Source organism: Microchirus variegatus, assembly GCF_963457635.1.
Source record: "Microchirus variegatus genome assembly, chromosome: 13".
NCBI classification, from domain to species: domain Eukaryota; kingdom Metazoa; phylum Chordata; class Actinopteri; order Pleuronectiformes; family Soleidae; genus Microchirus; species Microchirus variegatus.
Genome location: NC_139814.1, coordinates 21,445,106 through 21,517,194, shown reverse-complemented (window position 1 = coordinate 21,517,194; position 72,089 = coordinate 21,445,106). Strand labels below are relative to the sequence as shown.

Sequence of the window (72,089 nt, the reverse complement as noted above, 5' to 3'; positions counted from 1 at the left end):
TTGTTCAATAACTGGTTACTGATTTTGGACATGGAGTGGAAAGAAGGAGAAAAAGCTAAATATACGGTTGACTTCTACTTGCTAGCTCTGTAGCCAGCTGCATGGAGCTAATGTGCTACAGTCAGTGTGTTTGTGTGTGTTTGTGTGTCTGCTAAGACACGAGTGTGCCACGTCCTATTTTTTTTTTTTATCTTTCCTCCTCTTCCCTCCGTCTCTGAAGTCGTCTCTTGTTCTGGTCCCGGCCACCCAGTGTAAACACAGCCCATATGTAGCGTTGGATACGGGCGACACAAGTGCGGCACCAAACTTAAATTATAGCCTGTGTGTGATGTGGCCGACACGCTGACATGTTGTGATATGATGGTTTTGGTATGATGGTTTTTTTACACACACCCACATGCCCACGTCAATCTGGATACGAGCACATATGCTCGCTTATGCATACACTACGCAAACACACACACGCATAACACGCAGTTTTTCTCATCACCGATGTGAGATGTGTGAGAGAACCACACACACACACACACACACACGCACTCACTCGCTCTCTGTGGGACTGGAAAAAACAGAGGAACCCAGCCCATGTTTGTGATGGCAGTAAGAGCGAATTTTCCAATATTTAATTCTGGCACGTGCTCAGATGCCAAGAATTTATTGCAGTGCCACAGTCTCCCTGGTGTGTGTGCGTGTGTGAGTGTGCTTATACTTGTATCTTTGTGAGGTCCACCAAAAAAAAACAACTTAAAAACCTATCTTTATGGGGACATTTTGTCTGTGCTGCACAACTTTAAAGGGCTTTTCCAGGGTTAAGACCTGGTTTTAGGGTTAGAAATAGGATTGGGTTATGGGTAAGTCAATGATGTGTCCTCACAAAGATATAAGAACATGTTTGTGTGTGTGTGTGGGTGTGTGTGAGAGAGAGAGAGGGAGAGGGGGGGATTTAAAGAGGGATCTTGTGGCTTTGTGTTAGCCTGTGTTTTCTCTGCGAGTGCCTGCGACCCTCAGGGTAAAATAGTTGGAGTTATGAGAGATGTGACTTACTCTCATTAGTTACTCTTCTCTCTCTCTCTGTTTTTCTCTGTCCATTTTAAATTCTAAACAAATCTCTTGTGACCCACCAAGAACTCAAACTCACAAAAGCCCTGAGAATCAAACACATCGTTTTTATAGTATTTTCTTACATAAACAGACAGAAAATAACTTTAAACTTTGGTTCATGTGAATGTTACAAATTACAAAGCACCTTTTCTTAAGTTATTCATGAGTGTTTTAGTTGTTTAAAGTTTGTAGGCGCAGTTATTTTGGAACAACTGTTGTTTTAAGGATTATAACCATGTTACTTTTTATATCCACGAATGTTCTCGTCTCTGAGCAGACCGTTCATGTTTCTCACTCTGACCTCTCTTCCTCGCAGGTCGAGGCATCCCTCAGAGCGCTCCTCCGGTGCCATCTGGAGGCAACCACTTCCGTTTCCCCCCCTCCACGCCGTCAGACATCCTCTCGTCCAGCGAGGAGCTGCGCAGCCCGGGCATGTTCAGCACCGTGGCCCGTCGCATGGCTCGAGGCTCCGTCAGCGACTGCAGCGATGGCACCTCCACCAACTCAGAGCTGGAGGAGGCCGTGGGGGTGGATGAGCGAGGTGTGGGGCCCGAGCGGGCGTTCAGAGGTCTGCTTCCTCCCCGCCTGCCTCACGATTCTCTCTTCAGGGTCTACGGTGGAGGTCCGAACCCTGCCGGACTCCCCAGACCTGCACCCAGAGTCCATCCAGATTCTCTGTCTCCGTTCCCCGTCTCCCCCCTGCCCGGCCCTGGCAGTCTCCTGGCTCCAACTCTGTCCCCCGCCCTCTCCATGACCCCCACCCCCCATCTCTCTTACACCCCCTCCCCCTCCATGTCCTCACCAATGATGGGCTCCCACTTCTCCTTCAACGCGGAGGATATGAAGCACTACCTGCAGGCCCACACCCAGTCTGTCTACAACTACCACCTCAGCCCCCGAGCTTTCCTCCATTACCCCAACATCATCATCCCTCAGCCCCACCGCCCCACCCTGGAGAAGCTGCCTGCTCACCACCTCCACGGCCCGCCCCTGCCGCCGCTCTCTCACTCGCTCGGCCAGCATCCAGGAGGAGGTGGAGAGGAGGCGCAGCAACACCCGTCTCCGTTCAAGTTCAAGCTGCAGCCTCCTCCGCTGGGGCGCAAGCAGAGGGATTCAGGAAGCTCATTGGCTGCGTGTACTTCCTCATCCTCCTCCAGCCAGTCCTCGTCATTCAGTCATTCTGGACAGATGAGCAGCTCAGTCCTGGCTACAGGACCTCCCAAGATCAAGGTGAGACTGATGACACTGAAGAAGACATGTTTGTGGTCTGTCTACGACGTGGAGATAGTGTCCAAAAATAATTCTTTTGGAATGGCTTTTCTACATAATGTCTATTAAAAACAAATTTGTGCTAATGCTACAGGCAGTGACAGACATTTGGAGCCTTCACTACCTGGTAACATGACTGTGGTAGGGTGTGTCTCTCTTTACAGCATCTGAATCTGTAAAGGGTTTATCAGATTTTACTATGTCCAATATCTGATTCAATGATTTTGACCAATATTGGACAGACGCTGGGAAAAAGATCTGTCGCTTTCCCTCCAGACTTAGTTTTCTAACAAACACAGAGCCATTTATGTGTTCAAACGTCACTATTCTGACATATCTGAAGCTGTATTTCTGCATATTTGAACGAGTGTGCATGAAATGGTGAGTCATCTGTCCATAAATCAAATTAACTCAAACCTCATTTCTCTCCAGGTGGAGCCAATATCTGACATTGAGTCAGAGGAGGAAGTGGAGGTGACTGACATCAGCGAGGAAGACGAGATGAATCACAATGACGAGGACGATGAAGGTGACATCTTCGCCCCGACAGCTCATCATCATCACCACCAGCTCAACAGCCATCCTCGGGCCAACGGGAGCGGCAGCAGCCCCTCTGCTCCTCTCCCTCCTCCTCCTCCACACAGTAACCACCACCACGACGATGATCCTGACGAAGATGAGGTCTTCAAGACCCCGGCCACGCCTCCCGTCGGCAGCTCCGCCCTGCCCTTCCCTCTTATCAGCCTGAAGAGCGAGCCGAGTCAGCTGGCGCCCATCAGCCCTGGCGGCACGCAATGCATCCCCATCAAGCTGCGCTTCAAACGCCGCTGGAGCGAGGACCAGAAGATGGAGGCGGAAGGAGAGAGGGATGAGGCGGAGGACAAGAAAGTGAGGGCCGACCGGGAAGAGGAGATGGAGGAGGCGGGGAGGAGAGGAAGGGAGGTGGAAAACGGAGGAGGGAAAGGTGTTATTTTGGGCTTGATGCTGCCACCGCCACCCACCCAACGCCGAGCCAGCTCCGAGCTGCAGAGGGCCACGGCACAGCTGTCGCTGGAGAACACTGGCTGCTGAGCTGCACGTGTGTGCTTAAACACACACACACAGACACACACACAGGGGATCTGCTTAGACACAAAAACACACACGTCTGCGAGTCTTGGTAACAAGCTGAATAGTTGTTCATAGATCATAATGGCCTGTAAAGAAAGAACTGAAAGGTTTCTTATCATTGCCATGTGTGCGACGTAGGCACAGTAATTAAAGGAGTAGTCGGGCACTTTTTCACTGACCTCACAGCCTCACATCAGCTCCTGAAATGACTTAACAAAGACGGAATATTCTTCTACATAGTTTACATCTGCATTACTTTTTAAAAAGACCATTTCGGTTAAGTTGAAGTGTGGCATCAACACGGGAAACTGAAGGTTTTCTTACTCTCCCACACCAAAGTCCACAGAGGACGCACAGGAGTTTTTCTTTATCCACTGCTGCCTCCGTTTGTCCAAATGTGTTATTTTGTGACTTATGTGGATTTTAGTAAGTGACACTCACTCACCACATGAGGCAGCAGTGGACCTGAACCTCCTGTGTCTCCATGAGCTTTGGTGTGTGAGAGTAAACGCAGTTTTCAGACTTCAGTTTTCCGTTGTAAACGTCTGTAAAGCAGCGAGATTAAAGACCACGTTATCACAGACTTTCGCGGGCATCCATTTTATTCAGTACCTCATACCAGCCACACTTCACAAAACCTGACCTGCCTTTTTAACCTTTCAGCTTTTACTCTGTTAATAACTTAGTGGTCAGTACTGTTAGGTGTTATGATCTATGTAACACGATTTAAAGACTCACACGTGCCGGTGCAACGTTAAAAAACAAAGACACTTTTAAGCCCCGGTACAAACACAGCAGTGTTTCCTCTGTGTCTTGCAACACTAAGAGATGAACTTGGTTTTGTACATTGACTTCTGTTTAAACATTAGCGCCCCCACAGAGAGAGGAAGAAGAAAACTGGGTCTGCTCTGGGTCTAAAATCTCTTAGGAAGTGCACACTGCCTTCTCAGAGCCTCCTCATAGTGCCAGTACGTCTGCCAGCGATGAGCTCACATCATCACACCTGTGCCCAGATCACGCCTGTGCTGGGATTTAATGGCTCACGTCCACCTTGGAAGGAATTTCTCACTTGCGTCCTGCTCGTTTGAAGAAGCTTCTCATCTCAGAGCGAGAGAAGAAGAAAACCCAGAAAAGGGCAGTGCCGCGACATGACCAACCCCCCCAGTTATTCTCCTCAGATTGTGTCGTTGCTAAAATATGGCTTTGAACAAAACGGCGCTGACGGAGATTACAGAAGTGTGTCTGCGGCTGTCGTTTACAAGATGGAGGGCGACGAACAAAAACGTGAAAGAACTGAACCGTCAGTCTTCTCTGCAGCTGATGGACTGAATCACGGGTGACCTCTTCATCCTCACCCTTCACTACAGCGTATAAAGACGGATTTGTCAACACTGAGGGCCACAAACTCAACCTGGTTCACTTTCTCTTGTGAGACCTTTGTCAACGACGGTGTCGGACGCGGCCGTTTTTTTCCCCCCACTGTACAGAAAAGCCGCGGAGGCGTCTCATCTTTGTCTCCTCCACACTTTGCAGGAGGAAGCAGCTCCGCACAGAACTGTAATTACAGCCACGCTCGCTCCTGAATGTGTGCGTGGTGTGAAAACGTCAGGGAGAGACAGGTGGGCGTCTACGCTGAACACCCCCACCTCCTATCCTCGTGTCCCTGCGTGACTCCACACCATCTTTTTTTGTGTTTTTTCGAGCGTTTTCACACATCCTCAGTTCTCTTGTGCATTCCCTTTCCCCCTCGTTCTTCGTCGATGTTTTTAAAGACTTTCTCTGTCGGAGGAAAAGCTCGTGCCTCCCGAGGACATGGACAGTATTTTAGGGCATTTTGCAGTCATCCGAGGGCTTTGTGTCGAAGAAACAAAAGCCCGATCTGTTCATGTGATGTTTTTGAGAAGCGGGAAGCATGTAATGAATGTCGAGCATCAAGGCTAACTCAGGCAAACCTTCACTGGGATGTTAAGAGACGACTTATTTTTATGACGTATTCGTTTTATGTAGTTTTTTTTTTTTTAAAGAAAGAAGAGGAAACAAGATATTTTGCCCATTTTAATGAACAAAACAAATAAGAATGTGCCTTTTTTTTAAAAAGAAAGAAAAAAAAACAAGCCAACATGAATTTTATCAAGCCCCCCCCACATGAAAAAATATTTTACACAACCACCATGCCTTCTTTGTTTTTGTAAAAGAGCTACAGAAGAAGTGAATCTACACATATATATATATTTTATTCAAATATATATTGAATTCAAATATTATATTTCAATATGGTCATTTGATACAAATCAGTTTTAAAAAAAAAAACAAATAAAGAATCCTAGATATTTTTAATGGTAAAGATGTGTATATATATATTCTAACGGGCATATTATCACCAGTATAATTCAGCCTTTGCCTTCTCACCCTTGCCTTCTCGCGACCGTTGAGCTGCAGCGGAGAAAAAAAAACAAATAAAAACAAAGCCACCGCTGTGGGAGTTTTATATTTATATTGTAAAAAATATAAAAGATAAAAAAAACTGTTATGGTGCATTCAGGGGGGAAAAAAGGAGGGTGCAGCGAATCGTGGGTCGAGTCGTGTTTCGCCGTGTTGTAGCGGGGCGCATTTGTTTTTAACACAACTCGTAACTCGGAGAGAGAGAGAGAGACAAAGTTTTACTCTCGTCTCCTGTTAGAAAATGTCGACGCACAGGTGGAAACGGCAGCTCGTGTGTTCAGAGAAAGACGAGTTCAACCTCGGTGTCAGCAGCTGCTGATATGACGGGACTTTGGTTTGAGCGTGGACTGTGGACTCCAGCTGCACACGTTTGTGTACAGTGAGGACACATCATGCAATCCTTCACCCCTTAACCATCATAACCTGAGGCCCTAATACTTAACTTTAACCCAATTATTTCGGGCCTTAACTCCAAAACTAAGTCTCTCTTCCTTTAAAAAATTTGAGGAACAGCCAATACGTCCTCACAAAGATAGGTTTGAATCTAAATTTCTTTTTAAAACCTACAACTACTACTATCTAAGTGTTTTAAAGATGTAAGGACCAGCCAAAATGTCCTCACTTTAACAAAATATCCTCACAAAGCAGGAAATATAAGAACACACACACAGTGTGAGTGAGTGCTGGTTACAGTCAGGCTTCACTGTGGCTATAATCGAGAGCAGGGTGACGTCACATGTGACATCAGACGCTGCCACAGTTGTTCTAGAATAGACGCCATAACCACCACAATGTCACACACCTACACACACACAGAGAGAGAGAGTGGTGATGACGATCAGACTTAAAGGTCCAGAATTAGTTTGACACTCCTCTCAATCCTCTCCTTCCCCAAGTACGTCAGGGAACTACGGTGGCCTTTACAGACCAGAAAAGAGTCTGGTTTGACAGATTTTTATACAATCATCAGGCTGCCGTAGAAACACGAGAGGCACAAGATGCCGGCTGTCACAAAGCAAAGAAAGGCTCTTACCTAAAGTACAAGGGCTTATTCTAATGCTAAGGGAATATTAAAGCTATTATTAAGGCTGCAACTAACAATTATCTTCATAATCGATTAATCGAGTACTTCTTTTAGTCAAGAATATGGTCAGAAAATGACAAATTATTGTTTCCCAAATCTGAAATCCATCTGAAAATTATGTTTTTGTCCACAAACCAAAATGATTCAGTTTTAATGATTTTCTTTGTTACACGGAAGCAAAAAGGCTGAAAAAAAAACCTCAAACTTCATTGATTCATTGATTTAGTAAACAGATTGATAATCGATTAATAGAACAATCGCTGCAGCCCTAGCTGTTATAAACTTATACAGACATACTTGTGCGTAGTAATATAGTCACTTTTTACACACTGGACCTTTTTTAAATGTGGCCAAAAAATGAGAGGAAGCGTGACAATAGTCTCTCTAATCATACACACATTTACACACACACACAGGAAATGACCTCACAAAACCTCAGAGTGGAGTGAAGAAAGAGAGGGACTTACCATAATCTGACTCACCTGCTTTGCTCAGTGTGTGTGTGTGTGTGAAGGGGGGTTTCTTTGTCCCCACACACACATACGTCATCCACACGTTTCTTGTCCATTGTGAAAGACGGGGCCTTAATTGTCATGTTTCTGATATATTTGAGTTATATACTTAGTTAAGATCCAGCTCTAGCTTTAAAACCTAAAACGACATCAACATATAGTTTGTGTCCTGGTGAACGAGCAGCTCCAGTCTCACGTCCTCGTCTCCATTTGTCGGGGATCGTTTTTCTTCCTCGGGCAAAAGAGGCAGAAAACTGCGTTATCAACACACAAAACGAGAGCTGCTGTTTCTGCCTGTCGTGTCTTCAAAAACAAAAACAAACAAACAAACACAGGAGGGAAGAATCATAAGAAGAAAGTGTTTCCCGACCAGGTGGATATTTGCACCCCCTCAATTTCATTACGTTGCTGTTGTCATCGTTTTTTTTCTTCTGTATGTTTTCAGACGTATTTACTGTTACTCTTGTAATTATTACAGTATATTATTATTAACATGACTATTTTTGATTATTTTGTACCCTCTCTCTCTCTTCCTCTCACTCTCTCTTTTTTCTCCATGAATTCCTGGTTTGGAGTTGTCGTTGTTTTTTGTTCCAGTTTTGCACTCGTCTCCATGAACTTTAACTTTTCATTTTCAGTGCAGTCTTTTCTATTTTTTCTTTTTACTCACAATGATTTTATAATCATGTTACCATGGAGAAGAGGAGGGTCACATTTCCCCCCCATATTATACAGACCGGCAAGGGGGGAGAGAGACTTATTTTCCTTTTTTTGTGTTTTCGATGTTGTGTATATATATTTTTTTTCCATTTTGGAGGATTCTGTAATAAACAAAAAGAGCATTGTACTGTTTAACCATTGTATTATTTGAATGAACCTCCTCATACACGTCCTCTGCTCTCGTCTCCGTCTGTCCTCCAAGTGTCACTCCAGAGAAGAGACGGAGACTTTTCTTCTTCTTCTTCTTGTTTTTTAATCACGGGAGGATCCACCTGTTTATTTTTCTTCTTATTTGTTCATCTTCATTTGTAATTAAACAATAATCAGGGTTCATTAAAAAAGGTTAAAAATGGACGTTGCCTTCTGTTTTTCTTGATTATCTTTTGCCTTTGAGCCCCATTTACCTTACAACTTAATAAGTGATTAATCGTGCCAATATTTGTCATTTATTAATGTCCATTTATTATAAAATTGCATATTTGTGTACATGGTAAATATGTTTATTTTGATCAGAAAGTCATCATTTGTCCATAATGGTCATATGTAGATTTGTTTACTACTTTTAAGACTTATCTGCATGTATTTTTCCCCATCAAGTTGTATATTTCATATCTTGCAGGGCCAAAAACACGTCATTGATCAAATGACGTGTTATTTGATCAATCACTATTTTCGACTTCAAACGGCACAAAAATCCAAATATATTAACTTAACTCTCATACAAACTAGAAATATTCATCTGAGACGCTCAGTCCACTGAATTTTTGTTCCAAATGGCAAATTATTCATTTAGTTTCAACACTTGATTTTTCCCACAAACACACATGATGTTTTTAGACACAGATTCTCCTCAGTGTTGAGCTAATAACATGAATAACAATTAGAGTTTGTCCTACTTATATTCACCTTTTAACCTTTATAGTGTTCAAAAACAACAAAAGAAAAGTCACATGCACGTGAACTGGACAGTTTCCAACTAAAATATTTTAAATTAAACCCGTGTTTAAATGTGAAACGTATTGAAGGAACACTGATGAATTGAATGCCACTGTATAACCGTTAACAATCCCTTCCCACAGACTCTGCTGCCATCTGCTTTCAGCCTGTAGTACTACGACTCCACAAGTACTACTTCCGGGAGCGAAAGGTATACAAATGTTTTTTTTATCAATCGTTAAAACGTTTTAATTATTTAAAAAATAGAGGGAAATACTACTTTATATATTTAGAGACAATATAACACTGTATAACATGTCGTGTGACTAATTTTATTTCGATTTTTAAAGTTTTTGTCCAGGAAAAATTTCCATATTTAGCTCATTTTAGCTAGCTTATCTTAGCATAAACACAAGCACAAAATCTCGAAGTAAAGCAGTGTTTAAACTGATTATTAAATAAGTATTAAGTAATGTTGTATAAATAGTTATAGATAACTGTATATGTTATTTAATGTATATATATATATGTGTTGTAAAAAATAATTACACTAGGCCTACAATGAAAATTTAAAAACGCTGTTTTCGTCCTTGATATACTTAAAGAAAAAGTAGAAACAAACTACAAAACTGTGAAAAACACTCAAATGAATGCAAGTAAAAGCTCAGCAAAGTAAAATGTAGCATAGTTAATGTCTTATTCATGCAGAAACGTGCTCTTCTGAATATAGAACACAATGTAATATATTATGTTGTATTTAACAATTCAGGAAATACTAATGCACTAAATACTTACTCGATTATGAATTGATTACTAAATTTATTGCCAACAATTTTCCTTCTTAAATTTGAGTTTTTGCTGAATTTAACTCAAAAATCATTCCATCCCAATAATTTCTGTTTGTGGACAAAACAGTAACTAGTATTCCTCTGTTTAGATTTCATAAACGTGACGTTTGCTGCAGAACCCCCTCTCTGTCAGTATCTAACATGTAATGCCTCCCACACTCTCCTCTTTTCCACTGTCATTGTTTTCTTATTCAAAATTATCTGTTAATCATTGCATCATTTGTCTCTCCCTCTCATCCTCCCCTCCATCTCCATCTCCTCCTCCTCCACTCTCTGTTTCTCCAAGCATTCATCTGCCGCTGCTCTCAGCAGGAGACGAGCCTCATTAAAAGGAGTGTGATTGACGGGACTGTTTGGCTGTTTGGTTTCCAGCGGGGAGGGATTGTGCTCTGGCTGAGGGGACGAGGTCAGAGGTCAGAGTCCAGAGAGCGCCGCAGACAGAGAACAGATCACAGCGGAAGCTAATTATCATGCGCTGTGGCAGGAATCCTGCTGGGACTCAGTCACTCCGCCCTCACTTTCACCAGCGTGTCACACTAGAAAGGTCTGGACCTCCAACATTTACAACCTGGTGAGACGCACACACGTCATTAATGACACATGATTTAACTGCCGCACGTTTACACTGGACGTCTGAGAAACTAAGAAAAACAAGGCACGGATTGTTCAAAATGAACACAGAAACATGTTGACTTGAATTTAATAAATGTAAAAAATCTATTGAAAATATGTGATAATAGTAATAATATAGATTAGGTGTTCCCCAAATTTAAGCCTTAAATTGTGCAAAACCACACCCATATTTTGTATTTTTAACAGAAACAGTTATCATACAAGGAATTTGCTTTGGTGCTTTACTGCTATTACTGCTATTTATTCATTTTTACATATATAACAAAATAATAATAATTAATTAATTAAAAGACGTATCATACGTTCCATGAATATATGAAGGAGAATTGAAATTACACAAACATAAATTGAGATATAAAACCTATCACAGTTAGTACAACATTGACATTAACTGATAAAATAAATAAATATTGTACAAAATCAAAATATGCTCCCCTGTAACCAATGAGTAATCATACATATAAATATATGACTAGTGATCAAAATATACCTAAGTTACATTTGTGGTATAACTTAGAGGAACACCGCAGTTAATATTTAAATGTGAATAATAAAAGTGGGAAAACTTTTAACATAGTCTAGCAGTCTATAAAACAGGCCCACCTGCAATACCTCCATGGTCCACCAGGTTATCACAGCCCACACTTTGAAAGGCACTGATTATTTGCAACTTTTGTCACAATTTGAGACAAATTTATTCAAATAAATGATTTTAAAAATCCATTGAAATAGATTGTTAGTACAAAAAAAGGATCTATTGTTTATACGCAATTGCTACGTCTTTTACTTTCTTGCGATGATTACGGTTTGCAGTGTTAACAACATCTACAGTTGTTAATTCAGCGTCATGGAGCCATTAATGACATTACAATGACAGTTTATCTCACAGGTGACGAGCCGTATAAGTATTGTGTTAGTAGTGGATCAGGCAGGTGATGAGTGCGTGTGTGGAGGATTATACACTGTGACTGTGGAGCAGCAGCAGAGCTGTGAGTGTGAGTGTATTTCAGGAACCAGATTGTCCCTGTGACTCAGCAGCAGCAGCAGCAGCAGCAGCAGCAGCAGCAGCAGCAGCAGCAGCAGCAACAGCAGCAGCAGCAGCAGCAGCAGCAGCGTTCTCTTCTCGGTAATGAGGACTGATTGTTTGTGTGAGGAGCGAGAAGAGAACACACTCTCAGCTGACGTGTTTTCCCATGAACCTGACAAACCTGCTGCTGCTGCTGCTGCTGCTGCTGCTCGCAGGTTCAGGCCGGAGGTCACTGTCAGGTCACAGAGTCCATCAAACACGAGCAGGGTCAGACTGTGAGACGAGGTCAGACTGGCGCGTGAATCCCAGAACCGCACGAATCGATCAATCAGATAAACGAATAAACTGAGCTTCAGACAAACAAAGAGAGAGTGAGAGAGAGACGTACATCTGCATGTCAGGGCACTAACAGGACAGTGCCATCTATTGTGCAATAGGAGTAAGTGCAGCAGAAGAAGTGACCTTTGTTTGTTCTGAAAAGTGTGCAGTTGAGTAGTCACACTTTTGATGTTCTTCCACTGCTGCTCACTTGTCCCTGATCCAGTTTTTTTTCTGTACAAATTTCAAAATAAAACATGCCTTTTTTATCGAAAAACATCTAAACTTTGAGATGTAATAAAAAGTTCTGAGCAGGACTGACTCGGTTGTGTTCAGGACATCTGTGATGACTAGTGTCCTTATCAGCAGCTTCTCTGTTCATTATCTACTCCACCTTCAAAGTGAGATGGGGGAGAGCAGAGCTGGAGTTAAGCCTAAACAAAGTGTTATCCCTCACTAGTTAATGCCTTCCTTTAACCTTAACTTAACTACAATTCAAATCTGATAACCTAAGCATAACCAGTTCCTTCAAAAATGACGGTCAGGACCAGGTTTTGGTCTCCATGAGGACGACTGGTCCTGACAAGGTCAGTGTTTGTATTCACTTACATTCAGTTTCAGGAGATTTACTCAATTCTTAACCACAACTACGACTAATACTAACCTTAACCTGAACCTGACCCTAACCTCATCCTCCTAACCACACTACATTTCCTTACCATATATGGACATGACATTTGTCACAACAGTAATGTGACTGAACCATCACCACACTAACATTTTACCTCATCCTCAACCAAAAGTCCTTTAAAGTTGTGAGGACCAGCCCACATGTCCACACACACACACACAGTTGAAGTGGACAGTGTCAGAGTGTTGGGTCATGCTCAGTGCAGCCTCCCTGGAGCTGTTTAGCAGTTAAGTGGCCATAATGCATTTAGTGTAAAGTGACTGGGATTGTGTGGCTTAGCGGCAGCTCGGCGTCTCATTCTTAGAAAGTGCTCAGAGGAGCTGATACCGCTGTGGATTTATGCTTCTCATTCACACAGCAGCAGCAGCAGCAGCAGCAGCAGCAGCAGCAGCAGCAGCAGCAGCAGCAGCAGCAGCAGCAGCAGCAGCAGCAGCAGCAGCAGCAGCAGCAGCAGCTCCACTTCTGCTGCTGCTGCTGCTGCTGCTGCTGCTGCTGCTGCTGCTGCTGCTGCAAAAGACTCACTTTCAGTTTAACTGAGACGACCTCGCTGACCGTCTCTGTCCCTCTTTGTCTGCTCCCACGAGTCAGATCCTCCTCACCAACCAGCCCCGTCTTTCATATATCTCCTCCTCTGTCTCACTTCTACCTTTCACCGCGGAGCTCCCCCTCACACCTTTCATGCCCAGCCTCGTCTCTGAAGCTGTTGTCAGACTCGAATCTCACTTTTTCTGTCTCTAAATGTGTCTCGACAGAGCCTTTAAGAAACCAGCTGCCACTCAAAGTTACGTGCTGCAGGCTGCACTCACCCAACCCGACATTTTCTGAATCTGTGGTGAATGAGCGATCAGTGACTGCAGCTCTAAGTCTCTGTGTCTGCAGAATCAACCCTCGCACTGGACTTTGACTTTCACTGATTTTTGAGTCAAATGTTGCTCATGTTATGGCCTTAAAATGCATAGACGCTGCATATTGTGTGAGTGTGTGTGTGTCTTTAGGAACTGGGCAGAACCATTGACCTTACATGAAAGTGGACATAGTCGTCCAGGTTGAGGCGAAGTGGCAGCTATTCTTGAAGTCACTCTGATTTTGAAGACTCCAGAATTGCGAGATGTTTTGTAAACACATGTGAGTGGACAGCAGTGTGATTGACAGCTGGTGTTGTTCAATAGTAGCCTTGTAGTAGCCTAGGCTTTCAGATTATTTTTGGTGGACACTTTCACAGGACCAATGGACCTCATGGAGACCAAGGCCTGGTCCCAGTGAGGCAGAACCTCAAAGGTATTAACTGGTTAGGGTGAAGGGGTAGGTTGTGGTGTTTCCAACCCATGGATGTGAGGCCATTTTGAAATTGTGAAGTAATTTTAAGACTTTTTAAGTTATGTATGAGGTCATTAAACATAAACCATAGGACGTGATGATATTTTGACTGGTTTCCACCTTCTGTCACACTAGGATATACCTAGATTGAGACTTGGTTATAGAGTTTGGGCTAGAACCAGGATTAGGTTAAGGGCTAGGGTGACGTAACTAGTTGTGATGTTAAGGCTAGGCTTAGGGGCTGTGAGTGTCCTATTCAAAATTATGTTGAAGTGTGATGTGCCACAGTGAGTGTTTGCATGCTAAAAGTGCTTACACAGGTCCTAAATCTGTTTACACAGCCACATTATGGGGACAACAATTGAGCCCTCATAACATAAATGACTACATTTTAAGGTGAAGACGTGTTTTAAAGTTAGGTTGAGGTTAAGGTGAGGATCAGGGTTAGGATTACGGCAGCAGTAATTATGGTTTAGTTTAGATTAAGTCTCCAGCAAATGAATGTAAGTCAATGCAGTGTCCTCTGAAGACATAGAAACCAGTGTGTCCGTGTGTGTGTGTGTGCGCCACTACACGTACATCTTATGTAACGCCCAGTAATGTTATAACCCCACTATGCTTTCTATGTGTGTGTGTAGGTGCTTGCTTATATGCATGCACCCACTTGTGTGTGTAGCTGTGATGTGTGTGTGTTTGTGTGTTTGTGTGTTTGTGTGTGTGTGTGTTTGTGTGAGTGAGACTGCAGTGCTGCATCTATCTCACTCCCGTAGCATCATCATCATCATCATCATCATTGACCAAACTCACCATCTGTGCCTGTAAGCTATAGAAACAGCGTGTCGCATTGATACGCAGCGATCCACACAGCAGTAGTGTGTTATGAAATCGCAGCCACCATGTTTTGTGTGTGTGTGCGTGTGTGAGCTTGTTTGCATGATGTCTTGTATTCTCTCTTGTGAGATACAACCTGTACCTGCTCTCCTCGTACACATGCACACCTCCCTCCTCCTCACACCTCCTGTGTGTGCGTGTGTGTGTGAGTGAGTGCATACAGGGAGAGTCCCACAGTGAATATAGGTCACTCTCTCAGGAACCATAATCCCATGTTTGAACTAAGTTACCCACTGAGGGTTTTTGCTCTTCCTGTTTGGCCGAGCTGATGGCAACAAGCACGATGACCTCACCACAGCACTCGGTCATTGGCCTGCAGACCCCGAGCCTCTCGGCCAATCGCGTGCCGCTCTGGTGACGTACAGCCTCCTGCGGCTGCTCTGATTGGCCGTGGGGGCGGGACTAAGGGATGCCTTGCAGTTTAGAGCAACTCTGACTATCTGTGGGCTGAGAAAAAGAGAGAGAGAGAGAGAGAGCAGGAGAGTCTGTGAATGTGGGATTTGGTGTTTTCTGTGGATTTCTTTTGAAACTTCACTCAAACCTGTGGCTCACATGGAACACAGTGTAGATCACATGCGTGTGCATGTGCATAACAAGCACATAGGACGTCTCTGAGCTGGTTTTTAACGTAACACATTTTGGTCTTGATCTCCGTTAAATTTGATATTGTCATGTCAGATGTTTAGAGTTCTTTAAAGGAAGTCTAACCTGTTTTGAAAACACACACACACATCACACACCCTGTCTCTCTCTCTCTCTCTCTGTCTGCTCTGGTTTGGATAATACACAATATTGATGCACAAGACGATAAAAAAGCACTCACAATAAGCCGATTGTGGTGAATCTTTATCATCAGGGTCATCGTGAATAGAGATAAATTTTTTATTATTTCGCGTGAGTCACTTGCGTGTCATGTCTACTGTAGCTCACCAACATACAGTCCTAGTGCCACAAGGGGGAGCCTTCATGTTTCCAGGCATTCACGATTTATAATGATTACATTTAAATTATTACAAGTATAGAGCAGATTACTACCCATGGGTAGGTTTATATAATTGCTTATAATTCCCATAAATCTAATAATTGTTGCAGCCATACTTAGAGAATGGCTCCGCCCACATTTACCCACGGCATAAACCAATCAAAGAGTGTAGAAAGTTGTGAGAGATTTCATGAACTCTTACAATATTGGTATTGGGCAATATTGGCTTTGAGATGTATTATCAGATATTGCCAAACACCATGAGTAATGACTAAATACGCCACTACTTCCTTGACTTCACCCTCTACTGAAAAGATTATGTTAATTTCTACAGAGGAGACTAAATGACCTCTGCAGTTGGGCGCAGGGAAAAACAAATACATCGGTGTTGGTTATTAGTTGTTGCCAAAGCTATCCTAATATCGGTTTATCGGATATTAGCGAAAAAGTCAAAATTCTGAAGTAAAATCTACCATAATTCCCTGACATGTATGGTTAACACCCTTTGTTTGTTGCAATCTGCAGGCTCACCACTAGATGTCATTAAAGGCCTGTTTCAAGCTGTACATTTGGTAAGTTATGAAATTATATGCTTGATTGTTGAAACTTTGCGAAGGCTTCTAAAATAGCTGACTCGTGCATCCCACTCTTTGGTGGCCTTCTGTTTAAGTAGCTAGCATAGTGGTCCTGCACTTAAAGGGGCGGGGCTAGACTCACTGCATCCTTTGATTGGTCAACGGAGAATTGCAAAATACAGAAAGGAATATTAATAACACAAAAAGCATTTTGACATTTATTAGGTTAAAGTTACAATGTACCATGTTGGAATGTTATCTTAGCTAACGCATCTATCGCAATCCAGCCTTAACACACCCTGTGCTGGAAATGCAAATCTGATCAGAGTTTTAAAAATAAAGATACACTTAGTCACATGTTTTTGTAACTAACCTTAATTTTAAGTTAAATAATTATTATACTATTTAAAGGCTTTATGGTGGAATTTCCAAAATATTTGCGGAAGAACAACGGACAAATGTTCGAGTGTGTGGTATATATATGTTATATGTTATATTATTCTATTTTTTTTAACGCTAACAGATATGCACAGAGTAAAGATAATGTGTGAATAAAAAATACATGTATATGTCATATAAATACAGATTTTTTAAAATGTATTTTACAATTTTTGCACTGATTATTTTGGTAAGGATAATCGTTACAGGAACTGTGTTTATGCAAACTGTTCCCAGACTCTCAGACAAATATTTGCAGACAAATGAAGGAGGGATGAGAAGAAAAGGGAGGTTTTATTGGTGCCCTACAGTTGAAATTATGTAAATACACTGTATATTAATGATCCAGTGTGTTAGAAATAGTGACATCTAGTAGTCAGACTGCAGAATGTGACGAAATCGGGACTATTTTATGCAAGGCCCTTGTGTAAAGTATATAAAAAAGGCAGTAAAGTTATTACACACTTATACTAACAAACTCTGAGGGTACTATATTCAATTTCTGACAGCAAACCCTCACGTCAGTTGTTGACGTGAGTAAAATGACTTCATCTGTTTATGCTATTATATTTTATAGTATTATTATATTCATTATAATAAGTAAAGCTAGTGTATAAATCAACAAAACGCATGTTTTTGTTATTCTATTGCAATACTAATGAGCATCACAATGATTGTGGTCAGGATAATCGTGTTTATCCATACTGTTCCCAGACTGTCACACAAATATTTGCAGACAAATGAAGGAGGGATGAGGAGGAGAAGAAGAAGAGGAGGGAGGTTTCATTGGTGTCCTACACTTTGAGCTTGTCTTTAAGTCGCAGTCATGCTCACACAGTGAAGCTTCATTGGCCGCCGCAGCCTCTCTCTCCTCAACAGCTGTTTTCTGTTTTCCCACACTCTGATTGGCTGCCGCGTGCTGTCCGTCAATCTGACTTTGACGCGCGGCCCCGCCCCCTCCCTCCGTGCTCGCCTCCTCATTGGCTACTGTACGCGTTCGTGCTCCGCGATTGGCCGCGCGGCCTGGTTGTCAAGGCTTTCGGGGGCTTCATTCACCATTTTGCGACTGTAGAGTAGAATATATAGGGCAGTAGTTTTTTCCCCTCTCCTCCGTTTTTAAGTTGGAGAAACATGAACGGCGTACGCTGGAAGTGTTGAAGCAGCAGCAGGCCCTATTTGACCCGGCGGACTCGGCGGAGGAGCGAACACACCCGGCGCTGCTGCTGCTGCTGCTGCTGCTAGTGAACCAAAGCTCCGGTGAGTACCATAAAGCTGCCCGCAAATCTTCCTCCCTCCCGCAGCACTGCAGTCACTGTCTCTCGGCGTGTTTGTGCTCGTTTCGTGCCGTCAATGCTAACGTAGTTTTACGGCGTGTTAGCAGTTGTTGTTAGCCCCCGGGAGCGTTATTTTCTCCTCCGCGGAGGGAGCGCGGAGCGGATTGGGTGTCATCTGCGTAAAAAAAAAAAAAAAAAAAAGAAAAGAGAAAAAAACAAGGGAGCGGTGCGGCGAGACATAGTGAGCGTGAAACTTTTCCACTAGAAATACATTGAACGCCATAACTACTGCTGGACTTCCTATGACAACTGTTATTGTGAAGAAAAACTCCTCTCACTCCTCCTCCTCCTCCTCTTCTTCTTCTCCTTCTTCTTTCACTTCTTTTTTTTTTTTCAATCAACGTGGCTCTGTGAATTTTAAGGCCTTCTCTTAAAAACCTCCTCATGACACTTTTATTTTAATGTACAACGACAACAAAACAGCGACGAGGCTCAGCTCAAAGTTGACTGTCACTTTCTGATGGGCCCAAACAAGCCACTATTGTGTGTGTATGTGTGAGTGTGTGTATGTGTGTGTGTGTGTGTGGATTGACAAAGTTAACGCGTTCATCTTGTTTGTTGGGGGGTTATTTCACCCTGTCATGCGCCACAGGAAGGCTACATGTGTGGTATTACCGTGGTATTACGGATCAGTGTGGCCGTTAAACCGGTTATTTCCCGGTGACACACACGTAAACACACACTCTCAGAGGCCTGGTGTGTGTAGTTGAGGCCTGGTCAGTGCACGGCCTGCTGCTCCTGCTGCTGTTGTGTTGTGTTGTGTAGTAAAGTGGTAGTAATCGCGGTACTACGAGGGCTCGACACTCGCACGGTACTAGCACAGGTGACGACATCACCTCTCCCTGTAGTTTGCATTTCGTGCTTTGGGCCTTGTCTAGATAAAGTTAACAGCTGTTATCAACTCTGGATTATGATTATGTCACTTCATGTGTGGTGTAATTATACTCTGGTGTGTATGGCAATAACGCTCTGTGCCGATCTGCTAATGACAAGGCTTTAACGTGTACCCTAGGTCGGAAATAAGTGGGGTTTGGGGGCCACAACAAAGGGGCCAACTCCTATGTTACACTACTACACTACTACGTGTTCATTTAAAAATAGCACATTAGGATAAAAACGATCGGCTTCCAGTTGAGCGTTTCAGGCCTAATCTGCATCCATATCAAGTGGAAACCGGCCGCAATGTCACCTACAGGAATCTGAACCCTTTTGAAGCCTTGCGGTTTTGTGATTTGTCCTGCAAGCAGAGGCATACTGGGGCCTCACGGTCACACATGTTGGCTCACAGCAAGAAGGTTGCTGGTTTCATGTCCTGGTTTATTCCCACGAGGTCACTCCTAATTGAGTGAATAGTTTTATGTTGGCCCTGACGTCCTGTCCAGCGTGTACCCCTGCTTTCACCAGAAGTGGAAGGATAAAGTGGTCGACGATGGATGGATGGATGGATGGATGGAGAGGCATCACCTGCAACCAGGCTCCTATTGGACAATATCTGCTGTCAGTCACACTGCTGTCCGCTCAGACGTGCTGTCATTTATCTTCATTTGTCCTCTAAATGGGAACATAATTAACATAATTGACTGCATGTGCCATTGAAGAACGAGCAATTGAGACCATTAACTCCTCAAGAAAATGTTTAATTAGGTTATAAATCAAGTGTTGACTCTTTTTTTTTTGCAACCGTGGGAGTCACCCCCTGGTGGCTGTTCAATATAATTTCTATAACTTCCTATTTGGTTTCAGGAGGAACCCAGAGAAAACTATGACCTTTTGTAGTATACGTGTGAGTCTTTCCTCTGCAGTTGTTAGCTTAGTTTCAAAAAAGTAACACGAGCGAGAAACGACAACGATGCAAAGACAGAGCAAGGGTTTATATGTGAAGTGACTAAGAGTGAGGTGGAGCTGAAAGTGTTACTGGATAGTTGAAGTTAATGTGGGTAACTGCGTCATTAGCAGCATCGTTTTTGGTGCTCTTAAACACACAAGATAGTGTGAATGGCAGGCATATCCGGAGCAGAAGCTGTGCATTTTCAAACGAAAACAGAGTAGTATGGATGTATCCTCTGTCTCTTTAAGTGGATTACACATTTTCCCTTAGTGACTCTTTCTGAATAGCCTAGTTTCCATTAAAATGTTATACATTTTCAATTAAAAGAAAATGTGCATTTATGTCCATTCCAATCCACTCCTGTAAAACACATTATTGGGAATTAGTTCACCCAGATAAAAAGTAACCGGCTCTTGACATGACATAAAGGACGATCACCAAGCAATATCAAAACGCCACGGCGGTGATACTCAATATACACTTAAGTGTCATTGCCTCCCGCCTGTTAGTGTAGAAATATTTGCTTCTTGCACTGCTCTACAATATGTTTAGTACTTAAAGGTGCAAGGTCACTGTTATAAAAATGCAGCAGTAGTAAGACAGCAATAAGGACACAAGTACATGTCCTCAGAGTTGTGTTATTACGATGAGATAAGCAATACCTGGTAGGCTTTAATTGTTATGAAATTACCTGGTAAATAATATTCACTCAATAGTCTTGGACGTGCAAAACTCAGTGGCCGAGTCTCGATGTTGTTGGCAAAGAGAAAACCATTGTGAAATCTAGACTTATGGGGAAATCAATACCAACATGGATGGTGTCTTTTTTTAGACCACTACACTCCATCCATTTTTACCATCACAAAGACACATTTAAGACTTGGCAAATCCAGCAAGTGAATTCACTCCAAACTTAATATAATGAGTTGCTGCAGCACAAGCTGTTGTGGTTGATAAGATGATTCAAAAGTGACTTAAACCTAGTGAATTGATCACCTACAGTAAAGTATGCAACCACTAAGGCCGTGGTTCTCGTTTTTGTCTGTTTTATATCTGCCCCACAGCCACGATTTACCGTGTATGCATGTCATTGTAAACCTGAGGAGGTCAAAACACTCGATGCAGTTGAAATATGTCTGAACTCATCACTTACGTACCTGGTGAGAGCTGCGCTTTGATCAGTGAACATGAAACATGGTCCACTATAGCTTCCATACAGGCTTTCATGATCCATATTTCACAGGGGCGAGTGTGAGTTGCGTCGGTTTGTCTTTAAGCTGTTATCGTTGGGCTCGTGACACTGACACCAGCTGTTGTACACAGTTGCACTACTGAGTAAACACACGTAACATACCTCCTCTGTGACCAAGTAAGGCCGACTGCCAAATTATTTTATGGTGGCTGCATCGATGGCCGCATGGGCTAAAGAGGGATTTACATAGGGCACAGTCAGTGATGCCACTGATCGACTATCTTCATGTAGATGTTGTTGCTGCATGTGTGTGTGTGTGTGTGTGTGTGTGTGTGTGTGTGTGTGTGTGTGTGTGTGGCCTTGAGACACACGACACTCATCTATGAAAATGGATTTCTTTGGTGCCGATATGATGTGGCAGATATTAAAAGGAGCTGAATGAATGCGAGCCTTCTTCACGGACTAAAACAGGAAGGAAGTGAAAGGGAAAAGAGACAGACAGACAAAAGAGAGACTGGTGCGAGGATGAATGCAGAAATGGGGATGGACAGCCAGACATGTGCATCGGCAGACAGACACTGACAAGTGAGTAGACGTGCCGTTGATAGACATCCGTTCTGAAGACTTTGACAGGGAATGCTCCAGTTGCAGTGAGATTTTCAACAGGAATGTCAGAGCATGTAGGGGATGTGTCGATTCTCCCTCCTCTACACTTGTTGTTAACGTCTCTCTGGTGCTTGTAGCCCTGTGGAGACTCATGTATTGGAAGAAATGAGGCTGAGCACACAGCAGCCAAGACCCGAGGCAAGTCCCGATGTGTATGAGCCACACGGTAAACAAACTAGTTAAATTACAACAGTCCGCCGCTCATCAAGTCCGAGAAAACTCAAGTCTGTTTGAGTTTAAAACTCAAAGGCAGAACCCGTGAATGAGCAAGGAATAGGAAATATTCTGAATGACCCTTTCATGTCCAAGAGGGAAACTGAATGACTCTGGTGTGGAATAACAATTGTCCAGAAACAACTGTGCTTTTCAGGATGACTGCAGCAGAAAAAATGAGAATCGAGGAAGGAGAGACGAGAGGTAGAAATCAATATGAAAGAGAAGAGAGGCGAGGACGCTGCCAGGCAGGCAGAGGATAAGCGCGAACGTGTAATACTAGCAACGAGAGAGAGAGGGAGGAATAAAGTAACGGGAAGTTAGGTAATGGTCTTCCACAGGAAATGGAGTTTGTAGGGGCGGATTGACTCTGCTTTGAAATACATAGATAAAGGTCGCCACAGAGAGAGCAAGAGAGAGAAAGGGAGGGTTACAGTATGTGAGTGAAGAAGGAATTCCCCCGCCTCTACTGCCCCAGCCAAGGAGTAGCGTATTTGTGTGTGTGTGTGTGTGTGTGTGTGTGTGTGTGTGTGTGTGTGTGTGTGTGTGTGTGTGTGTGTGTGTGTGTGTGAGTGAGTAAGAGAGAGAGGGAGGGAGAGTGAAGTGCATGCAGAAAGGCTTGTCTGGGCAAATTGCAAAGTGCTCCTCACTATTTCCATACAGTGTTGATAAGCTGCGTTGTGTTTACCCTACAATACGGACCTCTGTTTTCATTATGTACCTGGTATGGATGCAGGCCTTGTGAAATGTGAGTAGAGCCTGTTATGTAATGAATTAAAGTGTAATGAATTTGTAAATGAGTCATATTTACTACTCCGCTATGATGGTGCATCATTTAGCGGGGAATACGTCTCTTGAAATTAGTGGCGGTCCGTCTCTTCGCGCAAGATCCCCTCCGCACTTTGCTTCTAGTTCAGATTTCTCTGATATTCAATTTTGATTGTCGATCACTTCTCCCTCAAAGTCATCTGAGGAGACTTGTAGCATGTTTGTGTGTGATTTCCTGATGACTAACCCACACTCCCTGTTCCCCCCCTTTCTTTCAGAGTCTCTGGAATAAAGTGGACAAGTGCCGAAGTCGCGAGCGACAAAGACAAGACAGGATGAGAGAGAGGGGCCTTGGCAGAGGATAATAGAAAGGAGGGGGAGGAAGAAAAAAACTAAGCAGAGCAAAGAGAGGATCGCCAAGGAGAATCTTTGAAATAAATAAATAAAACGACTTGTTTGGGCAAACGCAGGCTAGATGAAAAGATGAAGCCGATTAAAAAGCAGGGAAGATGCTCTCCTCCCTCGACCCGGGCCAAAGGAGGGAAGCGTCGCGGAGCGGGCGATGTCGCAGAAGGAGGTGAGAAGAGAGACTCTGATGAGAGCAGAGACAGAAGCAGATCCCCACAAAACACAACTCCATCCTCTTTTTCTTCTAATTCACACTCAGAGTCCTACCAGGTGGACCCAATCAGAGAGCGGGACGCTGCAGAGGGAGAGGGTCTCCACAGAGAGCGGCTGTTGGAGACGACGGCCTCGCTTGTGATGGATTCCGAGAAACTGTTGACACCCTTAGATGATCGATCGGGGAGGTCCGCTGTGAGTGTTGGCAGCCACAGTGACGGCAGCGGTAGTAGCTGCAGTAACAGTAGTACACCAAGTGCCAACAACAGCCCAAACCCCGCCTCAAGCCGCAAAACGGCCACCTTCAAGGCTCGCGTTCCCAAGAAGAAGTACACCTCTGAACACTGCTTGTCTGCGTCTGCTGGTAACCATAGCAACTCTGCCTCCAGCACACCCCCTCCTCTCACTTTGAGCACTGGGGTCTTCAACCACGGGTCAAACAGTTTAGTTGGGAACATAAGCAACTCACAACATGATGGCGGTGGTCAGAGTAGAACCCTGATGGACGACTTCCACAGCAGAACAATTGGCAGGGAGGATACTCATAACAGCTCCCCAGGACCCCCCACTCTGTCACTGGGAGTGGAGAGGGAGAGATCTGCAGGAGGTGAGGGAGTGAGAGAAGAGAGAGTGTCCCCTCCTCTGCCCCGCTGCTCTTCAACAGACACTGCCAGCGAGCACTCAGCTGACCTGGAGGTGGCCAGTGACACACATGCCATCACACAGATGTCTGCGCATGCACCATCCAGTCTCCCTGACGCTCTGTCAGACGCCTTGGCCAAAGGCCTGAAGAATCAGCGCGTCCTTGCCCGCCAGCTCAGGAAAAGAAGTGACGAAGAGGGAGGAGGTGAAAGGAGGACTGAAGGGGGGATTTCAGGCTTGGTATTCCGAGCTGGGGTGGTCCGTAAGGTCAGCGGTGAATTTGGAAGCCTCGAGGTGCAACTGAACGGAGAGAAGATGCTGTGTCGCTATCCATATCGACACAACAGCCCGCCAGGAGTGGTGGACATTATCCTGGATGCCGCGCCACCTGGTGTGCATCCTATACCTATTGGCACCCATGTCTGCGTACCGTTTGGCAATGAGGAAGGCTGTGAAGGTCAGTGGCAGTTGTACCGAGAAGGTGTTGTGACCCAGGTAGACACACACCCTGCAGTGGCCAACCGTTACCGTGTCCTGCTGTCTGAGGAAAGACAACTTTCTGTGGACGAGGAAGAAGATGGCAGAGGGACAGCTGGCGGTACCCAGGCAGTGTGGGTCTCCCGACAGACACTCCGTCTTCTGGTGCCACCCTGGGACCTGGGTCTGCCATCTGGAGGAGGACGAGAGGTGGAGGAGAGAGTCAGAGAAAAAGAAAGGGAGCGGGAGGACAGAGAGGAGGTGGATGTGGAGCAGGAAGTGTGTCGTTTGAGCCGAGGGATGACCCCAGGAGTGGGGCCAGTGTTGGGGAGAGGGATGCCTTACCCAGGCATGGTCCCTGTTTCATCCACATCATGTCACAGTATTACCTCTCCTGTAACTCCTGTATCAGTCCTCAGCCTGGTACCTGGCCGGGAGTGGGAAATTGAGAAAGATTTGGAGAGGGAGAGAGACCTTCACAGAAAACAGGAAAGAGAGAGGGAACGAGAGCGAGAAAGGGAGAACAGTATAAAACAACAGCACCACCAACAGCAGCAGCAGCAGCATCACCCTTACATGCCACTTACTCCTGACGAAGACATGGAGGTGTCACACTTCAACATGGTCCCAATGGGGCCACTCATACCTGGGGCCAAACCAGTCGCAGTTCCCCAACACCGCCACATTGTTTCTAAGCCCCCGCCTGGCTACCTCAATCCCCACCTGTCTGTAGTGCGGGGTATCGGGATTCCCTCTGCCCAGCTGGTCTTGAACCCCCATCCCCCTCCTTCTCCTGTGCTGTTAGGGCTTGACCCAGCAACTGCAGCAGCTGCAGCAGCTGGTGTTGTCATCACGAACCCTCAGCTCCCACCTCTTCCTCCCATGTCCTCCAATCCATCCTCCTCCAGATCTGAGAAGTCATCAGGAGGAGGTTCTAACAATGGAGGAGCAGGTGGTGGGGGATCCGGATCAGGTTCGACCTCCTCCTCCTCCTCACGTTCCCGCACCCCACTGACAGCGGCCCAGCAAAAGTACAAGAAGGGAGATGTGGTTTGCACGCCAACAGGTATTCGCAAGAAGTTCAATGGTAAACAGTGGAGGAGACTGTGCTCACGGGAGGGCTGTTCTAAAGAGTCTCAGCGCCGAGGATACTGTTCCAGACACCTGTCAATGAGGACCAAGGAGATGGAAGCCAGCGGAGGAAGTCGGGATCGAGGTGGAGCCAGCAGCACAGGGACTCTAACGCCGTCCGACCTCCGACTGAGTGGCGGAAGAGCGAGTTCAGACTTTGACTGGGATGAGACTTCACGGGAAAGCAGCGAGGCCAGCAGTCGGGGAGGAGACTCACGCCCTCGCCTTGTTCTTCCATCTTTGCTCCCCCATGACCTCTCTCGTTTTGACTTTGACGAGTGTGAGGCAGCGACCATGCTGGTCTCCCTGGGAGGCTCCCGCTCAGTCACACCCTCATACTCCCCCATCTCAAACCAGTCGCCCTTTTCCCCGACACCATCGCCCTCACCTTCTCCGCACTTTACCTTCCGCCCTGCCAATTTCAGCCCCATCAATCCTCCCTCACTTACTCCCCGTCGCCATCGCCAGCTAAGCGGCACAAAGATGGGTACGCCAGGTGCTGAGCGAGAGCGCCACCTTTCAGGGATTGTCCCCACTTTTCAGACCAACCTCACTTTTACAGTCCCCATGAGCCCCAGCAAGAGAAAGCTCGACACACACCCACCGCCTCCACTGCCTACAGTCCAGGACTACCAAACCAAACCTGAGCAACAACAGCTAGTGGGTGTAGCTGGAGGTGTGGTAGGAGAGCCACCTCTGGGCCACAGCCCTGCTGCCTTCAGAGTCCTGTCCCCTCAGAGTCAGCCGACTACTCCCTCCTCACTGTCCTTCCCACGATCCCGTAGTTCCACCAGCAGGCCACCATCCTCCGCTGCCTCTACACCTCCACCCATGTTGGTCTCTCCCACTCCTCCCTCCCCACTGCCTCAGGAACCCTCACCACGTCGCATTGTTCCCCTCCGTGACTCCCCAGTCATTGTCCGCAACCCAGATGTTCCCTTGGCCAAGTTCTCCGATGGCCCGTTAGGGAGGAGAGAGAGAAGCAGGTCGAGGGAGCACAGCCAGCCTCAGCATGCAGGTCCACCAGGCCTGCAGGCTCCCGTCCCCATCAACGGGGCAACCACACTCGTCCTGGTCACCTCCAGCTCGGTAAGAAACTCACCATTACTTTGGGTTTGTGAGCTTTCAAACACGCTTCTTAATATATTAGCATCAGTAAAACATGAATGTTGGACACTGTACCTTTTGATGTTGTTAAAATGTAAAAATACTTTATTTTTGCTGACATTAATATGCTAATTTGCTCGCAGTCCCTGACTCCAGCCACAGTGGGCCACACCTCCCTGTCCAGCCCCTCCACCCTCGGTTCCATGGCCACCTCTTCGGGCTCAGTTCTGTCCTCCTCTGGTTCTGGAGGCAGAGAGAGGGAGAGGAAACCTGAGGGACACCAGGACACCTCGGTGGGAGCGCTGCCACAGCCGGTCGCCTGTCACCCCACACCCACCGCCCTGCTGCCGCTCATACTGCCAGCTGAGTCGGCTCACCCTGCTCCACGCAAGCAAATCATCATGGGACGCCCAGGAACTGGTGAGGAAGCACGGGGAGAGGGAGTGGGAGATCATTGTGTCACTGTGGCTTTGACCTTTGTTCCTGTCAGACACACATTCTGTTGTAGGCAGAGATGTATCTTCTGTGCTTCGAGATTAGCACATCTCACTGTCACTATCTCACTCAGGTTACAGGAGAGTCATCACAATTTTGTGGCTATGACTCACGTTCGTTTTACTATTGTTTGTTTGCAGCTTAAGAAAAGTTACTGCGTTCAAATTTAGCCACGGTCCATGCGTAGACTCTTTCGTCCCTCTCTTGTCTAATCAGCGCTCGTTGTCGCAGACTCCTCCCCCTTTTTTAAAAAACGCCGTAGCTGTCTCTCTGTCATCTGTCTCTCTCTCTCGACCACATCTCATTAGACAGCTGCAACTCCGTGTCAGATTTCACTACTGCCCCCGCACTGCTCATTTTCGTCACTCAGGTCTGAGCCCACGTCTTGGCAGTTTTCAAAATTAGGCATTGGGGTTTATTTACTCTTTAACAATAATACAAATTTTTCTTGAAAGTATCATTCAAGACATTGAAGGAATGCTTCACAGAATAAGCAAGTAAGACATAATACATTACAGAATAGTAACATAACAACTATTAAGAGGCATTAAAACAATGAAAGTGAAATAAATATAATCAGTCAAGATAGGGAAAGTTAAGTTGTGATTTAAGAACTGTCAGTGAGGTGCAACTTTCTAGTAAAAAGTACAAAGTAAATTTGTGATCAATGTTCTGCTGCTTTGAGAAGAAAGTGTTTTTCTTGAAAGGCATGTTCTTTTTTGCCAGTAGCACTCGGTAAACAGTTGCAAAGTTTCACTTAAACACAACCTCTGTGGACAGAAGACAAAAACCAAGTGCACTCATGCAAATTATCTGGAAAAAAACAGCAACCGCCACAGCTAAACAAACAGCAGATCACAATGTTGGCAGTTTATCAGCATTCACAGGGTAATTTTTGCCCCTGTGAAGCGTCAGTCGACTTCAGTCGCCTGCAATGTATATGTTTAAATTCCTCCTGGTTATCATTGCCTCCATAATCACAAGCTGTGCTGTAAATGTCAGACGAAGCACACAGTTGCTTTATGGAGGATAAAAGTGGCGATGCTGCCTTTAACTGCAATTGCGTGCACCTGCTTTTAAAGCATCTCTTCAGGCAAAAGAAAATCTGTTGTGAAAACAATTTGGCGGCTTTGTGTGTGTGTGTGTGCGCAGTGTCTGGTGTAAGAAACCCGGCCACTGAGACTTAGAGGTGTTTGGGTTCATCGTATACTGTGTGCTTGTTTCCATGCCAACCTTGCGATATTACAGTATGGCATAACTCAGAAATGATGCTTGTTTGAATGTATGAATAAGGAAGGTTTCCACTTTCTAAATCAGCAAACTGAAAATGGAATGAACGACCCTGAAGCCGTGTTAGTGCAGAAGGAATTATGGATATCTAAACGTCAGTTTCCTATATTACAACAGGATTAGACATGTATATAATGTATTAATATAATAATCATACACATTTTTGTAATTTAAGGGACACATTTACAACATGAGAGGAGGAACTTTGCTTTGTCAATTCTAATCTTGGCATCTTATCATCATCAATATGTAATAATCAATTTTCTGGTGATTTTTAAACTTTCTAAAAATGGAAACGAAAAGTGTGAAAATCAAACAAAAAAAAAATGCCTGCTGCTCACTGAGTAATCTGTGACTCAGTGTGTGTGTGTGTGTAGTTCCTGAGTGCGTGTGTGTGCGCATGCAGCAGGGTGTCACCGTTATTTTTGTAAATGTGTGTACGAGAGTGTGTGCGTGTGTGTTTGTACATTTGTAACCTCTTGTTACCTTCTCAGGATCAGTAATCCTCATGGACACCAAAACCAAACCTGGTCCTAAAGAGGCAAAAAACTAATTTTTGAGTAACTAATTATTAAGTTCAGGGATAAGATTATGATTGTAGTTTTGGTTAAGAGTTAGGGTTAGGAATTAACTGGTTATGGTTAAGGTTAGCTTAGCTTACTTTGCTTAAGCTGTTCAAATTAATGAGTGTGTGTGTGTACCTGGTATTCCTTGTGTTCTGGGGACCTACATTTGTTTTCACAGTCACATTATGGGGACAAAAATAAAGTCCCCATAATGTAAATTATTACATTTTAATGTGAAGACATTTTTTAAAAGTTAGGCTGAAGTTAGGATTAGGCCTGTAGAAGTTATGGTTAAGGTTAGAGAAAGTCTCCAGGAAATGAATGTAAGTATTAATGTAAATGACACGTCCTCTGGAGTCATGGACACTCCTGTGTGTGTGTGTGTGTGTGTGTGTGTGTGTGTGTGTGTGTGTGTGTGTGTGTGTGTGTGTGTGTGTGTGTGTGTGTGTGTGTGTGTGTGTGTGTGTGTGTGTGTGTATATGTGTGTGTGTGTGTGTGTGTGTGAGTGAATGAGACAAGTCATATGTGATATAGCGACAGAGATAGACACACACAAAAAAAGCCGTCATTGAAACTTTAGATGGGTGGGAGTACTGACATGTCCAGACGTGTAAAGAGGACAGAGCTGGAGTGCAGAGTACACACACACACACACGCACACTTCCAGACAATCAACAGCCTCAGACAGGGCACCGAGTGCACGTCCAGGATGATGTGAACATGTTTCATCACTCTCAGCAGTAAAAGGAGTAATCGTATCGCCTGTGTGCGTTGTCATGGATACACCGTTTCCAGCAGTGGATTTAGTGCAGTAAAGTGCTGAGACCTGAGCTTATTACCGACGCATGCCTTTTTATTTCTCCCTCGCGTCCCTCGCTAACAACCACCTGCACCTGCGTAGCGTTTCCTCTGCCATATACATTTTTAAAAACACCCAGAGCCTCAGCGGGTCCGGAAACAAACACGGGGAGAAGGCAGTGTGTGTGAGTGTGTGTGTGGAGGCCTCATGGCTGAGATAAATATAGTCCAGCTCAAGTGCAGCTGCGTTAGCATCAGAAAATTCATTACTGCTGTCGTTTTGGAAAGATAAGAGCTTACATGTCTTGTATTTGAATGCAGCTCAATGCGCTTTAATATTACCTTTTCAAAACACAGGAGGAATAATTATTTAGAGGCATGTTTCCCAAACTGTGGTATGTGTACCGTAAGTGGGATGCAAGCTTCCTCTGGTGGTACTTGGAGGAAAATGTGCAACTCTCTATACTCTAAGATCTATCTTGATCTAATTTCACTATACCAGTGTGTGCAGTATCTGTGAGGAAATTTGGAATACATTTGCTAAATTTGTCTTATTTCAAGAGCTCAATATTTTTGCAACTTTTCTTGGTATAAAAAAGTTTGAGAACCACTGATTTAGAGAAATATCCAGTGGTGCTAATATGCAGCGTTATAACCAGTGAATATCTACAGAATTTCCCCAAGTTGAAGTGTCAAAACAGATGTTCACACAATCAGGTTTACTTTGCTTTATCACTGCACTTAGCACTTTGTGTAAACCAGTAGAGACACATGCACGTCTTCCTGTGTTTCTGTGTGTGTGACAGTTTTCACAACTCACCACTGTGTGTGTGTGTGTGTGTGTGTGTGTGTGTGTGTGTGTGTGTGTGTGTGTGTGTGTGTGTGTGTGTGTGTGTGTGTGTGTGTGTGTGTGTGTGTGTGTGTGTGTGTGTGTGTGTGTGTGTGTGTGTGTGTGTGTGTGTGTGTGTGTGTGTTCGCTTCACGGGAATTTTCATGTCTCGCCTCTTCAGGAAGTCACTTTGAACACACTCCAGTCACTTAATTATTTAACACCTCAAAGGATGAGGCTGGGGCCAGATTTTTATTTGTCGGCGATAGTGAATCCCGTAAAAAAAATAAAAAAATCCCAAAACAAAGGTGTTAGTACATCAAACTATTTTTAACTTCCTCCAGTCCGTGGCGGCACACAAGTACGTGTGGTACTTTTAAAGACTCCTGATTGGTAAAAGACTTACTGGAACATATACGATCAGATTATATGATTATATATATATTCTTTAAACAACATGCACAGAGTGAAGTTGTAAATGATTTACTAAATATCTCCTGGAATACCAATTCAAAACAATAGGTGTTAAAGATATGGCTGTAAATGACTCTCTATGTCGAGCATGAAATTTGCTCTTGTCACATTTGTTATTGTGATTTGTGTCGTGATAGATTGTCATGTTTAAAAAATAGTTCCCCTGTATAGAAAGGTTGGGAAACACTGCTCTCAATAGGTGCTTTCCAAAGTATGTGTCACCACTACTGGTGGACAACAGTGGTATTGCATCTAAGGGCTAGAATAAAATTGGTAATCCACATTTTTTATTTGAAAAGCTTCTTGGTTATGGCCAAAATGGTTGTCACTATTATTTAAATCAATATTAAGATAACAGGGACAAAACACCTTTATTTTGTAGTCTGGTATCTGTTTACTTAAATGTTTTGCTAAATTTATTACGAACCCTAAACCTCTTAAGTTTGAGAAACTCTATTGTAGATCTATGATATCTGTCACCTGATGCTACTGTGAGACTTTGAAGGGTGTTTTTGGACAGTAGTATATAACACTGTATATAAACATTGTCAGTGGGATCAAGTCTTATTCCAGAATAAAAAAACAGATCACCAGACTTACTCTTGTCACCTGCTCCAGGTTTATTTTGAATTATTTGCTCTTAATTTTACTCCCTTCATGTGTGACAGGGACTGAGTGGGGCGGTTAAGCAGCTCAGACGGTAATTAGGTCGTGTTTGAGCACAACAGTGGGTGGGAACAGTGAAGAGTGTTGACTTTGCACTTTCAGTGGGACACATTCTGTCTCTCATGCATCTTCACTGTTATAATAATAATACACCACAGGGTTAAAACAGTGCTGAACACTTCCTGTTTCGCTGCTCTCTCACACTTAGTCACCAAAGTTTCATTGGCTGCATTATTCTGTTGCTTTAGTTGTTTTTATTATTTTTTTCGGTCTTACATACGTTTTTTATGTTTTATTGAATAATTAAGAATCGCCTCATTTTTCAAATATCAACACTAATTTATTATTGAATTCCATAATAGAACAAAAATAAAACTAAACTGTTAATTGTGTAAATACAATACATTAAATTCCTTCACTAAATTTGACCTGAAAAATAAGATAAATAAAGTTTTTGTGTGTACTTAAATAATACATGTCGTCAGTACTATTCCCGTCCGTGTGTGACCACGTCCACAGAGCAACAAAACGCCTGCCTGGTGTGTAAAAGATGTGTACAATCCTCACTTCCTCAGCTGAATTTCCTCATGCACACGGCAGCACAAAGTGAGCAAAGGTCACAGTGTAGTGATAATAGTCATGTGACACCAGAATCATCATTTAAAAAAAAAGAGTCAACCAGTCATCCTTCAGTCAGCGTGTATGTAACTAACCAGCAAACCAGCAGCGACTGCAGTGCGTCTCCATTTTAAATGAGCCGTAGCTGGCGAACGGTTGGCTATATATAGACCATGTTAAAACTTTATTATAAAATTATCCATGGAAACGGAAACTGGACAGCAGCTCGGCGAGTTCTGTTTATTTCCACTGGGCTACAACACTTATATATATATATGTACTGTATATGGAATAGTGCAGTCATGAAACTGTTGTTGAAGCACCACAAAACCATCAAGTACTTCACTGTAGGAAAATCCAACAACAGTAATATCTGGACTTTTTAAAGAAATACGTTATTAACCAGAAATTTGATTATAATCTTCCAGCATAATGTAAATAAAGTGAACTGAATGGGAACTTCTGCTTCTCCTATAGATTCAGTTTGAAGCATTGAGTAAATATGACCCATGACTGGAGGTTTAGACCAATCACAGGGCAGATTAGACAAAGAGACGGCGCCTCCCATTGGCTGTTCTGCTAAGCAGCGACGTGCATACATCCCAGGTTACAAAGGGCCCCTTTGAACAGCAGCCATTTTGTGATATTATGCTAAATATTAACAAATGACCGTTACATTTAATCTATACACACAGGAAGTGATTTGTGTTTGTTTTGTTAAGCCTGACAAAGGAAACGACAACATTGCGCGAGTAAAGTGAGACGTCTGAAAACAGGTGATCGAAAATACAGCGACGCGCCAAAAAGAAATAAAGTTTCAAATTTGAATTGTATAGTTTGACTGGATAAACAATTCTTGTCCCTGCCCACCCCTGCGCTGCTGGTGTATACACACAAACACTCCCTCAGTCAGGCGTCATCATACTGCTTGACAGAGCCTGTTTTCAGATGAAAGACGCAGCATACAAATAATGTTGAATAACTGTTATAATAACACACTGCAGCTACGCAGTGCCGCAACGACGGCTCTTTTCAGGCTAAATGGAACCCAGCCATCGTTAATTTGATTATTTACACTTGTGACTTTCCTTCTGTAAACCAGCTCAGCTACTACATATCAAACACGTGCGTCGGTCTGTGCTCGTCTGGTGGGAGGAGCTTAGGACAGAGAGCCTCCATCCCAAAATGTTAGTGTCCATGAGACCCAGTTTTTGTAAATCCTGCCAACTCGTATTACTGTAGGTCATTTCTGTTGCAGCCATTTTTTTGTCTTTTGTCATAAAGTCTCAAAGAAATGATTCGCTGATGCTGAATGAGATGTTGACGTACGAGTTATTTTTAGCGTTGTTCTGAGGTGAACCTGAGCCAACGATGACTAAAGTCACTGGGATTCACTGCACTGGTGTCTGTATGAGGTTTCATGGCATTTCATGTGATTGTGGTTGAGTCATTTCTATCTTGACCAACATGACAGACGGGTTGATCGTGTTTGTCGATTTTACACATCATTTAGACTCATATAATGTAACTATATACTCATCAGTATGAGGATTATGATTACAGATATTCTCCCTGTGGTCTCTCGTTTGTTGTTTTTTTTACCTCTGCCATGGGGGTTCTGGCTCAAAAAGAAATAACTGATTTGGATGAAAGTTTCTGGGGAAATTATTACAGTAGATTTTGATGGGGATCTAATTCCATACAGATCTGGATTTTTTATTAAATCAATTGTTAACCCTGCTGGATAGGGGAGTGTTTTTACTCTACTTTTTGAGGGAAACTAAGTGACCTTGTTGGAGGTTTGTGCTCTCTGAATGCTTTCTCTAGTTTTGACAAAGTTCCCAGTGCAGAGTCAGAGTCAGTTTCTGGACAGGTTCCCTCAGCACACTGCACACAACATGACCCTCTTAAGCACAATTATCCTGAAGGATCATTTCCCTATGTGTGTGTGTGTGTTGGAGAGCCGGGGTCAGAAAGGGTGACAGAATACACAAATTATCCGTGCTGAGTGATCTCATCACACGCAGCCTGTGCAGGTCTAATAGCTCTCAATTGGTCCTCAGATATGAAATGTGATCACGAAAAAACTGCATTCGGAGGTGGCTTGAGGACACAAGTGTCCACATTCCTGAGCTGCATGAGCGCAGTCTGTCCTCAGTGTGGTTCAGAGACCATCTCCTCAGCAGACATCCTCTGACCCACAGCAGTTTCATACCAGACAACAGGTTTTTTTTGCACTAAAACAGTCATAACGTCAAAGTACATTTGAGTAAGGGTTGGGAGATCATATGTTGTCATAGGAGATGTATCTAGGATGCATTTTGACCTTAATTTAACAGCTTTGTAGTCATTGTGATAGTTAAATAGCTAGTCGCAGGCAGATTGGGGCTGCCTCCACTCCCCATAACTGTCTGGTGGTGGTAAAAGACCCAGAGTCCTCAGAAACAGGAGGTCTTCCAAAGTGAGTCCTCAGAAACAGGAGGTCTCAAAAAGTCAAAGAAACGCAAATTGCTTCATGGCACTACACCCACACACACACACACACAAACACACATCCTAGCAAGGTACCGGCTATGAGATCGGGGCAGTGATAGCATTATTTAGACGTGCACCGTGGCAGAAAAAGAAGCAGAGAAAACAGTTATCGGAGGAAATTGCCGTCTGACCGAGCAAGGGAGCCACACATGAGTACAATCGGACAAGCAAGAATTGAAAAACACAGAAAAATTGCTAAATGAATGCTGGATTGTCTTCATCAGCTCCACAATGGATGAATGGATGGATGTTTACAGTGTTGTCATAAATATATGTACTCCTAAACTGTAGGGGGAGCTCCATAGAGAAAAAGGCGGACAAAAAGCAACCCGACTTGCAAAGTTTGCCTTTAATGCCAGATGTGAACAGTCATACTTTACTCTAAGATCAGATCTCTGAGGAGGAAGAGTTACTATCAGATCTTAAAGAGGCCGTAGTCTGTCAGTGCAGTGTTCATGTCTTGGTTTTGGTTTCCAGTCCATGATACTGAGATGGATCAACATGATGACATTTCACTTTTTCTCTCCCTCTCTCCCTGTCTCTCTCTGTCTTCATGTTCCCACAGTTTGGACCAACGTGGAGCCTCGGTCAGTGCCAGTGTTCCCTTGGCATTCGCTCGTCCCTTTCCTGGAGCCCAGCCAACCAGGAGCGGCTGCCCAGCCCGCTGATGGCCAGCAGCTTGTCAGTCAGAACAAAGGTAATGAAAATGACCCCATGCCTTTAACTCTGGACGCGACTTTAACTTTTTGTCTTGCAGGCAAACACAAAACACCGTCCTCTTTGTTCGTCTTCTACTCAAACTGTATATAAATGATTTCCTACACTCAGATATACATACTGTGTGATTTCTTACGGCTGCCAGAACACTTTGTGTACAAATGTTGTTTGGGCAAACTAACAACCAAGTCAGTGTTTGCCAAAACAGTTGAGACTGAACTGCGAATCAGCACAGTTGGTGTTCACACTAAATATAGTTCCAGTAACATTGTTGATGACACTGTTTGTGGACTGGAGTGCTAAACTGTATTCATAGATAAAGTTTTACTGGTGAGAACAGACAGTGATCTGAAAGCACATTTCAGAGATTTACAGCAACTTATTTAAGGACTTTTGATGTGATTTTATTTGTTTTTATGGATTTGTTGGCTTAAAAGTACTGATTAATCAGCTGAGTCACTACGAGGTTTCTTCCAGAGTCATGTCACATGATGATGATGTTTTAGGATTTATGAGCGTAAGAGATAAAACCATCTTTATTTAATTGGATTTCTTTGTTATTCTTAGCAAAGTCAGTCACTCGTCAGTTTTGAGACATAACACATGATTTCTATGAATGCTTTAGTTCATAAGTCTCCGTTTAACTGTTAATCATTTATAGTGGAAATCACTCTCCATTTGTGTGACATTTATTTATCAATATCGATATCAACTGATTTAAAAATATTGTATTATTTTGTTTTGGCCCTAATTTTAAGCAATTTTCCATTCAAGTTAATAATGTTAAATCTTAAAGGACTGGTGCTAATTTGTGTAAAAGAAACCTGTAATAAATAAGCACACAAACTAAAGAAATAGCAAACACATTGTCAACTGAATCCTGTCGTTCTGACATTTAATTACCAAACGCTTGTATAAAGAAAGACATTTTTATCTTTCTACAGTTTGTGAAGGGGCATTAAATGTTCTTCCTCTTCTTACATATAAATGTATTCAGAGTTAATCACACCTCCCACGGGCAGCTGAATGCAGCGTAGTCCTGCGTTTACACACATGATGCATCTGTTACTTTATTTCTTAAAGCTTTTTTTATCTAAATAAATGGCTGTTTTTGTTGTTTTTTTCAGAGCCTCGTTGTGGCGTCGCTCTGGTGAGCGAAGGCCGCAGCGGTCCACCGGACCTAGAGAGGGGGTCACCTTCACGTCCTCCCTCCACCAATGACAATCCCTCTACAGAGAGAGGCGGTGCTGACAGTGAGACGGAGAGTGACACAGATGACCCGTAAGTGAAGGGGGAGTTTTTTTTTTTACTATAAATTTTGGGAATGTGAGATATATTTCTCCTGCAAACTTCATTTTTTGCTCTGTGGAAGATTTAATTTCCGCCTCTTTGCGCTGTCGATATATCTGGTTGTGGCTGCAGATGGAAATTTGAATAAAATATAATAATAATAATGCATTATATTTAAGGCGCCTTTCAAGACACTCTAGGTCGAATATAAATATATATTAAATATGGAAAGATTGAGTTCATATTCAGGTGCAGTGTAACACTGCAGCACATTGACCACACTGTGAAACTAGACCAAATCTCCACGCAGGCACAGGAAACAGAAATAGTTCAGGTCTTGTTGACATGCTAATTCAATCATTTATCTTCCTCTGGTTCACAGTCACTCCCTGGCCACTTTAGTAGGTACATATGACAGTGTCTGGTGGTATGGACAAAAGTATAGAGCTGGTCTAAGTTATAACAGCTTCTTGGGAGAAGTTCCTCAAGATTTTGAAGGGTTTCTATGTGAATTTGTGTCTTTTCATTCAGTAGAGCATTGATGCGGTCAGAGACTGATTTTGGACGAGAAGGTCTGACTCACAATCTCTGTTCCAGTTCAATCCAAAGGTGCTTGATGGTCAGTTGAGGTCAGGGCTCTGTGTGGGCTTGTGAAGTTCTTCCAAACTCAAAGTCAAATGTCTTGGTCTGCTGAGGATTTAAGATTGTCCTTCATAGGAGATAAAGATCTTGCCTAAAGCCCGATTGAAACACCTGAATTCAATATTTTACAGGTGTGGCCAAATACTTTGGTCCATATATTGTATGTTATGTGTCACAAAAGACCAGGATATTTTATTTCCTAAACCATTTTCTGTAAACTCTAAAGATAGTTGTGAGTGGTTAATTCTTTTTTTTGCCAAAGCAACCTCTGAAAAACCTCTGGACTGTATTTTATTTGCATAAATATAGAGAATCAACAAAACAAAAAAGTTTTGTGCTTAACTGTCTGTGACTTGTGTTGGTGACACTGTAAAGTCATAGCGAGCACTCTCTTCCTACACTTTGTGTGTTTCCTCCCTGTGACTCTGGCTATGACACAGTAGAAAGCAGATAGTAACTGTAGAATCTACTTGGCGCAGTTTGTCGCTGTGTGTTTTAAATCATCGGCTTTAAAAACTCCCAAGGACACTACACTAATATCCAGCGCTGCCAACAAAGGATTGAAAAGAGGAGAATAAGTTTCTCTACCAGCTGTGTGTGTCTGAGTGTCGTGCAGTCTGTGCTGGTTCATTCCACTCAGTCTCGGGTTGTGTCTGTGCGTCGGGCTCAATTGTTGCTCTTTCAGAGTGACTCAGACGGGTTGCGAGGCTGTCTGGCTTGTAGTGTGGTTTTGAATGTTTCAGGGTCACCGTGCTGCTGCTGCTCACAAAGGCTGCTGGGATAAATGCAGTCAGTCAGCAGTCTCTTAATGTTGCACCGGTCACAGCTGTTATCTGCCTGTGCCCACGTCTACGTGCAGAGACTGAAGGCATTAAAAAAAACACACAAGATTTGCTTATTATCTCCATCAACTCGTTGGTGCATGAGTGGAACACTAGTGCTCCCTCTTATCACACCATTCTTTCTCTACCTTTATTTTTGGTTGCACGCATCTGACCTGACCTCATCAACACTCGTCTTTTTTACAGAAACAAATGTCTAAATGTTCCCTCTCTGAACGGAAGAAGCCTCAGTTGCTACTGACTCAATGTGTTTTGAATGACTCTCTGCGTTCCACAGTATGGCAGCGAGTGGCACGCAGGAAGTTATTTGTTATATGTTCAGACGGGCTGAAAAAAACACAAAGAAGCGTCCATGAAAACTTTCAGAAGGCAGTTGTTAAGCAGCTGTAACGGCATAAACACGACTTGGCCCTCACCTGCCCCTGCGCTGCTGGTGTATACAGTGCTCTCTCAGTCAGTTCTGATAGTATTGTTTGACAGAGCTTGTTTTCAGATGAAGGACATAGCATACAAATACTGTTACATTGTTTATTGTTCTGTTACACACTGATATTGTGACTTTATACTTATATATATTATATATATTATACTATTGTGTCACCAAATATCAGTAAAATGCATGTGCTCATCAGGGTTTCACAGATTATGATAACAATCTTAACGTCCTTCAAAAGTGCACATGTTCACTCCCATGAATAAGATCAAGGATGGACATTACTGTGATTATAATCCACTCTTTAACAGCATAAAGGGTCGGACTTTGGGTGACGGGGCCTCAGTGGTTGAATAGGACGTCTTTCAACCAACAAAAAGTTGAGGGTTTGATCCCTGGCTCTGCTTCGTCCAAATGTCAATGTGTCCCCTGGGCAAGACACTTAACGCCGTTTTGCTCCTGACGACTGGATAGGCCACAAATACGTGCGCTTTATGAATGCGTGAGTGAATGTGTGAATGGTTAAACTGTGATGTAAAGCAGCATTTAAATACAGAACGTCTTAGAGGGTGTTTTTGTCCCGATTATTTTGAAAGGCACAGGAGAGAGAGAGGTGAAAGAGTCTTTACTCAATAAAAAAAATAGGGATAAAAGAATAATCCAAGGTATAAAGGGTCAGACTGAGGCACAACAAGGTCCAAAACACAGTCAGGACAAAAATCGGGTCACAGGCAGAGAAGTGAGCACTGGAACTTAAGGACATACTGTACGGAATTGTACAAAGACAATCTGTGAGGAGAGTAAATGGAAAACACACTGTATGTTTACGCAAGAGAGCAAGTGAGGGAACAGGTGAGCAGTGGGTGGGGGCGGGGCTTCAGGTCAGGTGGTTTGTTCTTCTTCTTTGTGGTAAAAAAAAAAAAAAAAACAGAATCATGAGACCTATCATGAGTTTACATAAGATGACAAACTATTGTGACCCACATTTACAATATCAGTCATGAGAAGAGCAAATGTGTGTGTAAACAGTTTGTCATTTCAACGTGAACAAAAGCTGACTCGACATTAACTTCAACTACAAGATTCTTTCCTCACAAAGGAATCTCCCTCCATTTCCCACCTCTTGTGGATTCTCAGTTTCACTTTCTTTCTCTCTCTCTCTCTGTTTGTGTGTGTGCAGTTTCTCACCGGGTGTGGCAAATGACGCAGCGCCCTCCACCGGCCCCATCAAGAGACGCACACAGTCCCTCAGTGCCCTGCCCAAGGACGGAGACAGGAAGGTCAGTCCACGGCGCAGACACGCCGTCATTAAGAGGAAAATGCAAACTGATACACAAAAGAGAAGGAAGTGATAACATATATTTCTCTTCCAAACGCCAACCAGAGGGAAAAGGACCACATCCGCCGCCCCATGAACGCCTTCATGATCTTCAGTAAACGTCATCGTGCTCGTGTGCACCAGCGACATCCCAACCAGGACAACCGCACAGTCAGCAAGATCCTCGGGGAGTGGTGGTACGCGCTGGGGCCCAACGAGAAGCAGCAGTATCACGATCTGGCCTTCCAGGTACAGACACGCACTGTTTTTTTTTTTCTGTTTCATTCCTACACTTGCTACTATTGCTTTGTCAGGGTTTTACTTCTGTGAAGTGAACAGTTTAATTTAACAGCAGCAGTAGTTGCAGGTGCAACGCAGAGCGGAAGCAGGTCAAACTGAATAAACAGAAAATAGAAATGATCCTCCTCTTTTTCTCCCGCCTCCTCTTCCTCCAGGTGAAGGAGGCCCACTTCAGAGCCCATCCAGACTGGAAGTGGTGCAACAAAGACCGCAGGAAGTCGCTGTCAGAGGGTCGCGGGACCCCAAAGGACCAGCGGGAGAGGAGCATGTCTGAGAGCATTGGTGCGTTTGAGATAATTAGCCTTCATTAGCCTTTTCCAAACTCATTTACTAACGGTATCTCAGAGGAAAAACCTCAGAGATACTTTCAGTATTTCAAAGAAAAGATCAATAATAAAAAACTTAATGTGGATATGTTAAACTTTGGCCTATAGAGGTCAAAATGCGTACTGCAGCCCATCTTGGCGTGGATATTCAATATACGTTCTGTATTCTTACTTCCTGGTTGGTCTCACCTGGTACACTGCATCTATTCTTTGTTTATATTGTGGCTATTGGCACATTAGGACAAAAACACTAGGTTTGTTTGAGTTTGTGGTCCCTAAATTGAAATTGTGTACATATCTTGTTCTCTGATATGGTCATATGACGACTTAATACATTATTGTGGCAGCCATTTTACTGATGCCTGTGCACAAGGTTTTAGATTTTTGTTTTACAGGTGTTTTCTTTGCAGCGTTATTATAATCTCTGAGTGTTTCCTCCTGTCTTCTGCAGATCCCCTGTCAGAGTCCCAGACAGTGGAGGAGAAGGGGGGAGGAGGCCCAGGCTGGCCGGGGGGTTCCGAGCGTCGCGGGGCACAGTTTGCAGGGCATCTATCGCGTCCAAGAGCCTATTCCCAGAGTGCTGTGCACACCCTGGAGCAGAGGCAGAGGGAGAGAGACTTGGAGAAGGTATGAAGTTGTTAATTTGTAGCTACGAGGCAGCAAACACACTCAGGGGATTACAAGAATTTGGAGGAGGCTCCTCGCTAAAACAAAAAGTGAGATCTGTCAGAAAAACAGCCACATGTATCAGTGTAATTCCGTCGATGTGTATTAAGTCAGGATCACCATGACCTCACAGTTAGAAAGTTACGTTTGTGCCTTCATTTCAGGATTTCTGAGAGTGCAGCCAAGGGGAAAAAAGTTAAAAAAAATACACAAAAATGCAGACATTAAAAGCAACAGGCTGAAGTATTTCTTAGAAATAATAATACAAGACGTTTGCCAGTATACGAGCCTCTGTGGGTCAATGTGAGTCTACACAGCTGACGTCTGTCCTTCACACTGCAGAGGGTTTTTTGGTTGAACTTCACAGCTGAGAGCATTGAGTGTTCAAAAAAAACATTTCAAATGGACTCGCTTGGTTCTTTGTGTGAGGCCTGGAGTTGTTACTGCTGAAAACACACTGGAACCTCTGGGGGAGCTCAGCCTCAAACTTCAAAGGTTTCACTTTCTACTTGTGCAGAGGCTTTGAAGGTTTGAAACTGAGGTGTTTGCTGCTTCGTTCCTAATCACAAAGGAGGAGGTCGGCATGTGAGCTCTTTTGTTTGAAGGCATTCGTCAGATGCCGCCGGCAGAGCTGTGTACGTAGCGTAGGAATGCTTTGATAATCGCTGTGTTACTTCCGTCTGATGTGTTGTCCCTCAGTAGTTTTACTTTTCAGTTTTGCGTTGATAATCCGTGTTCGAAGCAAAGTGTTTTCCCTGCATCAGCTCCCAGGATATATTTGTGAAAATATTAAAGCTCGGGTCTGTAATAGAGCTGAATGAAATTTGGCGGTTTTTGTGATTTGTGGTGTTATCCAGGTAGAATTCAGTATTCTCTGTGTAACAAATACAAATCATGATGAACAATTAGTTTAAAAAGGTAATGTTACAAAATAAGATAGGTCCATAAATAATCTCTGACAATGCAATAGATAGATAAAAATCATTGAATAATACTGTATACTGTATTAAACACAAGAACACACCTTGCCTGCTGTTTCGTAACTATAGTTCTGCCACAGTATGAGGACAAGTTTGGAGTCTGTCAGGCTACATCCATACAACTCCATTTTTTATTACAAACGTATAATATATGCCCAGGATGCACCTCTTGTCCTCCATTTTAGTTTGAAAATCCAGCAGAATTTTAAAAAAATAAATTTGCATTATAAAATGTCAATCAGTGGTGATATTTAAGAGATTTCTTGAATGCATCTTGTGGCTGCTCCTTTAAGGCAAACACACTGTAGATCCTGCAGAAGTGATAGAATGTACCTGAGTCTTTAAATGCATCTCATTTGCTGCTCCTGTCAGCTCAACACGCTGTGAAGCCTACATTACTTTCACTAGCTCTCATGCGCTGGATAGTTTACATCTGAAAACCTGTGAAGCCTGCTATTGCTAGCTTTCCCGCACTCCCAGACTCCCAACTTTAATTGTGCTCTTATGGAAAAAAAATGTTAATCTTCTTTTTTTTTTCTTCACCCCATCAGGACGAGGGGGCGAATGTGTTTCGCAGCCGGGCCCCGCCCCAGTCTCTGTACCAGGGTGGGGCCAGTGAGGACATGACCAGTGATGAAGAGCACATGGTCATCTGCGAGGAGGAGGGGGACGATGATGTCATGGGTGAGATTGATGCTCTGCAAAAAGGGATTTACTGGGCGACCACTTCCTACAGCGTATGGACACTCAACTAAAGAGTGTTAATGAAAATGCTTGACGGCTAAAATAAGAAACGGTTTCAGCCACAGATGAATCATTGCTAGATGCACATGAAACAGTACACATCATTTGATAGTGACACCTGTAGTTTGATAGATATTCTAGGTAGTCCTTCAAACATTAACTTTAAATTTCTCTTCCTCAGAAGATTCATGTCCTGAAGGCTCCATCGACCTCAAGTGTAAAGAGAGAGTGACGGACAGCGATGAGGACGAACCAGATGGACTGGTGAGCTTTATTTAGAAGCTTCTCTGGAATTTTCTGTTGTTGTTGTCAAGTTATCAATAACAGCCTTATATCACCCTCTCCCATTTGTATATATATATATATAAAAAAAGGAGATGGTTCAGTATCTCTTGTGATGTAAAAATAAACAAGATATTTACAGAAAAATAAAAGGGACGTAATAATGTGAAAAGTCTTGTTATATCAAGATGTGTTATTATGACATACAACCTCATCATGTTATGACAAGAATCTATAAATGATCTCATTATAATGTGATAACGTGTCATGTTTTAAGCGTATTTCACCAACGACTGACTATGCTGCGATCTCATAGGCCTCTCGGTGTTATAATGAGATAATTCATCATGTTATGTCTTGAAACATTTCACATTATAATGAATTAACTTGCAGTGGCACAATATGAAACGTTTATTTGTATAATTAAAGCATTCGTAGTGGCTTGTCTTAATCTAATAAGGTTGTGTGTCATAATAAAATGGAAATTGTTTGATTTCAAGTAATTATGTGACAGTCTTTTCTTTCTTATTTTTGCTGCGTAGCAAAAATATGCTTCTGTAGAATATTGATTCACTTAAATTTGTTCAGTGTGTTTCTATATGTAAAGCAGGGTGTATATATAGAATTAAACCCATACATTTTCCAAAGTTACTTAAAGTTGAAAAAGAGAAGAACTTTGCATGAAAAACTTTTTTCCGGCTTTGATCTCGTTCCTCTCTTCATCTCCCTCTTCCCTCCAGCATGGCTTACAGCCAGTGTCCCGGCCCTCCCTCTCCTCCTCCTCTCCCTCCATCCCTCACTCCGACTCCACCTCATCTCAAGGAAACGGCGCAGCAGGAGGTGGAGGAGGCGCTGAAGATAGTGCTGAAAGGAAGAGAAAGAGAGGCACCGACGGAGGAGAGGAGGGGAGAGAGGGAGGACCCAAGAGAGAAGAGGCAGCCGCAGGTGGAGGAGAGGAAGGTTGTGGAGGAGGACAGGGAGTCTCCTCATTGACACCCAGCGCTGCAGCTCCCATCACTTTAGCCCAGCAGAGTCTGACCCAGGTCCACAGCACGATCCGCATGGCTCCAACAATGGTGACCAATGTGGTACGACCCATCGCCAGCACACCTATCCCCATCGCCAGCAAGCCAGTGGAGGGAGCCGTCACCCTCAGCGCCATACCCCAGGACAAGAAAGCCACTCTCCTGATTGGAGGAGGCGGAGCTCAGCAGCTGCCACTCGCCGTAGGGGGTGGGTACCTGTCCTCGTCCTCCTCTCCTGGTCCAGTCAGTATAACTCCTATGGGCGGCAGCAGCCTGGTCACTAACCTAGTTCTGGGAGGCTCCTTTCCTCCTGCCCACCCTGTCCAGGTCCTCAACCCACAACCCACTCAGCCGCACACACAGATCCCCCTCCCCATCCTCAGCTCCCAGCTCCACCCCTCTGGCTCCAAGCCGCTAACGCAAGTCCAGTACATCCTGCCCACCGAGAGCCCCTCCTCCCCCCTACTCACCCACCAGCAAATCCTCTCCCTGCCCAACAATGCCACCCTGGCCAATGGCGTGCACTCGGGGGCGGGAATCAGAGTCAGCCCCGGGACCAGAGGTGAGCTAGACGACAATCATTGGCCAACACAAGTGTTTTTTCACATGTCCGCTCAACATCGGAGATCACTTTTGCTGTAGTTGCCACCACATTCTTGTTGTTAATTATCTCCACAGGAAGCACTGAAAATAGATTTGATTTGCTTACGTAAACCTGAAGTAAATGACTGACAGGAGAAACTACTGATAGGAGTACGAGCGCCTGCCGCCCACCCGTGATTTAATCACTCTGCTCTTAAGAGTCAGAAGCAACTGAATTTTCACTTCACGTACATGAGCAGAAGAAGTGTCCTTTCATGCTGTCCTCTGTCTCTGTCTCTCTCTCTCTCTCTCTCCACATGTCTCCACCTGCCCGTCGCTGCTCCCTCTCCACTTTTTCCTCTTTTGGCTCGATTCATCTCTTCCTCTCGTGCTGAGTGGTGTAATTCTCTGCGTCTGTTTTCCTCCTTCTCACTCATTAGTCCAAACCCAGTCGCCGGTCTTGCAGAGCAAGATGTTGGTTCCCATGGCAACAGTGAGAACAGGGTCTACTTCTCCTCATCCTTCTATCTCCCTGGTGGCCCCGCCTCTTCCTGTGCAGAACGGCCCCACGACAGGAAACAAGGTACGATGTGAAAGCTAACAGACGCTTAAAGTGTCGACGGAGTGTCAAAGATAACAGAGATGACAGGTTTACTGCTCTGTGGTGAAGTCGTATCAGAAAACTTCTCTCAAACACTGGAAACTAATAACTACTAACACTTATTTTCACTAAAGATTAATCTGTATCATAATAATCTATAATTATATGTCATTATATTTCATGCAACAAGATGCAACCTCAGGTGCTTTATGCATTAAAATATATCTAAATACATTAGATCTAATACATTTAGAAAGAAACATTAGTTAAAACATTTTAATTAAAATAAAATCAGGTCACATGATGATACAGTAAAGTCTAAAAACCACATATATTCAGTTTTTCAGGTTTATTCATGTAGAAAAGTTTTTTGTGATCAACTTTTTATTTTATTTTTACTGCAAACTATAGAAAGGTACAAGTCAGTGTTACAACAATACATCACAAGGTACATATTCAAATATACACATACCTATACACAGATATATGAATAAGCTAAAAAAACAAACAAACAAAAAAAGAATAATTTGTTGTAGAAAGGTTATGAAACCAGAAGAAACATATATTAAAGAAGCTGAAAAATCTGATAATTTGGGATTTGATTGTGAATCTGGCTGCTTCACTGTTCTGTTTTTTTATCATTAAAATGTATTAACCATGACAATTTTATCCTTTCACATCAAGAATTTGCCTGACTTCATGTCTCTCCACTGTCAAAGGTTGTTGTTAAAGTTTGTGTATTTGAAGTTTGAAGGGACAAAAACTTTTGTTTACATCTCCACAGATCATCCAGATCGCTCCCATGCCTGTGGTCCAGACCAACGTTCACTCCAGCGGCACAGCAACAGTGCATCCTGGTAGCCCCTTTCCTGTCTCCCTAGCAACAATGGTGGCTCCTGGAGCCGCGCCCCCACAGACCGTTCTTCTGACCTCCCCACCCACCAGGTCACTGACAGAGGCAAAAAAACACCTGAACAGACGGCAACATATTCTCTCACTCTCACCTTTCTGACATTTAACCTCCCTCTTCTTCAGGATCACATACGTCCAGTCCGGCCCCGGGGTTACCACAGCAACGCCCCAACAGGCCACACCCACTCAGGGCCCTGCGTATCTCCCAGCAACTCTGGGCTTCACTGCCATCGCCCCAGGCGGGCAAACTCTGGTCCAGCCAATCGTTGGTCAGTCACCACTGCTCGCTCCGGCTCCACTGATGAGCTGTCAATCACAGATATCCCCCGGCCAGACCTCAGCAACCTCTGGCCGTCAGGTAAACAGGTCAAATGTTATAAGGAATTAGAAAATTAATAAACATCTCTCTTGCTGAAAAAACTGTAGACATGAAGTTTTGATGCCTTTTTTTGAAGCACAGATATTGCGGATTTAATGACCTCATGTCTGTGTTTTACCAGCAGTGTATGAATTAATTAAACCTCCTCTAAAGTTTATTCCAGTGAAAAGTGCTCACTCAGAAAAATCGAGTGCGTTCGCTTTGAAAAGGCAGGAGCAGACGCAGCTCTGGAGGCTGAGGGATTAAAGGTGGCGGGTTGATCATTCTGGTATTGATAAGTCATCACTACATTAGCTTTGAGACATTAGGGAAATTAGTGTAAACAAACAAATGTGTATATTGGCAGCTTTTCCTGGCCTCTGTGCTGCATCTTTAAATCTTGGCTCCCAGGTTGTTGCTGGGTTGATTCAGAAACACGATCCATATTTAGTCTGACAGGAATTTAAATGTTACAGAAAGTGTGCACAGGCACGCACGTCCAATTTCAGTCAACTCTGGCTGCTGCTCAGGCACGATTGACAAAGTGACAAGGAGCAAAAAGTTGCTGCCCCCAGAGGAAACTTTATTTCATAACTGACCAGGTGACACTTCTTGCCACAGTTGTTACTCACCAGCTTCGATCTTCTTCACCAGGTACTAACTGCCATTTACCCAGCGCAGACTGTTGCGCTCGCCTCTGCCGTGGTCTCCGTTACCACCACCGCGCCGCCTGCATTCGGAGCTCCGGCTTCAGCCCAGGATGTCACCTACCCACCTTCTCCGTTAGCGACGGAGCTGCAGGCTTCAGTAATGGCTTTGTTTCAGCCCAGCGTGGCAGCGGACGTGAAGCCAAAGGTGGAGGTGAAGAGGGAGAATCAGGCGGACGCTGAGGCGGATGACGACGGAGGGCGGGAGACTTTGGGGGCCATGCGTATGAACAACATCGTTACAGGTAACTGTAGTTTTATGTGGTTGTCAGAGTCAGAGTTTGCTTTGTCCTGGTTCCACCATTTAGTGTCAGGCACTGTAAACTTGTTTTTTGTAAACAAAAGAAACCATATTTTTCCTCATAGACTTGCATACAAACTCGTGAAGTTGCCCCCTGGTGGCCATTTAAGACAATACATGTTTCAGACACTTCTGCATTATCTTCACTCTCCGTACCAGGATATAACATCATTTCCTTTAATTTTTGGGGGGTTGTAATGAATCATTCAGCCTCATATCAAGCTTAACATCACTTTCATGTGTGCTAGTGAAAAAAGAGGAGGATGTCATCGGCCTGTACATCAAGGAGGAAAATATGAGAGACGGCTACGGCAGAGAGAAACTGAGCGACGTGGATGCAGAGCGTGAGAGAGGGATGAAGGAGATGGGTGAGAAGAAGAAAGGCAGAGAGATGGACAGAGAGGACCACGGCATCAGAGACAGTAACAGCAGCAGCAAAGAGGTGAGAAAAAGCCCAGTATTGAAAAACCTTTCTTTAATCTTGGGTTAAATATCTTCTATTATAGACTTGTTTAATCTCCTCACCAACCCTCACACTCTCTCTCTCTTTCTTCCCAGGCTGGACCTCGTTCTCCTCCTCCTCTGCCCTCAGGTTTGGACCCACCTCCTCCTCCTCCCTCTGCAGAGAGAGAACCCCCCTCTTCCTCGAAGAAGACCAAGTTTCGTCCCCCGCCGCTCAAAAAGACACCGGACTCCCATGACAAGTAAGTGAGGAGGAAACTCAAGTTTGTTATAATTTAGCCCTTTATTAAACTTTTGTTTAAATGTCCAATGTGTATGTCTCTTCTATAATTTAATTATAGAAGACACAAACGATGTTCCTTGCATTTATAGATATTCATGGTTTGGATAAAAACATTCAATTAAGCTAATTCAGAATAAGTAAATAGAGAAGAAATGTCCTGCCAAATGAACAAAAACAAAATAGAGGAAAACAAAAATCTGCAACAGCAACTTACAGACCAGGAACAAATGGTAAGATCCACTTTGTGGTTTTTTGGCAGTCTTGGGAGAAAGCTGGTGATTCTTAAGAGATTAAGTGCCTGAGTTTGAATCACAGACAGCAAACATGGACTTTACAGAGAGTGAAAGCCTGAGTGAGCTCACAGCTTACTGTGTTTTTAACTGACTGAACAAAACCTGAATGAAAACAGCAATTTTGCACCACCACCCCCCCCGACTGACATACATGCTTTTTTTCTTCCTCATTCTAAACTGAGTCCGTGGCTCAGAAATAAAAATGTTACATTGGCCTCTGCTCTTTGTCAAAGGAATCAATAATAATAAAAAACAAAAAATAAATCAGTTCTCATCACTCTTCCTGAACCATTTTGTGTTACCAGTCTCTCACCGAATCGGTGCCAAAGCAAAACAAAGCAAGTTTGCCAGGTCCTTCTGTCTTTGTGGTCATTGTTCTCTCTGTTTTAACAGTTTATGTTTCCTCCTGCTGAGAGAGCTCGTACAACAACAGCTCTTGTCTTCTGTATTTGTGGCGTCAAACAGCTTGAAGATGAGCTGCAGCTCTGGACAGGACTCATAGTTCTGTTGACTTTATTTTGACACTGATTTTTCCCTTGTAGTGGGATCCAGGTTCATTTTTAGTTTGTATAAATCGCGGCGGAGAAACTCGTTTACTGAGTGTGAGTGGGCAGAATGCTCAACCTTTATCTTCTTTACTGAGACGGTGGGAGTGCGGTGGGGAAGCCGCAGAGAAAGAAAAGGCTCCGGCGGCTCTACAGCATGATTAATGCCAACACATTCAGAGGACGTCCCCTGGTAATTTCACCACCACATTAGTGGACTGATGTGGCTGCCGCTGTGTGTTTTTTTTTTATTTGTGCAGGGTCTTGTCGGAGACGTACTTCGAGGAGCGCTTGGCTGAACTTCCCGAGTTTAATCCAGAGGAGGTTCTTCCCTCGCCCACTCTGCAGAGTCTGGCCACGTCGCCCAGAGCCATCCTGGGCAGCTACCGCAAGAAGAGACGCAACTCCACCGGTGAGTAGAGACGTTTTCAGACATGAGCACAGTGAAATTTCCAGAGATTTGGGTCCTGACATATTACAAATGCAGTAAGACACTGATTAAGTGAGATGATTTCATAACAAAATGCTATCAGACCTGAGTGATTGTTTGTGTGTAAACACCAGCATTCATTTCATCCTGTCAAACTACTAAAGACCAGATTTTTTTAATCGTAGAGTTCACTTCTAGAGTTATACTGCGACCTGTGTGCAGTCGTCTCACTTTACCGTCTCAAGGTTGCCACTTCCTGCGTCTTTCTTGACATGTGAAAAAAATCACTTCCTCTGTGCAGCATGGGACTATTGCCAGGTGACATCAGATCGAAACATTACACATTGACATTTTATTTTAAACGTGTTCCAAACTAAACTAAATCCCCAATACAGTAAATAAATTACACTCAAAACAAAGCACCCTGCTTTCATTTGTTTGTCTCTTTCTATTTCTGCATTTTCTACTTTGCTTTTTAATCTACACTACCATTCAAAAGTTTGGGGTCACCTATACATTTTTTAATCTATTTTTTTGTCTTCCATTAAAAGTCACGTTTGTATTCATCAAAAGAGTTGCAAAATGAATAGAAAATATAGTCAAAACATTGACAAGATTAGAAACAATGATTTTTATTCAAAATAATCATTTTGCCCTTTCGTCAAAGAACCTGCAAAACTGTTTTCAGCTGTACTAACATCATTGCACAAGGGTTTTCTAAACATCCAATAGCCTTCTAACGCCATTAGCAAACACAATGTACCATTAGAACACTGGAAATGGGCCTCTATACACCTATGTACATATTCCATTAAAAACCAGACGTTTGCAGCTAGAATAGTCGTTTACCACATTAACAATGTATAGAGTGTATTTCTGATTCATTTAATGTTATAATCATTGACATTTCTAAGTGAGCCCAAATTTGTGTGTAAATTTCACCATTCTTCATTGTTCTTTATGAACCCTGTCACCTTCCGATTCCCTTCTCTTCATTCACTTACATGTTCCTTCCTCTCCACACTGTCATCCCTCTGTCCCTCAATATTCTCTTCACTCACGGTTCACATTTCCCATGTGCAGAGCTGGAGCTGACGGCAGACGACCCCAGCTCCCCGAGGAGGAAGACTCGACGTCTGTCCAGCTGCAGCTCGGAGCCCAACACCCCCAAGAGCGCCGCCAAGTGTGAGGGAGACATCTTCACTTTTGACAGAGCAGGTAAAGACGTGACCGCGATCATCAGCGTTCAACACACAGCAGCTGCACATATGCTGATCCACACAGTGTAATGGCCAATTTATTTTGTCCAACCAGGCATGGAGGGGGAGGACCTCTTAGGAGACTTGGACCGGGTTCCTTACTCGTCTCTGCGCAGAACTCTGGACCAGCGGCGGGCTCTGGTCATGCAGCTGTTTCAGGAACACGGCTTCTTTCCATCAGGTAAAATCACCTGTAAACAGAACACAAGAAGACTACAGGAACGTCTGTTCCCTCTTTACAGAGAACATAATTCACACTTACTCACAAAAAGAGTGGTTATGAATAAAAAACAGGTTTGAATTGTTATTGAATATTTGTTTAATAAGAACACAAATGAACAAAATAGGGCTCTTAATCTGTTAATCTGTCGATTATTTTCACGATTAATTGAGTAATTGCTTGGTCAGGAACCAAAATGATTTCTTTGTTGTATAGAGCAAAGAAAAGCTGAAAAATCGGAAAACTTGTTTTAATTCTTTTAAAAAAAGACTCAAACTAGTTGACGATTAACTTAGTAATTCATTAATAATCGATTAAGGTAGTAATTGTTTCAGCCGTAAATTAAAAATGCATCATCGATCACTTCAATATTTATTTATACAGCACCTTCTGTGCAAAATAGCAAAAGAAAGTGCTTAATTAACAAGTGGTCACAAATAACAATAAATTGACAATAAAATAAGTATCTTAAAAGAGAGTGTAAGAAATAAAACAATGGATCAAAAAAATGCTAAGATAAAAAGGTAGATCCCAGGATTAAATATTCAGTGGCTGCTGAGTTCTCAGCTGCTCTGACAGGAGTTTTAATTCCTCTCTGTTTCCCTCTGCAGCTCAGGCCACCGCTGCCTTTCAGGCTCGTTACTCCGACACGTTCCCCACCAAAATGTGTCTGCAGCTGAAGATCCGCGAGGTGCGTCAGAAGATCATGCAGACGGCCACGCCCGGAACCCTCGAGCTCGGCGTCTCGGTCGAAGCGGTGAACGCCGCCTCGTCCCTCGGCTCCTCTTTCAATCAATCGGCAAAGGAGGACGGCGGGGCGGAGCAACACGGAGACAGAAGCCGGAGCCCGGAGGAGCCGAAGAGCGAAGGATCATAAAGCTGGAGAGGACGACGTAGTCGAAAATATCAAAGACAAGAAGACGGAGAGAGAGAAAGAGAAAGAGGAGTGTGTGTCATTCCCTCAGAATGTTCCTGTATGTGTTGAAGCAGTTTGAAGGATGACTGACTCCAGCACAACCTGTTCCACTAATCTCCACCAGACCTGGGCAGAAACACATTTGAATATGGTCACAAACATTCAAGCGACTCGAGGTTTGACAAATCAGACAAAACAAAGAAAGAAAGAAAAAAACAACGCCTCAAAACTGGACAAAATCACAGAAACGTCCTGATGATGAGTCGAGTTCTTCTCTTGTCGTCGTCGTTTTGACCCCCGTTTTCTTTTCTCTCAAATATCCAGAATGTTTTCGCTTGGCCCAGGTCTGCTCTCAGCACATTTGTACAGTAGTTTGTAGTTTGACACACAAACTCCCTGGTGCACACACACACACACACACACACAAACCATGATAATCTCCAGCACACACACACACACACACACACACACACAGACCCACATCCTTACCAAATTAGACTGTTACTCTTGGTGGACGATCTCCAGGATCATCGACACACACACACACACACATACAAAGGCACTTTGTCACTTATTATTGTGCAGATGCAGTTTGCTGTTGCCAGCCAACCAGCCCTCAGATGCCATGGACTCGACCTCCTCCTCCCCGCTCCTTCCACTCCTCAGCACAGTGGTCGGCACGCAAACACAACCCCAACGACCTCCACTGCTATTCCACAGCCCCTCAATGCTGCAAGACAGACAGCACACACACACACAGATACACACACACACACACACCTTCACCCCCTGGTCTGACCAAGCCATTGGCCTGCACAGTTTTAGTGATTGTAGTGAGAAGAGAGACTGAAAGCATGAAATCTGTTTGCTCCTGAAGAGACGACAGGAGCTGCGACGTCGTGTGACCAATCTTTGCACCTTCCGTTGTTGCCATGTTGAAAGACTGAGTCCTCGTTGGCAGGAGCTGATTATTAATGTCTGTATATCTGTTGGGGAGAGGAGGAGGAGGAAAAAGAGGAGGAGGAGGAAGAGTCGTCCTCTCCCCGCAAACCTGTGTGACCAGGCACCGTAAAGAGATTATGTAAAGAGACTAGTGGTTGTGAGGCTTTTTGAAGAATCAACGTTTAAGTTCGACACTGACTGGCTCCCGACAGAGTCCCACAGAGAAAAGTAAAATGCAGAAGAAGAAGAAGAAGAAACTGGACGACGTTCAACGCACGGATGATTCGTATTCCGACAAACAGGAAGGCAGATTATCATCGTCGTCGTCGACAACAATATGAGACAAAGATTAACAACAGAGGAAAGAAGAAGAATTTTAACCAAACTGCTCTCAAACTCCCCGTGGATAATATGATGTTGCTTTCTCTTGTTATCGTTGCCGTGGAAATAACCAGTTTTACCGTGGCCTGTTTTCCTCTCTCGTGGCTCTATTGTGTTTCTTCTCCAGCATAAAAAAAAAGATAATAATCGTTTAAAAAAAAAAAAAAAAAAAAAAAGAAGAAGAAGGGGGACAAAAATCAGTCTGTGACCTCCTCCCCCTCACTTTGAATCGTCCACCTCCCCTCACTGTTTCTCACCAGAGGAGGAAGAGTGTGTGTGTGTGTGTGTGTGTGGGGGGGGAGGAGGTTCAGGGGGAGGCGTTGTTTGTCGTTTTGTAAAACGTTGAAAATCAGGTGTTTGCACAATATGTGCGGCCCTTCTCGTCCGGGGACGGCCGTAAGTTAAATCAGGAAAGTATTGTTTTTAGAGATTGTTTTAGTAGAAAAAAAAAGATAAATAATAACCTTGTTCCGTATGTTATCAAAAAACAAAAAAACAAACAAAAAAAAACCTCTTTCCTTCCCTTGCTTTTTCCTCCTCACCCGTCTCCCTCAAAGTGTTGTTAGAAAGTGCCCTTAAGCACTGGTCCCGGGTCAAGCGCTATGTAGCTCAGGATGGTTCTGGTTAGGGTTAGTTCAGGGAAAGCAGATCCTAGACCAGCACTGGAGGGCAGTCTCTCTGAAGCCCTCCCTCTGCCCTCTCCTCTTGACACTTTATCCTTTCCCATCAAATGGTGCAATAGGACGTTTATTTTTATTTTTTCCTTTTTTTCGGAAACGGGTGGGATATTCTGCTTTTTTTGGGGGGAGGGCGGGGCGGGGGGCGGGGCTCTGTGCCATAGATATTAAATGGAGTCAGTGACAGGAAAGAGCTGTTGTTATACTATCTTTAACTATGGTATAAATCGAGACAAAAGAAAAAAAATGAATCACACAATTATCGTTGAAGAGATATAGAGTATAACTTACTAAAAGTCAAAGAAAACTTTTTAAATAGCACTTTTTGGCTCTTTGCTTCCTCGGTGAAGAGTGGGGGGGTAGTTATGATGATCATTATTATGATGATGATGATGATGATGGGTATCTCTTTTATTTCTCTGTATACAGTTGGATGTGTGAAAAAAGATATATAAATATATACAGGTATTTCTATATAAATGTGCATTTAGGTCTGTGTTTGTGTGTGAGTGTGTATGTTTTTGGCACATGCAGGTAGCACGCGAACACACACCAACCTCTTTGTTTTCCTTTCACCACACAGCAGCAAACAAACCTTATCAATAGTATATTTTTCATTGTATTCCACAGTCTATATTCTACTCTAGAGACAGTATTTTTATAGTCACCACGACTATTTTGTCCGTCATCATGACTGTTACCAAACTCACTGGATTCAGGATATATATAAATGACACACACGCATATATATATATATATATATACATATTAAATGTATAAATCACACAGGTTAATGACGGAGTGTAAGACTTATGGATTCACATCACTCTGGGGTCAGGGCTGTAAAGTGTCCCTCTGCATGCATGTACAATCACATGCACACACACACACACACCCATATACACAGACTTATGTGCATATACACACACACACGTATGCGTGTACACTGTATGATTGTGCTTAAACATAAACTGTCCTTACTTTGGAGAAGGAAATTTTAGGATGAGCGAGGTGAGTGTTATCTCATAAGCAGGCATGTTGACCATGTGCAATATTTCTAAACAACAATGACAAAAAAAAAACTAAATATTGAAAAATATTAAAGATCTAACACAACGCCTGATGTCAAGTGTGTTTATTCCGCAGTCTTAACTATCTCCAGTGTCTTAAAAAAACAACGCTCTTGGCTTCCATAACTTTGCCCTATGATCTGTTCGTTCAGTTCATTTCCAACAGGAGATCAAAATGCTGAATATTTTAATATTTTAAAAAGTGAAAATGGGAGAGAAAAACTATGAAAACACTCACAAGAATGTACTGAAGTCAAACATTCTGATGTATGAAATTAGCTACGCAATGTTAGAGATGGTGACCAAAAACCTTAATAAATGTAAAGAAAACTGCAACTAAATTTGCTTTTTTCACCATTGCACTGTTAAAAAAAAGCACTATTAGAAATAATCCAAAAATGTTCTTCTGCTAAGAAAACAAATCCGCAACCACTAACCAACTTTTGGCCACTTATTGTTGCCACAGTAACCTGCATACAGATCAAAGGAAGGTGATGGTGGCCTGCTGCTTGGCTAGTGGGAACATAAAATGTGAAAATTTGTTTTTTCTTTTTTAATAACAGTAATCCCTGCTAATTCTGCAAATGAATCACCCTCAAACTCGGTCAGATTACAGGTTCTGCAGGTCCTGATGTGCACACCAAGTTCTGTGAGTTTTCCTGCTTGACAAGACCCCTAAAAATGTGCTCAAAGAGTAAGTAAAAGAAAAAGGAAAAAGATGATGATTATGATGATGGAAATGAATAATCAGTGCAAATACAACAGGACCTTTGCACCAGTTAATAAAAATCCCAAGATGAAAAGATAAAAGACATTCTCCTTTTCTTGTTTGGTGACATTGTTGTATTTATCAGATTTATTGTTATTTTACGAGCACCTAAAGGTAAACAAAATGTTAAAAAAAATTAGATTAGTCCTGCAATAACCTGTTAAATAATGTTACATTTCGTGTTTTAAACCTCTGATTTTATGCTGTTTCATTGATTGACATATGTTCCTTCTGTGGCCTACATCTACTGTGAAGTAATGTTAAATTTGTAGTTGTTTTGATTTGTGAAAGTCAAAGTAGCAAACCTGAGCAACAGCTACGTTGAACTTCATTTCCCAGGTGGCATTGCGAGCGGTCTGTTTCTAGGTGTCTAGCAACAGCTATCAGCCCAGACAGCCGGCGGCAACGCGATCACTGTTTGTCGGTGTGCCTTCCGTGACTAGTCGCTGTCTTGGTATCCATAATTAATAGTCGGTTGGTTGAATATAGTGATAAACAAACAACCCTGACCCCTGCACAGAGATATGAGCGGCAGCGGGCGGCCAAGGACCAGCTCGTTTGCTGAGCCGCCAGGTGTTCTAGGAGCCGCCGCCGCTGCTGCTGCGTCCTCCGGATCAGCCGCTGCCGTGGGGAGCAGCACAGGAAAGTCCGGGGTCCCTCAGGCCTCCGGCACCAGCTCGTCGGGATGCCCGAACCTCAAGCTTGGCAGTAAGTTTATTTTGTACTAGCTACATGTTCTCCATTGTAGTCTCTCTGACCATCCAATGCCTCTCCGTGGTTTTATTTCTAAATGTGCATGTCGGTGTTTTGTGTCATTATCCGGAGTAAAGGCGTATTTGCTCCCGTGTTGAAGCTAACCAACTTGCTAGCATGCTAACTAGCTAACACGCTAACGTCAGCCACTTGTTTTGCATGTAACCAGACTCCCGTTCTACTGTAGGATGTATTTAACCACACTGGTGACGAACTAGTTAACTCGTCTTCGATTTAACCCCATGAAAACAGTAATTTTAATCAAAAATCTGAATAATACAATTCAAGAAATAAGCGTGTCTGCTTGTCTGCTGACCGTGTGGTCAATGTTAGTGAGCTGTCGTTGTTTGAGCATAAACAACACAACATGTACACTCCTGCTGCATCATTCGTTGTTCCTCAGTTGTGTGTCTGTTGTTGGGAGTGTGTGATTGTCAGTCATCAGCCAGGCTTGTCCTGGAGAGACGGGTCAGGATGGAAAAGTTGCCTTGTCACCAAGGTCACCTGTGGGGCAAAGGCTCAGCAGCAGGTGGCTGAGGATGCAAGAGATGCTCTGCTCTTGTTTGCTGGAATGTAAATCATTTCAATTTCCAATTAGAATTTCTTAATTGCGAATTGTACATGTCAATTTAATCAAGCCTTATTAAACACCAAACTCGGTGCTGGAGCAGCACACATCTGCTTTCAGGGTGCAGTAGCGATTGGGGTACCTTGCTTGGCAGCACCTCAGCCCTTAAAGCTGCCCCCAGATTTGAACTGGCAACCCCTGTCCCTTCCAGTAGAACACTCCTCTGTCTGAAAATGCAGCAAAGCATGGGACCAACACATGTAGGCGCCTGAGGACATGGGAATTTCCCCTCATGGACATCATGACTGAAATATTGCAGTTAGAATGCCGATCGTGGCAATGCATTAGCATATATGTGTTGTTGACAGTTAAGTTGTTGAAGAGATGTAAAATAAAACTTCATCTTCATCATTATTGGATATAAAAAAGTCCAGTTTGGCCAAAAAATAGCAAATATTGACCTGATGAATTAATGGAAACCTGTACTTTTTTCAGTGCAAAACAAGAATCCTCTGTAAAAACCTATACAACATGACGTCATGGATTGACTACAAAAAGTCAGGCTGTTGTGTTAACAGTTGTCCTGATGATTAACTTTTTTGTGGGTGATTTTTAATTGTGATTCTTGATAATATTGTACGCATCGTCCCATCGCTCCATCTCTGTGCATGTGCGATAATCCAAACGTTATCATCCACGAGCAGTCGGCGGCGGTGCGTGCCTTTAATACTGTGTGTGTACTGAGTGTGAATGCAGGGTTAAGAGTTCAAGAGTGACCCGTATTTTTGTCGACTCCCTCAACAGCAGCAGCAGTAATAGCAGCCAGTCAACTCTCACTGCCTGAGGGTCTGCTGAGCTCATATGTCGCCTTTGGCTGTTACAGATTCTCTTTTGGTTGATTGATGGATACACTGTCAAGTTTGGAAGGCATCGGGGCTGTTTTAAGAGGCAGGTCTGACCTATTTAGGCTAATATTTGTGAAGGAGAGTGATTTGACAGGTCATTGGGAAATGATGGTAGAATAAAACAATGGTGAAGAAAGATTAAGCATCATGTGTGGCCATTGCCATGCCAACCAAAGGGTTTGAATTAGTCCAGAGTTCAGTTTCTGCTCAGTAATCTTGTATCCTGTAGTTTAAAGTGATTTTCAAAGATCAAACATTCTCTTTCCATATACATTTTTTTTGTGTGTAAAACATGGGTGAGATTAGTTGGTGGATTTAGGAGTAAGTCGGTCACAATGGGCAGATATGTTAAGGATTTGACACTTGTCTGCATCTAAAGCAGCTGATGTGCTGAGTGTCCTATGAATGAACTCACAAACTCGGTTGCATTCTTGTCAGCGAAAGAAAGGAAATGAAGATGGAAAATTCCGCTGTGGCAGCAGTTTTGCTCCTTTTTCACAGTTTAATATTTTCCCTTTGCATTTTATTGTGCCATAATGTACTTGCTGCCAGTCCCCTTTACTTCAAATGAGCATTTAAAGTATCACCTCATCACTTTAAAGATATCATGACGTGAGTGAATCGGGGAGCTTATGGAGTTTCAGTATAATTTTACAGTATTGCTTCCAAAGGGAAATGGATCTACAGATACCCCTTAGTGTCCGAACGGAAATAATTGCCATTGTCACAATAACGGCAGAAATTCGCTTTAAATCCACCTGGAAAGAACTACGTAACCTTGGCATTTTGGTAAGAAAAAAAGTGTTGGTTTGTTTCGATTTGTGTATTTGTGCATATTTTCTAAAAGCATATTGATACATGTAAACATTGCATGCGTTACATATAAAAACATAACTTAATTTAGAGTCTCGTGCGAAATAAACATGGTGTTTACTTTGTTTCTATGGTAAACCGTCCCAACAACTTTGAGACAATAGATCCTTGTTTGAAAGCTCACTCTTGCACCAGCAGTTGTCCCTGCAGAGTACATGACCTGCTTACATTTGGGAAGATCTTTCAGCATTAAACTGCATATTAATAAGGTAAATTAAACTTCATTCTCTTGAAGTTGCTTGGCTTTAGGAATGTGGAGTTCATTTCAGTTCAGTGTGTGTGTGTATGAAAATGAGACATTAACATAAAAACCTGCTGGTTTAAACAGAATGGTGTGCGCGCCTTTAAAAGTTTTCAAATATAGATTTAACTAGACTGGATATCTGCTCCTGTTTGAGTGCAAGATTTTGGCGTGATACGGTTTGAATATGGTCATGATTTCCTGCTAGAGACTTGAGTTTCCTGGTGTGAACGTGAGGGAAATGTCAGGAAGCAGAAAGCAGCACTGATATGAGGTCAGACACAATGAAGTGATGATAAATCAGAAACTCTATCTGAGCCTGGAGTGGGGCCTCATTTTTACAAAGATAGATTATTGATCTCCGACAGGTCTTGACTCTGTGACAGCTTTGTATTTCCTCCACCTCTGTAAAAAAATGGAATGGCAGCAGGAAAATTAGTTCCAACATCTCCATCTTTATGGACGGACAATCCAGATACTCTGCCATTTTTTACTGTTTCTTGCACTTCTGTATTCACATTTAGCCCGTCGTAGTAATATTCACTATTATACATGCACATGTCGCTATGCTGTCAACTTGGAGGAAACATCACTCCCAGTTAGTTTGGTTTTGAGGCTTCAAGCGACAGAAACTACATATTGTGCATTTAAGTAAACCATGTTAAAGTCTTTCTACTTAATTAATACAGATCCAGACATTCCTACAACATGCTTTTAATTTGTAATTTTTGTCATTTCGTAGCCAAACAAAACTCGCTCTAAGAACACTTGTGTTATCACAGTTGAGTGAGTTGAGTCACTCAACAAGTCACATGGTTTCAGCTGTAATATTGACTGTGTGTGTCTCTTTATGCTTGTATTTGTTACCTCTTCAGGGCCTCATTTCTGTCATAAACACTGACCTTGTCAGGACCAGTAGTCCTCATCGATAATTTGGTCCCACTGAGGTGACAGGAATAGTGGTTAGGTTAAGGTTAGCGTAAAGCGTTATCTTGTTATAGTTATGATTAGGAATAACACTTTTTGTTAGGCTGTCCAAGTGAATGGAAGTCAATGCTGTGTCCTCAAAGTGTGGCTGCACAAACATCTGTGTGTGTTTGTGTTGATATGGTCACACACAGGCACCAGGACATGCAGTTCTTGCTGTAAGAGGGTTATATCAATAAGTGCATTGTTTTTTTTTGTTTGGTAAACAAAGCAGTAAGTGTGTGTGTGAGATTGTGTGCTTGTGTGTGTGTATCATGTGTGACAGTGATACACCATGATGACAAGGGCTAACTCCATTATTATTTAAACACCACAGATGAGCAGAGGAAAATTACATTTCCATTATTAACCATTCTAGTCAAAGGAATTAAGAATGTGAGTCAGTGTGAAATTCCAGAAGTGTAAATATATATATATATATATATATATATATTTATATATATATATATATATATATTTTTGTATATATATATATATTTTTATATATATATTTTTATATATATATATATATATTTATATATATATATATATATATTTATATATATTTATATATATATATATATATATATTTATATATATATATATATATATATATATATATATATTATATATATATATATATATATATATATATATATTTATATATATATATATATATATATATATTTATATATATATGTATATATATATATATATATATATTTATATATATATATATATACATATATATATGTGTATGTATGTATGTATCTATATCTTCCTAAGGCAACTTATTCATGTAATTACCTTAAAACAACAGAGAAAAAAATATTTTAAGCTCTCACCATTGGTGTTGTCCAATAACTGTTTACTTATGTATTTGATACCATTAAACAGTTATATTTTTCAGACGGAGGGAAAAAAGAAAATGGGCTAAGTATGTGGGCCAAAAAAAAAATCGACGTCAGTTTTTGGCCAAAGGCTGCCCTGATTTCTAAAAATCACCATAAGTCATAGAAAAGAACCCATATCTGTCGACCTCTATGCTAATTTATTAATTGGATAATTGCCGCTGCTGTGTTTTCCTGTCGTGTTTATGAAAGCTTCATTTATTTTATTACACCAAAGCCTTTTTTTTTTACCACTTAGCACAGTATGTAACACAAAAAAAATCACACTGTCTTTTCAAACAGGCAGGATTTTACAACTTTATCAAAGTTAACTTGCATATATTCACCACTGAATTATATTACTGCTGGGTGATATTACAAAAATACTCGGTGCATGGAGGCTCCTCATTACTTAAAACAGTTTATCAGGACAAAGAAAGTAGTCGGCCTATTTTAGGATCCATTCCCAGTTTAATTAGTCACGGTGTATTAAATATGAACCCTTGTCATTCCCTTCTCCTTGTGTAAAGTTGATGTCCGCTCACCAGGCTGTCATTAACCTAGATATTTGAGCGCCCAGCAGAGAGTCGGCCCAGATGTGAAGGTTTCCCAGGGTTAAAGGTCAAGGGAATATTGTGGTTATGATCTATGTCATGTCATGTGGGAACACAGCAATTTTTTTACCTTTCCTATTACAGAAATTAACAGTTAACTTGTTATAAAACAAGTGTAAATAAAATTTTGTTTCCTTGACCCTAATTTATCCTTTCCTTACCTGTTTCCTAGGAGACAGCGGGAAGGTGACGACGGTTGTGGCCACGCCAGGTCAGGGACCGGACCGCCCACAGGAAGTCTCGTACACCGACATCAAGGTGAGCAATAATAATAATAAACATTATTTATATGGCAATAGTGCTTTCATGAGAAGTGGAAACCAATAAAAACAGACACAATAAAAATATCATGAAATATAGAGATAATATCATGACAGGATATCATTGGTTCAATTTAAAATTGGTTAAACGCAGTAAAAACAGTGAGTGCACAAGTGCTACTGTTTATTATAGTTATTGCACTGCTGCTGCCGTAACCAAGGCTTTTATCATGACATTGCACAAAATGTCTGTAGTGTATTTGGCTGGAGTTTTTATAGGATGCTGATCGATGCCAGAAGGATTTTTTATGTCCTGCTTTCTTGTGTCGGCCATCTTGTCTGTCTCTGGTCTGAAAGGTGCATCATCAGTTACCCTTGAGTGAATTTACAAGAGATGAGAGACGGAAAAGAGTGTGTGTAATAAACATATTTATCACACTCACTCACTGACTTTAACTCCAGTCGGTTGACTTACGATGCCGGCTTATCAGGAATACTGACACTTACCCAGCTTCTGTAGTAACTGAGGAAGAACGGTGGATTATCTGTAATAATAATCATTTTGTCACCGTCTATACTGTCTCCCATTGTAATTATTTGTTTAAATCCATTTTTTATTTGATCTATTTTTTTGAAAATAGTAAAATAATCATTAGTTGCAGCCCTTCTTTGGTCCATAAAATAGCAACAGTTAAATAAAATAAAATGATTATCAAATGTAGTAGAGTCTGTAGTGGTTGTTGTAACCTCTCAAGAAAAAGTCTTCTCTCTCACCAAACTCTCACAGGTTATTGGTAATGGGTCCTTTGGCGTGGTTTACCAAGCTCGGCTCATCGACAGCCAAGAGATGGTGGCCATCAAGAAGGTTCTGCAGGACAAGAGGTTCAAGGTAAAGCTGAGCTTTTGTGTTCATGGAGGTAGTGTATGAAAAGATTTTCTGTCACTGACGCCGTTTTTTTTCCTCACATGCAGAACCGAGAACTACAGATCATGAGGAAGCTGGACCACTGCAACATTGTTCGATTACGTTACTTCTTCTACTCCAGCGGCGAGAAGGTACGTCAACTTTTTGTGTTTCGAGATATTAAAGATTCAAGTGGGAAAAAAAAATCTACATCCACACTGAAAGTTGTAGTAGATTTCTGATCATTCTGACTTTTGCTGATCTCACGGTTTCGCTCGTGTGGAGATTACAGTAAAAAGAGGAAGTGTGTACATAACAGACACAACGACGACTTGTATACAGCGTAAATGACAGTGTGTATATATGACTCGTATTCAGCGTAAATAGAAATACTACAACCTTAAAAAGGGAAGCAGTACATTTTTCTTTGGTTTTACAAATTTAGAAATGTCTCAAACTACTACAACGCAGAAGTAAAATGACTGGAAGCAGTGTAGGTATTTACTGTACATGTTCCTTATTTTAAATAATTCCATGTGTGTGTTTGTTCCTCCCTCTTTATTTAATGCTGTGCAGAAAGATGAAGTTTACCTCAACCTGGTGCTGGACTTTGTTCCTGAGACGGTCTACAGGGTTGCCAGGCATTTTAACAAGGCCAAGAGCATCATTCCTATCATATATGTGAAGGTAACTTTGTCTCTTTGTATATGTTTTTTTTTTGTCGGCGTCTTAATACATACATTTATACATTTATCGACTTCTTTTGGATTGAGTTGTTTCTAAACTTAACACATGAGCACGTCTTTACTCGCGCAGATTTAGATCTGCCACACTAATGCAAAGAATCATCACGTTGTTGTCGTTGGCCTGTAATCTTTGTATTTAACATCGTTTCTGTGCTCCGCAGGTGTACATGTACCAGTTATTCCGCAGTCTGGCTTATATCCATTCCCAGGGCGTGTGTCACCGAGACATCAAGCCCCAAAACCTGCTTGTCGACCCAGAAACTGCCATCCTCAAACTGTGTGACTTTGGCAGGTGAGTAATGGATTTTACAGAAATGAACAACAGCTTTCAAAGATGACATTAAATGTATGCGTTTTTACACATTTTTTATTTTACTTTTGTCTGTGTGATTTCCTCCAGCGCCAAGCAGCTGATCCGCGGTGAACCCAACGTGTCGTATATCTGCTCACGGTATTATCGCGCCCCAGAGTTAATTTTTGGCGCCACAGACTACACGGCGAACATCGACATCTGGTCAGCGGGCTGCGTGCTCGCTGAGCTGCTGCTCGGACAGCCCATATTCCCCGGGGACAGCGGGGTGGACCAGCTCGTTGAGATTATCAAGGTGAGTTGTATGAGTGCAGACGGCAGCAAGCCTGTGCGTGTCTCCAGATTCAAGCTCATACGCCTTTTTTGTTCAGGTGCTGGGAACACCAACACGGGAACAGATCCGAGAGATGAACCCAAACTACACAGAATTCAAATTCCCTCAGATCAAAGCTCATCCATGGACAAAGGTAAACAAACACCTAAGGACATACTTCTACACCTGTGAAGAAAGACATTCAGAGGAACAGCTTTTATTGGTGCCTCTCAAAGTTGAGATGTTCCCACAATCCTTTGAGCACACGTTTTGTCAGGTTTTTCAAAATCTTATCATAACTGTAAATGTATTACATTGAATTATAGCAAAATGTGAACATCAGCATCAGTTGATACTCTGAAATCTATTAGCTGATGTCGCTAGTTAGCATCAACGAAGGCTGCTATAAAATTGAGAAAACACTTCCACCCATAATTTCTACCAAGCTGATGTTTCAAGAGCAGTTGGCTATCAATCAATCAATCAATCAATAGCCTCTTGTATTTACATGATCCCACGCTTTAGTATCTCTGCAGGACCCTACATGGAAGGATCCGCTCTTCTAAGAAGGATCCTTTCACTTTGAGAAGCACTCTATGTTCTTTGTATCGAGAAGGAATGAACAAGAACATTTCTATTTAAAATTCTGTTTCATCACACTTTAATTTTCCAATTATCGTTTTTTCTTCAAATTTTCTGTTAGTTCATACTGACATTTTAGGTACCTACGTTTTTAAAGGTGGCAAATTATCATGAGTCTGAACTAAAAGACTAAAACACGAACTCAAATCTGCTAATTTGTTTGGTGACCTAAAATAAATCTCCTGTCCTCCCAGTCTTTGTGAACCACTGCTCTACCTTGTGTTTATTCTTTCCCCTCTGTCCCCGCCGCACTCATCGATATGATTTTAATTTGTTCCAAAAACAAAAGTCATCTTGAAAGTGAGAGGAGGAAAAAACACACACACACGATTCATGACACGCGTCATATTTTTGAACAACGGAAACAAAACCTGTAGACAACTTGTTGATGTTGTTGTTGCCCACGTCAGTGTGCTGAAACAACCTACTGAAAGTCGATTCACTCGGACACCTACACAGCACAGAGCCAACGTAAAAACCAGAGAAAAGTAGCTCCTGAACAACATTTATAACAGAGTGGATCTTTTTATACCTCTGGAGGTTTTACATCCACCACTATTTAAAGAAGTCACTGTTTTTGAGTTTCTACAAATGCAAATCTGCCGCTTTTATTGACAAATAGTCTTCCTTGGATACAGACAAACACCTGATTAAATATAAAAACTATCAATTGTGTAGCTGTTTAGATTTGTACTGAAGCACTTTCCCTGTCCTTTCAGGTATTTAAACCTCGCACGCCTCCAGAGGCGATCGCGCTCTGCTCTCGGCTGCTGGAGTACACGCCGGCCTCGCGCCTCTCTCCGCTAGAGGCCTGTTCACACGCCTTCTTCGAGGAGCTGCGGCAGCCCAACACGCGACTGCCCAGTGGCCGAGAACTGCCCATGCTCTTCAACTTCAGCACCACGGGTACGAGAAAAACTCTTCGCCTGCTTCGTCTTGTTTTCAGATTTCTGTCTTTCGGCTTAAATAATTGTTCCGCTGTGTTTACGTCGGCACCATCTGCTCAGCTAAAAAACACAGTAAAGTTGTGTTTCTTGTTTTGTACGAGGTCAAGCTGTGACCTTTGAGGAGGTGCAGTCAACACACACACACACACACACACACACACACACACACTGTTCTTTTGTTCAATGACACAATCCTCTCGTTACGTGACTCACCATTAAATAAAAAACTCCTCTCTTATCCTCCGCAGAGCTGTCAATCCAACCCCAGCTGAACTCGACTCTCATTCCTCCTCATGCTCGCTCTCATACAGCTGCTTCCGCCCACGGTGCGAAACTTTCTTTTTTTTTTAATTATTCTTATTATCCTATTCTCTTAATATCAATGGTTTTGTGTGAACTGACAAAAAGAAAATCTGCTGAAGTTTGGTGCAAAAAGAAGAGAAAAAGCCAGACATCTGAGGTGAAGGTGTAGGAAGTTTTTGATTTGAGGTAGAAATTAAATTAACCACACTATGCTATGCATGACACACAGTCATAAAAATACTGCTTCAATTTCTACTAACAGAATAATTTACAGCTCATTTCCTGCCCTGTAGAAATACTGTAAGTGTTTTCTTTGTGCTGTTACAAGCAAACGCTCCGACACATAATCTTTCTTTCTATTCTTGAATGGTGATATTTAATATTTATGATACAGTCTGTTCTGCAGACGCAGCGGTTTTCCACATTTATCCTCAGACTCTCGGGCTTCATCGACGCTGCTGCCTTTTTATTTAAAAAAATAAGTAAATAAACATTTAAAAAGATTAGCAGCTCTGTAACAACAAATAAGATGACATAGGTTGATGTTGTCGCTGATGTTAATCTCCAGAGTTTCTGCAGAGACATCGAGTCAGTCCACTGCTGCTGTAGGACGAGAGCATGACCAGCACTTTTATATAAACAGTAGAAGGTCACACGTTCACCTGGAGGAGAGCGCTCGTGCTCTTCCTTTCCTTTTTGCTGCATTTTGAGTAGTTTTATTGCTCATATTTTATTTAGCATTCTTTTAGTTGATATTTCAGAGTTTATTGTCATAAAAATATGCCTCAATACCTAATTTCCACCGTGGAATTTTTATTATCAGCTTTGGGTCAGATCGGCATCAGTGGGAAAATAAGAACCTTGTGCCTTGTTCTGCAAAATCCCACATTACTTTAGGAAACGCTATGACACACAGGAGGTGCAAATAACCGTGTGCATTTGTAGTGAATCTTTTTCTCAGTAAAACCTTCTTCACCAACGTTAAAACACAGCGGTGTAAATAGGTCGATCAAAGTCAGCTGTAGACTTTTCACAGGAGGCAGATTTATTCTCTCATCGTCCTGCTCTTAGTGACATTAGATTAAGATGGAGCGAGAGATAAGGTCACTCTAATTATGATTTATTATTATTTATTTGTTTCATTTTCTACGTACTCAAAATGACTCGGCTCCACTCCGATCACATACACTGGTTTTATACCACCTCTCATGTACCACAGTTTGAGAACCATGGATTTAGATCAATGGACACGTGGAGTAAAAAGATATTAAACATACAGTCATCAGTGAGCTCCAGGGTGTTGTTTTCTTTTCTTTTCCCTCAGAAAGATTTGTGATGTGACAAATCACACACAGGTGGGGAAAAACACATCCACACATGAGTTTATCACCCTTTATCACGTTTCCGGAGATAAATGTGTTATTCGATCATCAGACGGTGGATCTGAGATACAAGCCTCATTCCCACAACAAGTTGGGATTTTTTTCAATCCCAACTTCCCATTGCACAAAAAAATGTGTGCTGTGCAATAGGTTAATGCATGACGTTTCCATGATGACTGACCAGAAAAAGACACATTGTGACATTATGACATTGTGTGTACGTGCCACGACTTCGGGGATCCAGGCACTGTTTACCAGTTAGCTCCGTTAGCTGCATTAGCTCCTTTTAGCGTGCCTACAGTCGAACTGGCGCGGTCTATTTATTAAAGGAAAAGAGCAGCGCTACAAATAACCAGCGTACCTGTGTACTGCGTATGTGTGCCTCTGTTTTTAAAGTTTATCATTTTAAGAATCGGGAGTCACGTAAACATGACGTCACGCGTGTCTTTTTGCGGTCATTCATGGAAACGCGTTAACGTTGACGCACGTTAAACGCTGTTGATTTCAATTTGTTCTTCATTTGACCAAGTGGGGAAATTTTTTTTAGTGAAACTGCCCTTAAAGGCCTGTACGTACTCTACAAGAACAGAGAAATGTGTTCTTCTTCTGTGTGGAGGTTGGCGAGAACAAGAACAAAGTTAGTTTCATACTTCAGGAGGAACTTAACCACGCCCACTACTGGCCAATCACACAATAGCAGTTGTGTGTCAAACACTGCACACAGGAAAAACTAGAGTTGTGTTAGTAACAGATGAGTTTGAACCTTGTTTCAGGTCACATCTTTTGCATAAATTCACACATTCCTCTGCTTTTCTCTCCTCTTCCTCATCCTCCTCTTCCTCTTCTCCTCCCTCAGATGGCACCGGTTCAGAGTCGTCTCAGCACAGTTCAGTACCAGGATCTCTTAACAGCATCTGAAGCAGCAGCAGCAGCAGCAGCGCCCTCACCTCACCTCCCTGTCTGCCAGCCTCACCCTTTTCTCTTTCTCTCTTTCTCTCACACACACACACACACACACACACACACACACATTCTCTCTCTTTACAGCTTTCCTCAGTGCTCTCTCTCTCTCTCTCTCGCTCCTCTTAAATTATCTGTTTTCTTCAGTTCGTACACTGAAAAACAAACTTTTAGTTCTTTAGCTGCCGGGGTTGAAACAACAGCAGGAGATTGTTAAACACACACACACACACACACACACACACACACACACACACACACACACACACACACACACACACACACACACACACACACACACACTCACACTCACACACAGAGTCGTGGTCTTGCTGCTGCTCAGGTGGTATGTGAAGGTTCAATAGTAGGGGCTGGTCCTCTGTTATATAACCTTTATTTTAATCAACTTTTTTTTTTGTTATTTTCTTTTTTTTTTCCTTTATGTTTATTTATTTGAAAGCATCATGTGATCATACCACTTTTTTTTTGTCCTTCATGTTTTTAAATCTGTTGAAACTGCACACTGCCCCCCCGCCCCTCCCCTCCCCTCCCTGACCAAGACTAACTTTGGCCACAAGCAGGTCACCAGGGTAAAGAACTTTTTATTTATCTCAGGACAGGAGAACAGATGAATTTGTAACATTTCCATCCACATTATTCACTATATATATATGTGTATATATATATATATATATACATATATACAGTTCACATTAAATCTCATTTACAGGCTTAAATGGCAGCACCAGGTAGCATTTAGCATTGTTTGGAGGTCACTTGTATTTGACGTGAATCATGTTCAGTAGCTGTGATTTTTTATTTTATTTTTTTTAAAAACAGGACTGGAAAATCAACTGCTGTGTCTGTTTTTGTCTGAATCCAAAAAGTTCTTTTTACTTTTGTTTATTTTGTGATTTAAGAGGAGACAAATGTCCACAGATAATGTAAATGTACCCAATCACACAATCACAGGAGTTTTTAATTTTGCCCCTTTTCTCACTGCATTTACACCTAACGAGTCAAATCAAATCGGTGAGACTGTTTTGTCTTTTTAAAGGTGATTATTATTATTATTATCTGTAGATTAAGGCACAGGTGTTGATCCATGATAAAATTATCATTTGAGCTGTAAGTGTCAGTGGTCAAATAAGTGAGGTCAACAAAAGCCAAAATCATTTGTTTTTTTGTTGTTGTTTTTTTTTTTAGATGATATTGCAGCAATAAAAAAAACACACACCACGCAGGCTCCATGTAATTTTAAAAAGGACATGAAAACTGAAGTATTTCAGACGACATCACATCACGCTGATGCCTCCTGAAGACAGAAAGAAAGTGTTTTTGTGCAATCTACCTGCTGAAAGACATGTAACATTAAACTTCCAAACTTTTAATCATCCAAACAGGAAAAAAAGCTCTGTTTTATTATTATTATTATTCCCTTAAATCTACTTGTACAGAAAATGACCTCCACTGGTTTCATTTGTGTCTCTGTGTTAGAAAAGTGATGGTTTGACTGAGGAGTTTTCCACTAAAAGTGGCTGCAGTTTCGTGTTTTTAAGATTGAATGCAAACTTTTAACGATAAAGTCCATTTTCAGCCTTTTGAAAGGTATGAAATGTATCTTGCTTTTATGATTTCCTGAAGTCCTGACAACACAAAACACAGTCTGACGACACAAAGCCTCTCTCTGCAGTCACTTTTGGTGGAATCCCCCTTTAGCGTGAAGACGCTCTGTGGTGTGTATAGACGTGAAGATGAATGTCGGGCCTCTCGTGTTCATTAAACGCAGCAGAGAAACTTTAACGAAGTGCTTTTATGGTCGTACTTTAATGAAGACATTTGAATAATAATGATGTTGAAATGGTGTCGCAGTAGAAGAAGAGAAAAGCTTTGTAGAGAAAAGCTTTGTAGAGACAATAATTACTGCTAACGTTTTTTTTGTTTTGGTTTTTTTTTAAAGAAGAAATTCAAGTTTAAAGTGACTGTTGTACTTCTGTCTTTATAAATAACTCGTATTAGTCCCACTGGGATTAATTTATTTGGAACAGTTGGATACGAGAAGGTGAGAAAATATCCACAGCTGCTCTGTGAAACAGCCACTGTTAAACTAATAGAGCGGTTAATACAGAACGTTCGTAAACGAGTAAACACAGACCAACATCACCTGCAGCCATTTTGATTCATCTCAACCGGACATTGTGAATTGATCATGAAGAGAATCTTTTTTTTCCCCTCGCAGCTGCTTCTGGGTTTCAAACTCACAAACATCTCCCCCACACGCTCTTTTCTCCTCTCCTCTCTGCCTCATTGGGTTGACCCTGCAGGGGGCGCCACACATTTAGAGCCGTCAGACTTTCTGTGGCTATGAAGAAGTGTGAAAAACTTAACTTCTGCATCTCTCTCTCTCTCTCTCATCGCACATGCAAAATATCACTGATGTTAATTAATATTCCTCTTTTTACGACCGAGATGTTAATATCTTATTTTCCTCATTCCCGCTAATAGTTTTTTGTGCATTTTTTGTAAATAAGTTTCACGATTCACAACTGTAAATACTGCAAAGGAGGAGGAGGTAAAAAAAAAGAAGCTTGGAAAACAAATAGTTTGTCGATGATCTTTTCTCTCTCTCTCTTTCTCCTTTGTCGTTCCTCTGCTCCTCGCGCTCTTACCACCTCCTGATGTTGAGTGAATGTTGTAAATAAATATATATAATCTTATACAGTCCATTTAAATCTGAAAGAGTGAGGCGTGTCACGTTGGGTGATTTGAGCCATGTAACTGCAGCAGTGTACAGGGTTTTAATCTGGCCTTTAATCCGTCTGTTTACATCTGCTGTTAATCTGACTGATGTGAAGAAACAACAGCAACAACAACATAGAAGTTTGTTTTCTCTCTCTTTTTTTTTAAAATCCCTCCTTAAAAATGTTTTAATTTAACAGTGTTTCTTAATCCAATTTAAACCAACTTCTCCACTAGAGGGTGCTGTTTGTCCCACACACACACACAAACCTGCATCATTTGTCATTTCCTGCCGTTTCCTTTGGCTTAAAACTCTTTTTCCCTCCATCCTCTCACAGTTACCAGTAGATGAGGGG

At 42.5% G+C, this 72,089-nt stretch overlaps 3 protein-coding genes across 3 annotated transcripts in view; all 3 read left to right on the top strand.

The window, feature by feature from the left end:
• erf (Ets2 repressor factor) overlaps window positions 1-3,441 on the top strand; it is a gene marked incomplete at its 3' end in the record, with an annotated part of 9,783 nt that extends 6,342 nt beyond the window's left edge. The window contains exons 3-4 of the mRNA XM_083899678.1: window positions 1,418-2,331; window positions 2,803-3,441. Coding sequence (XP_083755804.1) covers window positions 1,418-2,331; window positions 2,803-3,441 — 1,553 coding nt within the window. The remainder of the gene's footprint in view (window positions 1-1,417; window positions 2,332-2,802) is intronic.
• Window positions 3,442-18,006: 14,565 nt separating this feature from the next.
• cica (capicua transcriptional repressor a) lies at window positions 18,007-54,679 on the top strand. The gene is made up of 22 exons (XM_083900092.1): window positions 18,007-18,151; window positions 23,174-26,855; window positions 27,017-27,293; window positions 35,710-35,841; window positions 36,989-37,142; window positions 40,249-40,348; window positions 40,453-40,635; window positions 40,842-40,968; window positions 41,464-41,639; window positions 43,210-43,342; window positions 43,584-43,666; window positions 44,425-45,271; window positions 45,732-45,874; window positions 46,677-46,837; window positions 46,928-47,162; window positions 47,817-48,114; window positions 48,419-48,612; window positions 48,729-48,874; window positions 50,014-50,165; window positions 51,267-51,401; window positions 51,498-51,623; window positions 52,274-54,679. The coding sequence occupies exons 2-22, from the start codon at window positions 23,379-23,381 to the stop codon at window positions 52,537-52,539; spliced, it is 7,545 nt and encodes a 2,514-aa protein (XP_083756218.1). The 5' UTR covers window positions 18,007-18,151; window positions 23,174-23,378; the 3' UTR covers window positions 52,540-54,679.
• Window positions 54,680-56,932: 2,253 nt separating this feature from the next.
• Window positions 56,933-69,357, top strand: LOC310936192 (glycogen synthase kinase-3 beta-like). Its single transcript, XM_083900211.1, has 11 exons — window positions 56,933-57,125; window positions 62,400-62,485; window positions 63,275-63,376; window positions 63,460-63,543; window positions 63,968-64,078; window positions 64,299-64,429; window positions 64,538-64,742; window positions 64,819-64,914; window positions 66,122-66,308; window positions 66,598-66,675; window positions 68,891-69,357. Exons 1-11 carry the CDS (start codon window positions 56,942-56,944, stop codon window positions 68,950-68,952), a joined length of 1,326 nt encoding a protein of 441 aa, XP_083756337.1. The 5' UTR covers window positions 56,933-56,941; the 3' UTR covers window positions 68,953-69,357.
• The last annotated feature ends 2,732 nt before the right edge of the window (window positions 69,358-72,089 follow it).

What these genes read in the sequence shown, in the direction of transcription:
- LOC310936192 (XM_083900211.1), top strand. Translation starts at nt 56,942, where the DNA reads ATGAGCGGCAGCGGGCGGCCAAGGACCAGCTCGTTTGCTGAGCCGCCA. An exon ending in CCCGAACCTCAAGCTTGGCA is followed by an intron (nt 57,126 to 62,399) that starts GTAAGTTTATTT and finishes CCTGTTTCCTAG; the next exon opens with GAGACAGCGGGAAGGTGACG. An exon ending in CTTCAACTTCAGCACCACGG is followed by an intron (nt 66,309 to 66,597) that starts GTACGAGAAAAA and finishes TATCCTCCGCAG; the next exon opens with AGCTGTCAATCCAACCCCAG.
- cica (XM_083900092.1), top strand. Translation starts at nt 23,379, where the DNA reads ATGAAGCCGATTAAAAAGCAGGGAAGATGCTCTCCTCCCTCGACCCGG. An exon ending in CCAAGGACGGAGACAGGAAG is followed by an intron (nt 40,349 to 40,452) that starts GTCAGTCCACGG and finishes AACGCCAACCAG; the next exon opens with AGGGAAAAGGACCACATCCG. An exon ending in CAGCAACCTCTGGCCGTCAG is followed by an intron (nt 47,163 to 47,816) that starts GTAAACAGGTCA and finishes CTTCTTCACCAG; the next exon opens with GTACTAACTGCCATTTACCC.